The sequence below is a fragment of the Tachysurus vachellii genome, chromosome 20 (assembly GCF_030014155.1).
Source record: "Tachysurus vachellii isolate PV-2020 chromosome 20, HZAU_Pvac_v1, whole genome shotgun sequence".
NCBI lineage: Eukaryota > Metazoa > Chordata > Actinopteri > Siluriformes > Bagridae > Tachysurus > Tachysurus vachellii.
This window is the reverse complement of record NC_083479.1, coordinates 4220461-4275014: the sequence shown is the minus strand read 5'-3', so window position 1 is coordinate 4275014 and position 54554 is coordinate 4220461. Positions and strand designations below refer to the sequence as shown.

Below are 54554 nucleotides of genomic sequence, written 5' to 3'. Positions count from 1 at the left end.
AACACTGAAATTTATGCACAACACAAGCCATGATATGTATCCACATTTCAGTCAGAAATTGGCAAAAAAAAAAAAAAAATAAGCAAAAGAAAAAAGAAAAAATAAAGAAAAACAAATCCTCATGTAAATACGTAATTGATTGACGGGCGGTTGCTCCGCCTACTAAGTCGCCTCTGCATTCCGGAAGTTGAGAAAAAAAAAAAAAATCAGGCTATAGTGGAGGAGCAGAGAACAAGGGCGGAACTGTTTGTATTCATTCCGCTTTTTAAACACCTTTCTGTCGGTTTTCACCAACGCTTATCATTTTTTATTAACGATCAGAAGTGTCGCGTGTCACGAATGTGAAAGAATAAACACGTTTCGAGGAGTTTGTGCAGTAAAAAGGATGTCAATGAGGCCTCGCAACAGGGAAATCTGCGCTGACTGCAGCGCCCCTGGTAAGTCAGCGCTAAACTGGGCTTCACTACTAGTTTATCTTTATCTTTATTACCTGTTCGGGTGAACAGACTGAATAACAAAGCTAAGGTTGATTCACATCTGACTACAAAAACACACACAGCGTTTATTTCAGTAACGAATGTTGGACTGTTGTTGTGCTTCTTTTGCTTGTTGCTTGCTTAGCCAACTGGCTAACTTGATAGCTTATACGATACTAACAGCTCTTTGTCTTAACCCCAGGGACAGATATATTTTCAGATATGGATGTATATTTTTTTAAGTCAACGTTTTTTTTTGTTTGTATGTTTGTTTTTTGCGTCATATAACAATTCGGATTCCGTCTTGTTTTCCCACCTGTATTCCGACTAGCCCCGCCTACTTCGCTAGGACTGGTTGTTTTGAGTGTCTGTTTTGTGAGCGTCTTGTAATTATGAATCGTAGTCCAGCACTCAGGAAACTTCGTAGCCAATCAGAGTGAAAGAGGCAGGACCTTGACGGAATACTGGCGTCATTTTGGCTATGGTCCATACTCATTGTGTGTTGGACGAATCATAATAATAATAATAAATAATAATAAACTTTATGTATTTTATGTATAAATACACAAAGAATAAAACGAAAAACAGTGCATACAATGGAATGGATCATTTGTGAAGCAAATAAAATGAAAAGATTTTGATTCATACAGCAATTAATATATAACAATATTATTATAGAACTACATAAAGGGTTTAACTTTCAGATTCCTGGTCATAAATGTAATCTGATATACAGGCTGAAGTTGTTTTATTTTATTTTTTTACAGGGAAATGTTAAACCTCTGATCAGCAGATTCATTAAAGTTAAAGTCAATAATAATGAATCTCAGACTTAATGGACGTTGTTGGATTCCAGACAAGTGGAATCCGTTCTGCCGTTTGATGAAAGTTTTTCCCTTTTTTCAGAGCCTCGATGGGCTTCAATCAACAGAGGCATCTTCATCTGTGATGAGTGCTGCAGTATACACCGAGGTCTGGGTCGTCACAGCTCGCAGGTCCACCACCTGACTCACACGCCGTGGCCTGCATCACAGTTACAGGTACAGTATGTGGTTTTGTTTTGTTGTTAAAACAAGGTCCGTCAAGGTCCTTTTTTTTTTTGCACAACCATTTATTATTATTATTTTTTATGTTTTGGCATTTAACTTCCTTTTGCATGCTGCGGTCGTTATCAGGAAATGAAGCATTGTGTAGCGGTTCCTCAAATAAAAATAGAATAAAGCTACGTGGCTTCTTTCATGCTGCCGGTCTTCCCCATTTATTTTTCAAACTTTTCTCTTTGTGGTTATGAGATGACCGAATATGAATATGTGACTCGTTAAACATAAACGGGTCGTAATCTCATCTTTTACCCACAGATGGTCCAGACTTTATATAACAATGGGGCGAATTCAATTTGGGAGCACAGTCTTCTGGACCCTTCCTCGATTATGAGTGGAAAACGCAAAGCCAATCCACAGGACAGAGTGCAGTAAGTCATCCAGTTTATAGAATAAAATAAAAATCACTATATCCTGTACGATATGTTCGACAGTAGTTTGGTTGCAGACAGTTTAAGGATGTTGGACTTTAAGTAAGGTCCTAAAACCCTTGGTGGCTTCCTGTTCTAGAAAAATAATCAACAACAGTTAGGTGATGCAGCACAAGATACTATTATTATTTTCTTTCACACTGTGTTTTATTCTCCAACACATCATACACCTTTGTGTGTGTGTGTTTGTACATTTCTAGTTATATTATGTGTTGTGGAATGAGTTGCTTTCTCGTACCGCTTACATTAAAGCAGCAGTAAACAGTCATTGCATCACCAGTTCCCTTTGTGGGTTTCTACAACCACCAGACAAACAGCTTGTCCCTCTTCCTAGGAACTGGAGACTCCTTCTAAAAAATTGTGTTGACCAATCAGAATCGAGAATTCAACAGTGCTGTGGCATAACGGAATTTAATTCAGTGTTCATTTCTTTCTACTTGTTTTAGTCCTAACAAAACAGAGTTTATAAAGGCCAAGTACCAGATGCTGGCATTTGTTCATCGAATGCCATGTCGCGAGGATGACAGCGTGACTGCAAAGGATCTGAGTAAAGTAAGAACCACTTAGCGGAAATTCACTAGCAGCAAACATTTCCTCTTTTCTTTCTCCCTTCAACACATTTCCTCTTTTGATTATGAACCATATCTGAATCTTTTTCAAACCCTTAAGCAAACGATTACATTTTTTATTTTCACAGCAACTCCACTCCAGCGTGCGGACCGGGAACCTGGAGACGTGTCTCAGGCTGTTGTCTTTGGGAGCGCAGGCAAACTTTTTCCATCCAGTAAGTTGTTTGTCTTCTAAAGTTTTTTTTTTTCCATTTGAATGATCCAAACTTGTTTCAAAGGCATTAAAATATCAGCGCAGCAGTAAATTCTTAAAAAAAAAAAAAGACCAGGAATATTTTCATGCTAATAGTTCGGGAAAATTCCTTGCTTTCATAAGAAACTGATTTGACTGAATCGTGACAACACTTGCGTCTTAACGCTTAAGCATTAATGTCTACGGCTATAAATAAGACGCTTCACGTTACCACTCTGGTCTGGTGTCACTGACTCTGAAATAGAAACGTGCCCAGTGTGTCAATGTTTCTTTTCTTTTCTCACCCACGCAAAAGTTTACCTTCTTCCGCTACTTTTCCTCTTCTCTCAGAGCTCACCTCTGCAACGAGTCAACGAGACACCAATGAATAAACACATACTGTAGCTCCCCTCAGATTGCCTTTCATTAATAAGTGCCATAAAGAACTAAAAGACGCAAGACGACGATAAATCTTCCTCAGCGCTAACAACCACAGCACGTCAAATTAGCGCCGAGCTAATCCGAATTTACCTCATTGGCCGCTTACTCGTTTGGAATAAACTTGTCAGGTGTGAGAATTTGTACAAAATTCTTAAACTTATTCTTAAACTGATTTCGGAATCCTCCGTTCATCCCCGATATCCGTGCAAAAACTCTTTTTATGCTCGAAAACTCGCCACAGTTAAAGTCTTTATTATGTAACTTAAAATTCAGGAAATATTCTAAAAAAAAAATAAATAATTATTGGAATAATTAAACAAAAATGAAATAAATATAAACCGCCCTCGACGCCAGTTAGAAGTACTTCATGTGACACGTGTGGGAAGAGGTGATGAAACGTGACAAAACGATTGGTTATTTTGCTGAGGATTGATTTATTTATTTATTCAATTAATTTATTTAATTTCAGATTTTTCCATCTTCAAAATTTGTCATGCAATTTTGCAGAGTTTTTGTGCTTCTCTTTTGTAATCTGCTTCTGGTGAAATTGCAAGCACAGGATTCTTTTTATTTATTTGTTTATTTGTTTGTTTATTTGTTTATTTATTTGTTTATTTATTTATTTTTCTCCTCACCCACCAGTGAAAAATTACCGTGATCTTGCAAAGTTGTTAAATAACGGAGGTGCTGATGTTTAGCTGCAGATTAGATATAAAGAATAATTTAGTCTTTAGAAGATTTTGTGATGAATCGTGCACAATGTGACCAAGATAGAAAAAAGCAGATTTTTTTTTATTTTTATTTTAGGTCTTTAAAAACTGTGTGTAAATGTGTTTCTCCTGGATTTGCATAAGATCGATTAATAATATAGACCATTCACATGGCAGCAGTGCAGGTACAGGTAAAGAGTCTGAGATGATGTTCAGTTCAAACGTCAATTGCTCGATACACAGAATATGGTGCGAAAAAAAAGAGAGAATGTCACATGGAATCAAATATCTAACCGAACAGCGTCTACACACATGCGAAACCTCGGGCCAGTGGGCCACTAGAGTTAGAAACCACATCAGGTTTAACCAAGAACAGTGATCTGAGTCTACAGTCAGCGCAAATCTCTCAAACACTTTATCGGTTGTGCAGCTGTGTGATTGTTTGATTGGATGCCTGCAGAAATGAGTAAGGGGTTCAGCCGTTTCTATTAAAGTGAACATACGACCAAAACCTGAACTTTGAGACGATCTTTGGTTTTTGTGGTTTCTAAAAGGACGCTTGAAGTTTTAAAGCAACGCCACGAATTCTGATGTTTCAGTGCAATCTTTTCACTTGCGTTTAGCTGGTTGCATCTTCAGGTTGCAATAGAACAGTCGTGCCAATACTTTTGCATGCACCACATTTCAGTCGGTTGCATGCAACAGGAGAGCGGCTCGTATTTTTTGCCACACGCGTGCCTGCAATCACACAAACTCACCACAAACACACAAACACACACAGTGCAAATAAGGCTCTAACAGCAGTCCAGAGTACTGACACACTTCAGAAAAAAAATTCCTTCTATTTTTTTAATCTGTAAGTACGATTAAAACACACAATCTCCCGTAAGGCATTAACAGCGTTCACACTCTTGTCCTCTGTAGGAAAAAGGGAACACTCCATTACACGTGGCGGCCAAAGCGGGTCAGCTTCTCCAAGCCGAGCTCCTGACGGTGTACGGCGCGGACCCCGGCGCTCCGGACAGCAGCGGAAACACACCTATCGATTATGCAAGGTCAGTCGTCTTCACCACACACAAGAGGCACGAGTCATTGCTTCCTCTTGGATGACCGCTAGCATGAAGCAAGTAAAGATTGAGTCGTTTGCTGTTTGTTTCCGTTTTGTTTTGTTTTGTTTCTACACATAAATACGCAGGGAGTCCAAAAGTTCAGCTCTGTCCAGTCAGTTAAATAAACAAAATAAATAAACAACAGCAGCATAAAACAAAAAAAACAGCAGCATAATTTTTTTTTACTTCCTGCAGTCGATCGAGGTCTCATTACTTTCGCTTTGCAATCAAATCTGCAGTCTTTAGTTCATTCGAATCAAACATTTTTGAGTTGTTGTCTTTACTAGCACGGTTCGACAGCAGAGACAAAGCAATTCGGATTTTTCTGTATTTTGGGGTAGATGCAAGCTGTGGAAATACGATTCGGGATATCTGATCGACCTCAAGGACTAAAACAGAAAAACAAGAAAAGAAATGTTTAACTGTGAAATGCCTGGGTTTGATTTCTGTGATCTGCTCAAACGATCTGAACCGAGGAATCACTCACAGCAGGGTTTGATTCAAACAGACGAAATGCAGCTTGAAGTAATATATTATTCGTGTGTTATTAACCATTTCGAATTCATTTCGACCCCAGCATTAAGAATTTAAATGTAAACCGTATTCAGATTTGGCTTTCTTGCTCTTCACAGACAAGCAGGTCATCAGGATCTGGCTGACAGACTGGTGGAGATCCAATACGAACTGACCGACAGATTAGCCTTCTACCTTTGTGGAAGAAAACCAGGTAAACGGATATTTTAACACCTCGAACATATCGCTCCTTCCTCCGCCGTCTCCGATCGATGTCACACAGACATGTGATTATTTCCTCTGTAGATGAACCTGCTGTTTATTCATAACACAAGGCAGAGAAGCATTTTGCATGAAATAAATTGGTGTCTAGGGTCACGAGGGAACAGGAAGTGAGAACATAACGCCACGACTGGTGTTGTGCAGTTTTCCGAGACGTGAACGTTAACATTATACCATTTTTGCTTTCAGATCACAAAAATGGGCAACATTTTATAATTCCTCAGATAGCAGACAGGTAAGATTTCAACCGTTTTCTTATAACAGAATGATTGTATGGTCAAAAAAAAAAATTCGAGTGTAACTTTGGATGAAATTTTTCTCCTTGCTCACTTTAAACGGAGAAGGAACGTGTAAGTAGAACACAGCATGATATTTTAGTTCTGAGGAAACCTTTGCCAGTGTTCGAGTCTTTTCAGGAGGAAAGTGTACGCATCTATTAAAGTGTGTTTTTCTGTCTGTTTCGATTAAAGCACTCTGGATTTAACCGAATTGGCTAAAGCTGCAAAAAAGAAACTCCAATCAGTAAGTTACATTTTTGTTAAGTTTGCCTTTAACTACTATATTTAGCTGATGCATGCTGGGAAAAAAGCCTTACTGCTGAGATAATTGTATAAATATCCCCTTATTGTTTGCCGTAATTTGTGCTGAATTTATCAGACATTTATCAGTTTATTAATTTAAAAAGTTAAAATTTTTTTGAAATTAACAAATTTTTTTTCATTTTTGAATTTTTTTTTTGTTAAATTAGATTTCTGAATTTCTTCGCTCTGCTCTTTTTTTTTTCCTAGTCAAATTCATTCGTCCATAAATAGGGTTAATATTCACCCTGCAAATTCGAAGAACATCGGCGATGTACTTATTCCTGTTAATAAACAAAGATAAATAAAGTAGAACGTTATACACTTCGCAGCTTTGTTTACGTCGTGGGAAAGGGGCGGGGCTACCAGGCACCGATGCTGAACTAGTAAAAATATTCGAGACGGCTGAAGATGCCTCCGGCGAAGGAGACGTGTTACATATTAGCCTGCATTGTGTCACTGTTTTAAAATGACGCTAACGCTACATTAGCTACATTACGCGCGTGTGACGTTTTCCCACTCGCCTGAGAAGCGGAGATACGACCCTTCTTTCCTTCATTTGTGCACTAGACAGCAGAGAGCATAGTGTATAGTACATCATTTGAGACACAACTTCAAATCAGATTAATCTTCAGCTTGTACAAGCTACTTTTGTACCTCTTAGTTCATTTTTAATGTCATTTTTTTGTTGCAGCTCAGCAATCATCAGTTTGAAGAGCTGGCCATGGACGTTTACGATGAGGTGGACAGAAGAGAAACTGATGCAGGTACAAAACCCATCTCTTTATCACCACCTTGTCAAATCTGTAGTTTCCACGTTTTTGTTTTACGAGCTCAAGTGGCTTATCCGCTGTGTTCTGTAGCGTCAATCAACAAAGTAGCTTAGCTTGTGGTCTGGATTAGATGTATTACAGTCTAATAAAGAATAGTTGAATTGTGATAACTAGGAGGTTGTTGGCAGAAAGTCAATAAAATTTGTCATTGTCCTAAATCTCGCTAATTAACACCATTTGTCACCTCTGTGTGTCCTCCTTGTCGTCATTGTCCTCCATGCTCTGAAACACTGTACATCATGTGGGTTGCCGTTTCATCTGATTGTTCTTGTTGGTAATTTCTTATGATGATGATTACAGTGTGGCTCGCCACTCAGAACCACAGCACTCTGGTGACTGAAACCACAGTGGTTCCCTTTCTCCCAGTCAACCCTGAATACTCGTCCACGAGGAACCAGGTAAACCAGCGGTGCCGCTTTCATCTCTGCTCGTTTCATGTCAATGACATGAAATTAAATGACATGAAATTAAATGACATTTTTGTAGCTTTCATAGACATCATTAAAGGTTCAGTTTGTGGTGTTAAAAATGAAATCATATTTTTCTTCTCGTTGTAGTTTGACTTGCAGACAGCAGGGGGCTCTAGACATTATAAACTAGTGCATTTGATGCCATTTAGTATTCTAAAGCTGGGTGAAACTGTATAGTTTCTTTTATAGACATTAAGAAAGTCGCTTTTAGTTTCTACTGATTTATCAGAAAATACTATCTCTGTATATATGTTTATGACCGGACAACATTATTAGGAAAATAATGTATGACTGGATGATGTGGTGCTCCAGACATCAGTTAGTAACTATTTTCCAATAAGTTTCGGAATGTGACAAACAAGTTCCTGTTATTTTTTTATGCTGACTATTATATTGGTCCTCTCTCTGTCTGTTTCTCTCTTTCTCTCTCTGTCTGTTTCTCTCTTTCTCTTTCTGTCGGTTTCTCATTTTCTCTTTCTCTCTCTGTCTCTCTCTGTCTGTCTGTCTGACTTTGTCTCTCTCTGTCTGTCTCTCTCTATATCTGTCTCTGTCGCTCTCTCTCTGTCTGTCTGTTTCTCTCTTTCTCCCTCTCTCTCTCTCTCTGTCTGTTTCTCTCTTTCTGTCGGTTTCTCATTTCCTCTTTCTCTCTCTCTCTGTCTGTCTCTCTCTCTATCTGTCTCTGTCTCTCTCTCTCTGTCTCTGTCTGTCTCTCTGTCTGTCTGTCTCTCTTTCTCTCTCTCTCTCTCTCTCTCTCTCTCTCTCTGTCTCTCTCTCTCTCTCTCTCTCTCTCTGTCTCTCTCTCTCTCTCTCTCTCTCTCTCTCTGTCTCTCTCTCTTTCTCTCTCTCTGTCTCTCTCTCTCTCTCTCTCTCTCTCTCTCTCTGTCTCTCTCTCTTTCTCTCTCTCTGTCTCTCTCTCTCTCTCTCTCTCTCTCTCTCTCTCTCTGTCTCTCTCTCTCTCTCTCTCTCTCTCTGTCTCTCTCTCTCTCTCTCTCTCTCTCTGTCTCTCTCTCTCTCTCTCTCTCTCTCTCTGTCTCTCTCTCTTTCTCTCTCTCTGTCTCTCTCTCTCTCTCTCTCTCTCTCTCTTTCTCTCTCTCTGTCTCTCTCTCTTTCTCTCTCTCTCTCTCTCTCTCTCTCTGAGATGCTGATTTTCACCTCTGACCACTGTAATATTTGTGACTCAGGGCCGACAGAAGCTGGCGAGGTTCAACGCTCATGAGTTTGCTACACTTGTCATAGACATTTTAACAGACGCAAAGCGCCGGCAGCAAGGGAATTCCCCGGAGGTCAAGGGTGAGTGGAAGCGTTAAAGCAAAAAATAACATCCTGCTGTTTATTGTATCCCTTATTTCCTGTTTTCACTGTTGTAGTTCCTGTAAAATATTTTATCCTCATCAGACTTCATTTCATTTTTTTCTTTTTTTTTCCCCCTTTCAGTTCCTATTTTATACTCACCTTTTTATTATTTTTTGCACGCACTACAGTTTAAATGTATAGCAGGTGGCCTAAAGAGAACTCACTTATCCATCCCTTTTTCCTTTTCCTTCTCTCAGATAACGTGGAGCTGATTCTAAAAGATATCGGCAGTCGCCTCGGGAGCGAGAGCCAAGAGGTGGAACAGCCTGATTATGACAGCGTGGCATCCGATGAAGACGCAGAACGAGAGCCTGGCTCTGGGAAGGATGAGAGGACCAAGGTTTGTCGCTCCTTTAAATATCCACGTGACGGAGCCTAATTTGCATAGGTAGTCTGGTTCGGCTTTGCATGATCATATGGTCTAATCGATCCTCACGATCCTCCTGCTGTTTCGCAGAGAGACCGCGTGCCGTCCTGCATTTTTATTGCACTGAGCTTGTGCTTATCAGCTGCTTACACTCACCCTGCATTTATATACAACCGCTCCTCGCCGTTCTCTCATCTGCTGTCGGTCCCTTGACGGTCCTCCTGAGGGCTGTTCCAGTACTTTTATTAGTGCTGGTGAAGTTTATTAGATGAGCCCGGTGTGGGTTGAAGGATTGTACAACTTAACTATAAATTTCCCAGAAGCCATTGGCAACTTTTTGAACAGCAGAGACAGAAAAAAAAATCTCCTCATTTCAACCTAATAGAACCCATTTAGCTCGGTGCTTAATGAGCTACTTTTTTCGGAGTGGTTAATAAACTCGACTTTCAATCTTACCAGTTAGGTTTTCACTATTACTTTCAGTGTCATTAACCTCAGAAGACAGTTTAGTCTGTTTTTATGCTGACTTCAGTATAACGTTAGTTACTATATATTTATTAAATTATAACCTGCAGCTGAATATTGAGGTTTCTTTTTTATTTATTTATTTTTTTGAATTGCTTTTGTTTGAATAGGGATGGCATTCCAACATTTAAAAAAAAAAACATTATTATTATTATTTAGTTAGTTTGATTCATGCCTCCACCGTGTGTGTTTGTGTCATTTGTGTGCCTCAGGGTTTCCTCCTTGTACTCCGGTTTCCTCCCTCAGTCCAAAGACCACGCATTGTAGCTTGATTGGCGTCTCTAAATTGTCCGTAGAGTGTGATTACGGGAGTGTGTGTGTGTGTGTGTGTGTGTGTGTATATGTACCCTGCGTCCTGTCCAGGGTCTCCTGCCTTGCACCCCAAGACTCTTGGGATAGGCTCCAGGTTCCTTGTGACCTTGTAGGATAAATGGTGTAGTGGATGAATGGATGGATGGATGGATTATTATTTATTTACGTAGGTAGCTACTACATGTATGCATTTTCTCTCTTGTCTGCTAGAAAGTTTGTACATACTTCATATAAAGGCTGGACTACGGTAATTTGACCCAACGTATTATTATTATTATTATTGTTATCGATTTTTTTACAGAATAACATTGTTCTTATCAAGGGCAAGTCTTTCAGTCTGAAATGTTATATACAAAGTAATGTGTTCAGACTGTACGGAAACTCCTGCTTCACTCTGTCCTTATCGCTCTAACATCAGAGCTCGGAGTCCTCCGACCTGTCCGACGGCCCCATCACCGTGCAGGAGTTCATGGAGGTGAAGAACGCCTTGAATGCATCCGAGGCCAAGATCCAGCAGCTGCTCAAGGTCAACTGCCACCTGAGTGAGGAGCTGAGGCACATGCAGGGCAAGGTGGGTGACCCTGGCTATTCCATGACCCTAGTAATCTTTACCCTGAGTAGCTCACACCCTGATCCAGCTTTAGCTGCGTGTGGGAAGCCTGCTAGCCGGGTTGCTTAGCTGCTGCGCTTATCTGATCCTCGCTTGTTGTGCTGCTCGCTCAGGGCTGCTGCTAAGCATTTTAGATGAGGAGGCAGATAGTGTGTCTTCACCCTCTGTCTCGTATTACAGGTCTGTCTCTTCGGCTTTCGAGCTCTTTCAGTACGTACTAAGCAGCGTTTTAGATTTTGACGCGCGAGGAAAAAGTCAGTCGTTATTAGATTTTAATCGCTTGACAAATCAAAAATATTCTGCTGGGAATTTTTAAATGAATATGGCTGAATATAAAATAAGTCACTCTGCTTTGCATGATATTCCAGTCAACCTGTAGATCAAATTTTTTTTTAATTTGATTTAATGAGGTTTATTACCTCATAGTTTTTTGTTTTTTTGTTTTTTTTAACCATTAATGTATGCATTCAGTTCTAAAAATATCAAATATCTGCCTTTTCTTTGTTATAATTAATTATATCAGCTGTGTGTGTGTGTGTGTGTGTGTGAGAGAGAGAGAGAGAGAGAAATGAGAGTATAAATTAGAGATGAAGGGGAAATGAGAGAACTGCATTTTACTTCTATCAGGTCTGACTATATTTTCTGTAACATGCCACATCAAATCGGTTCCAATTTAAAAAAAAAAAAAATAACAAGAAACGGACCGGAACATAAAGGTTAAAGGCACAAACGTCTCCGCGTGTGTGTTTGCTTCGTCTCCAGCTGAACTCCCTGCAGAACGAGAACAGCAATCTGAAATGGCAGGGCACCAACAGCCTGGCGCACCCGCAGGAGCCGCAGCGACGGGCACCGCCCCGCGGAGGCAGAGCCATGTCCATGTACGAGACAGGCTCGGGAATGAAGCACTACCACACCAGAGCAGACGGTGCTCATCCCGAGCCTGGCAGCCTCACCCTCCAGCCCCTTCCTCCTGGTGTAAGTGCAATCGCTAGAGAACACGCCATGCTTGATTTGTGGCTTTGAGTGTGATTTTACAGCATTCACAGCATTCTGTGTATGAGGTTCAGATGCTCATGTTCTGTTCATGTGATTGTCCCATTGACCCAGGCCATGTTTTGATGTTTTTGTACATCAGCACACGCATTTCAGTTACAATATTTATGGAAATAGCCAACTTGCTCTGAACCCTTTCTAGATTGGGAAGGGTTCCTCCATGGGCGCCTCCTCCCTCCCAACCTTCCCTTCCACCCTGTCCTGGGCGTGGGACGAGCGAGCCCAAAGGGTGAAGTACTCGCTCTTCTACTGCCTGGCTTCCTTTCTTCCCGTTTTCCTCTTCTTCCTCAGCCCACCTCCACCCACTGCTCCACTCCTTCCAGCTCTGCAGATCTGCATGCACTCCTATCTGTACACACTCCACCGTTTCAGTCCACAGTGATCTGTTTGTCAGAGGCGCAGGGTTTGCAATAGACTGCTTCTTTGTGCTTGCTGCATTTGCGACCACTGCAAAGGCACATTGGCTGGAAAGCTCTGCTCACTGATAAGGCCCGATGTGTGAAAGTGTCCAGAAGAGTCTACTACCAACAGTTGCTGCTTGGTTCTTAAAGCCGTGCCAGCTGAATTATATACCTTAGACCAGAAGGATGGTTTATTGAAGCCTCAACCTGAAGCCAAAAGTTATAACTAGGGCTGCAGATTTTAACGGTTTGTGAAGGAATTATATCTGCAAATGTGTTTTGTAAAATGATCTAAAATAAATAATTGACAATCAAATTTCCAAATTACCATGTATCGGTTTATATATTACCGTTAAAGTTCTGATGCATGAAGCAGCTGTAAACAGTCAGTTCCTTTTTTTAAGTTCCTCTTTAAGGGAGTCGTGTTAGTGAAAAACCGCCAACATCAAAGAAGACTTTCCTGTGGTGGGAAAACATGCAGACATCGGAAGCCTTTTCCATTAATGTTCAATGAAAAACTTCCCCATATTAACAATATGATGTTTGGAAATTAACAAACACCTTCTGACCAATCAGAATCGAGAATTCACGAGTGCTCTGTGAAGTCTTTTTTTTTTTTTTTTGAACGATGACGCTCGGTCTAATAACGCAAGCATGAGGAATGACTCTCTGCTGCAGCCTGGCCTGCTGCTAACATGCCTGTGTCTCTTGCAAGCCCTGTAGTAATTCTCAGTAACATTGAAACCTCTGTGATGCAAAACTGATTTGAGGATTAAAGGTAGAGCTCTCATTATGTTTCTTCTCCAACAACAGAGGTCCGGGGTGGAGGGAAAGAGCAGCACCTCGGAGAGCGACTACGACAACACGCCCAACCACGCCGAGCTGGACGACTCCAGGTACTCCAGGTCCTCTCACGTACAACTCAAGTGTTGGAAGCCAGGCTTTATAATAGTTCTGACTTTGACAAAAAAAATATATATATATATATATATATACATACACTTAAGACCTGTATCAGTGAAGAGACAGACAGGATAATTTCCAAAGACACCTATGCCCCTTTTCCACCAAAAAGAACCGGGTGCTGGTTCAGAGCTAACGCTGGTGCTGGTTCAAAGTTGGTTCCACTGGCGAACCTTCTAAGAACCGGTTTGCCTTTCCACCGGCTAGAGAGCATCACAGAGCCGAGTCTGACGTCACTGTATACGTGTCACGTGTCCCAGCAACGTTAGCGCAGCAGCGACAAACACAAACACATCAACAATGGCGGATGTTGCTTTACTGTTAATGCTCATGGCTTTGTGAACCTACATTAACACCCAAACGCAGCGAGTCCAACGTGTACGTGCAGCTCCATGTAATCTGTATAAACGGAGGTTGTTATCGAGAAAGTACAAAACATTATTTTATCATTAACACAGAAAAAAGTTAGCCTTAGCATGTAGCTACCTACTATCATGTGTGCTGATAATGTATCATATCGCAGTAAAGTAAAAGTGTATTAAACATTGGTATACTTAAGGTACATTATCAAATGCGCTAACAGTAGCTCCGCCCACAAGCGGTTCTTAAGTCTAGACCAACAACGTTTTGGTGCTACTTAAGAACCACTTTTCCCGGTTCAGAGCCGGTGCTTTGGCGGTCGGAAAAGAAAGAACTGGTTCTAAATTAGGCTCTGATCCAGCACTCAAACTGCCTCGGTGGAAAAGGGGCATTAGTGGATATTTTTCACAGATAAGCAGGTGGGGAGCCACTTGATGGCGGTGCCAAGCGCACAACTTTTGAGGTGATTCTAACAATTTTAAGTGTTGTTTCACTATAAAAGCTGTTACCCGGTTTGAGCAGGAGGCTCTTTTCATCAGGTTTAAATCCAAAAAAGTAAATAAATCGTCTATTCTTTTGGATAAGGTTCACCGTTTTCTTCTCGTTACTATGGTCACAACCGATAGATTTCTAATAAGAGAGTGGCGGATGTTTGAAAAGCTGGTCTAAAAGCCGTTTAATAGAAAATGCAAAACATCTCTTATTTAAGAGTTAAAAGTCAAAATGAAAAGGCGGTATTGAATATTATATTCAAAAATGATATTTGTGACAGAATGAATGACCGAATAGAACGTTTCTACTCAGACATCACTCATAAGAGAAGCCTCAGGGCAACTGTTGAAAAGCACCACGTTACATTCCTTAATCGAGATCTTTATCATTAGCCAGGTGGGTTAGGTTAGCGCTCCGTGGCGTCAGACCTTCTAGAAGGCAAGACGTCTCTGCCGGTTTGTTTATAACCTGTCATTAACGCTGCCCGTTTCAGGCCGAGCGTTCCCAGGAGCGGTGGCTGGCTTGGAGAGGGATCCATCCCCGAGTCGGGTGAGAGCGAGATGGACTCGGTGCTGCCCTCCACCGAGGACGTCATCAGCAAGACAGAGCAGATCACCAAGAACATCCAGGAGCTGCTGCGTGCCGCACAGGAGAACAAACAAGAAAGGCAAGTACACATATACAGAAAAACACACACGCACACAGACAGACGTGACTTCCTTATCTGAAAATTCAAATCATCACTATTATGAGAATGAAAAGCAGAACTAAGAGGAGACAGTTGCATGCTTTTGGAAATCCTCTCTATTTCTCAGTCCTCCTATAATCCTGTATTTTCACTTTCTGTCCTCGTGTGTGTGTGTGTGGTGGGTGGACACCCCAGCCCGGGTTGTTTCAGTGGTCTTCTGCCCTGCGCCGAGCTGCAGCCGGACTCGTCCTGGTACTGTTTGCTCGGAGGCCACAGCGGCTCCTTTGTCTGAGTGTTGCGAGTGTGTTTAACGCAGCTGCCCTTCCTAACTGCAGAGCATGTATTTCTAACAATCAGCTATTTGCAGTGAGGCTTCGCCACACGTGTCTCTTACAAACGGGAGACGATAATCAGATGGAATCAGCTTTCACAGGCAGATTTGTCTTTTTTTTTTTTTTTTTTAAACAAACAGTGTTTCCTTGATCACACAGTAGTTTTCTCTTTTGACATTTCTGCGCTTTTCTGCTTCCTGTTTGTGAGTCTGAGGTGAAAAATATGAAGAGAGAAATGATTCACCGTGTGCTGTGTTGTAGTTATTAGAGAGAAACGGTGTTGCGGTTCGACGTGAAGCGGAGATACTGTTCCACCCTGTGGTCGGTCACTTTACAATACCAGCACGTCTTAATCAGACTAAAACCACAATAAATTGCTAAAATAAATTAAATGTTATTTTTTTATAGTTGCATTTTGTGATGTGGAAACATCCACAAAATCATCATTGCTTACTTCTTTATAATGGTTTAAATATATATATATATATATATACGTATATATATATATATAATATATATTTTTATCCTCTCACCAATTATAAAGCATAAAACTCGACTTGGATTACCGGAGACTCCTTACAAATCTCGTCAAACAACTGTCACCATATCAACAATCACATGTATTTAAAATCTGTTTATGATTAGACTTGTGTTTTGTCGAAGTTCTGTTGAATTTACTCGCATACGAAGAAACACACACTCGTTAGAAAGAGCGCATTAAGTCTGCTGTTACAGAAAATTAAGCGATTTCTTCTGGCCAATCAGATTAATGCATTTCACAGCGCTGTGGTATAAAGTGTGGAATAAATCTATGTGCATGTGTTTTTTTGGTAAATTTTGTTCTGCTGATTTGTCATATATATATAGATATGTATAAGAATTGTCTGGCAGCCAGGTGACTTCTCTTTGTTTTTTCTCTCCTGTCCAGCTTCATCCCATGCTCCGAAAGAATCCATCTAGCCGTGACGGAAATGGCCACCCTGTTTCCGAAGGTAAGGCTGTGCACCCTGGACTGTGGGGGTATGTGATTCTCAACAATGCTGTCTGGTATTAATAACGGTTTCAGAGCAAGAGCACTGAAATAGAGTCAGCATTTTATGACTCCTTCTAAAGAGAGAAATAACTGAATTTTATTTACATTAGATGTCTTTTATTTTTATATCAATCGTGCCTTGTCCTTTGCTCCTTCCAGAGGCCGAGTTCAGAGATGGTGCGCGGCTCCCTGCGGCTGCTGACCTCCAGCGCCAGCCGACTCCATGGCGAGTGCCAGCGAGCAGCACCAGTCGACTCCAGCCCTGCAGACGCCCAGCTGGTCACGCAGCAGCTCATTCAGTGCGCCTACGATATCGCGAAGGCCGCCAAGCAGCTCGTCACCGTCACCACCAAAGAGAGCAACTGAGCCACTCGCCTTTTACCGTCCTTTTCATTTCAACATTGACGACGTCGCCCATCGTCGTCAATTTCTTTCTTTTTTACAGCATCAGTATTATGAAAAGTATTTTTATGTTCTATTTTTTATTTAAAGGTATTTGTCTCCTAGTGCCTGTTAACCAAATTTTAAGTTATAGCCTTGGCATAGTAACATGGTCAAGTCTGCAGTCCAATAGTTTTTACAGTTGACCATCGTGTAGCTCAGTCCGTGCTGCCGTTCTCTGGTAACAAATGGTGTCAAATGGTCATGTGACAGTGCAGTCTATTGTGGTAAAATAAAAACCCAGCCATATTTTGTGCATATTTAGTCCTTCCTGTGTAAAACCCTCATCCAGTGACTTAACAAATGTACAGTATCAGAAGTCTATGACGTCTTGTAACGCTGAAGTCTATAAGCTGTAATACCTCATATATATATATGTGTGTGTGTGTGTGTGTATATGTCTGTGTATATATGTATATATGTATATATACATATATACACACACACACACATAGTTGACTGTGCCAGGCCTCCTGTTACCGTGCTCCAGAGACTTCAGGACATTGATTTTGACGCAAACCACATTTATTTCTGCTTTTTGAACAGCTTTTTTCGAGTGCTCTGTTTCGCAAAAAAAAAAATAGCTTCGCTCTCATTTCCACTTGCATTTATTTGTAATTGTGCTTTGTGCAATTATGAATAGAAATTCATCCAAAGGATGTGTGTTCGGGTTGCCTCGTGTCTCAAAATCCATCAGCAGTTGCGCTTGTGATTTCTTCATGTGGTGCTAATAGCGTGTCCTCATATTCTTCAGTATGTTGTATAATATATAAATGCTGCTACGCTGTCTCCTACATATGCAACTAATAAGGTGGTGTTGGCTCAGTCTCATCTGCATACAGGGATAACAAAACCATGACTGTTCAGCTTCTGTGAAAACCTTGCCATTGAATATAATAAACCAGAATTTATAACATGCTTATTGTGTTTGTGTGACTGTTTGTTTAGAGCCATGCATCATATTTTCAGCCATGAATAATTCTATGTTGTTAGTTATGGAACATCTGAACATTATAATACATATATAATATTTATATATTAAGTAATATATATTTTATATACTGTATATATATATATATATATATATATATATATATATATATATTATTAGTGTTAGATTAGACACTAATATAGATTAGTGTTATATTAGTAAATATAGTGCACTGCATTAAACCCTGTTTAATATATATTAAATATATTATTTATGATATATATATATATATATATATATATATATATATTATATATATATATATATTGTTATATATATATATATATATATATATATATATATTTATATTATATATATATATATTGTTATATATATATATATATATATATCATAAATAATATATTTAATATATATTAAACAGGGTTTAATGCAGTGCACTATATTTACTAATATAACACTAATCTACCAATAGTTACTCCTCGCCAGTTTTGCATAAACGCCGCCTATAGGTCAGTTTAGATGCGCTGTCAAAGTGTTCTCTTCGATTGGCTAATTCATTCCCACCTGTTGAATATTTTGTTCTGGCTCCGCCCACTACTTCCCTGTTGCTGCATGAAGTAGCACTTCGGCTTGTTCCGGGTTAATTGTGCTCTCTTTTTTTCACCTCTCGGTTTGTTTTTGTTGCTTTTTTTGTATTTCACAATGTCTCTCTTATTAGAGAATCAGTTCCCCGAGCTGCCTAATCTTAATGAAATCGGTACAAAGTCGTTTTTGGAGTCGGTGTCCCATCTTCCGCCTTTCTTCGGTGAGTAACTCGTCCATATGAACCAGTGAGTGGCCTTTTAGAGAGCTGATAAGTTATTGGAACAAGACCCAACTCCTCAATATTCTATACGTAGGCTTACTGATGGTAATACACGAGCATGGAGGTTTTTGATGAATAATATCCTGATAAAACAGCTAATAAAGAGGGTATGTGTACATTTTGTTGTTTTAAGTACAACTTAAACTTAACTTTAGGGCTGTTTGAATAGGTCATTGTGTTAATACGGGCTCCCCTATGAAGTCTGGAATGGTACAGTCCTAAAATTAGGACTAATTATTTATTCATGCTCGTGCTGCCCTGAAAGGCTACTCCAGCTCCCAGTCTGACGAATTCATTAAAAACTAATTAGCATTGATGATTATAAATGGCAGTGTATCAGGGGGTGGGGGCGTGGCCAAGTGTGTAACACAGGGTGAGTCTGCTCCTGATTGGCCAGTCCAACTCTGCCTTTATGGTAGAAAATAAATAAATTCATTAATAATAAAATTAATACAATTAATTAAAACAAAACAGTATTTTGATTTGTTGATGCACCAGATTTATTAGATTTTTTTTTTACAAATATTTACAAAAATGCCTAACAAAGAGAAAAATACTTAACAAGGCATAAAAATAGGTTTAAACAAACCTGAAACCTGTTAATCATTCATTCATTCATCTTCTACCGCTTATCCGAACTACCTCGGGTCACGGGGAGCCTGTGCCTATCTCAGGCGTCATTGGGCATCAAGGCAGGATACACCCTGGACGGAGTGCCAACCCATCGCAGGGCACACACACACACACTCATTCACTCACGCACTACGGACAATTTTCCAGAGATGCCAATCAACCTACCATGCATGTCTTTGGACCGGGGGAGGAAACCGGAGTACCCGGAGGAAACCCCCGAGGCACGGGGAGAACATGCAAACTCCACACACACAAGGTGGAGGCGGGAATCGAACCCCGACCCTGGAGGTGTGAGGCGAACGTGCTAACCACTAAGCCACCGTGCCCCCTACCTGTTAATCAGTGTTATAAAATCATGAATGTCCATTTATGTGTCACAACATTTTGTCATATTCAAGATTCAAGATTTTTATTTTTTTTTTATACACAATTATATAGAGCGTATGTAACTAGCAGTGAAATGTGAATCAGGTCCGCTCCATGGACAGTGCAATTATTAAAAAATACACCACAGAGTGAAATAAAAGTAAACAATACAAATACAAGAATAAAATCTAAAAGAAGATGTATACTGTGGAATTAAATGTAGAATAAAAAATAGTGTGAATGAAAGTAAACTGTAGTCATAAATATTGAGATACACAGGGATGTACAAAAGGCAATGTGCATATGTGCATTATACTGTAGTCTTAAATATTAAGATACACAGGAATATGTAAGAGGCAAATGTGCAAACAGGTTGACACTTACAGTATGTCAATATGAAGTAGTGAATGTTGAATATCTCTTACTGATAAAGTGAATATTAAGTGAAGACATGAAGATTTTCATATCGCCCAAAACTCAGATATTTTACAAATTATAACATGGTACTATGTGATCATGTTCAGTCTCCGATTTTGGACACACCAGCGCTATTTATTTATGATTGTCATATTCTAGAGTTTTGTGTTCCACCCGTATTGTATTTAAGCGTACTATTTGCGGACACCCGACCGTCACCAAAAATGTCGGTCTTCAGCAAGCTGTTGTCACAAATTTGTATTTGTATGTTGTGGCTCTTCACTGGAGTTGTTCCAACATGGCAACATGACTGTGCACAAACCACAGGGCTCCATAAAGACATGGTTGGGAAGGTTGGAGTGGAAGAACAACCCCACTGAACACCTTTGTTTTGCCTGTCCTCACTAATGATCCCCCCCAACCACACACACACACACACACACACACACACACACACTTTACAAAAGCTAATGGAAAACCTTCCCAGATAAGTGGAGGTTATTATAATAGCAAAGGATGATGCAGTCTGTAATGGGATATTTAAGCTACCCATATGTGTAATTGTCAGGCGTGCACAAACTTGTCACTTAAACTGAACATGCAAAATGTTAGTTTCAGATTTCTATCCATCTGATTTTTTTCCCTAAACAGATTGTCTTGGCTCAAAGGTTTTTGCTCCCATCAAAGCCGACATAAACGGAAACATCACAGTAAGTGTGACCCTCCTCAGCTCACTGCTTTTTATTTTTGGTCTCACGTCTTCAGATTGATACGAACGCTCTTTGCTCTCGCTTTCTAGAAAATCCGAGCTGTATACGACACCGATCCAGTGAAGTACGAGACACTTCAGAAGATCCTGGAAGCTGAGAAAGGCACGTACGGGTCCGAGTGGCCGAAAGTAGGGGCCACGTTAGCACTGATGTGGTTAAAAAGGTGAGAAGGAATTTTTCCTTTGTGCTCCAGTACTGTTTTTAAGTCATCTTCATCAAGTCAGACAAGCTCATCGAGTGGTCAGGTGAGTGAGTGGATGCTTGCAGCCCGTAGAAGCGTAAATGAATAAAGGCAGGGAGAGGCACAAAACATTCCAGGACATGTTATCATACATTACCATATTAACAAAACGTCGCTCTTTCGTTCAATTTCCTTCTGCTGTCATGTCAGTAGTGTTCAGTACGTCGTAAGAGGATTGTTTCGGAAACTCAGCCCTTGCTATTTGCTAACTGTTTTCCTCAGAGGCCTGCGCTTTATTCAGATCCTGCTGCAAAGTTTGGCAGATGGCGAGCAAGATGAGAACAATCCCAACCTCATCCGCGTCAATATCACTAAAGCCTACGAACAGGCGCTGAAGAAATACCACGGCTGGATAGTGCAGAAGATTTTTAAGGTAAGTGATGGGAATAGAGAGATGGAGATGGAATATAAATGACTTTATTAAGGAAGACAATATGTGTATCCACAGCAGGTTGTGTAGTATAAAATTTTTATACATCTGAGCCTTGATATAATATCCGCAATACCCCTAAAGCAGAGAGGTATTGCTTGTGAAACTGAAGAAAAAATAAATAAACAGGCAATTTCTTATAATGCTAGAAAAACATCCACCAGCACGACTTTACATTTGATTGTAATTTTATTGTAATTAGCATTATGGCTTTGTGTATTTTTTTCTATACAAACCAGTTATGAGATTATGATGAGATTGCAACATACATTTACTGTGTATATTATTAGGATTCTGGACACTTGCTCATTTGCAGTTATTTAATCAGCCAATCGTGTAGCAGCAGCACAACGCTTCAAGAACTTCAGTTAATGTTCACGTCAAACAGCAGAATGGGGAGGTGACTGTGATAATGGTGTGATTGGTGGTACAGATTTTTCCAGATCAGCATGGTGCGAAAAACAAAAAATAAAAAGCAGTTCTACAGGAAACTCAAGTAGTCACTCTTTACAGTTGTGGTGAACTGACTGTATCAACTACAATAGCAGATCATTGTAACAGCTTCTACTCCTAGCCACTAGGAACAGGAAACTGAGACAACGCTAGGTACAGGCTTCTTGAACCTTAACAGAAAATGGTGACTTCATTCAAATAGAAAGCAACTAATCCTCAGGGTTTTCTTTCTCTCCGTGCTTTAGGCTGCACTTCTGGCTGCACCATACAGGTCAGACTTCCTGAAGGCTCTGTCTAAAGGTCAGGTGGTGGCTGAGGAAGACTGCCTGGCGAACATCAGGCAGTTCTTGGTGAACTTTACCACCACCGTAGATGCCATTTACGAGCTGTACACAGTGACGAATGCTGAGCTGGACTACACAGTTTAAAGGGTTGCGCTTCACTGCTTTTCTCAGGTCAGACAGCATTCCACTGGAAACGATCAGTACTCCAAATCAGTGCTACTCATTTTATTTGGATTTTTTGTTTTGCTGTGAGATAAATTTCTATCTTAGCACGGATTATGCAGGAAAAACAAACAACCGGAAGTGCATTCACATACAGGATTTCTGACCGAAGACTTCCTGTGATGTTTAAAGACTGCTGTATAAAAAAAAAAAAAAAAATCCTGCAAATCTAGGCGAAATCCCAAATGACAGAAGCGTCATTGCGTTTACTCCGACCTGAAAAAAAGCCAATAACTCTCCTACTGACTGATTACATACATAGCACATGACAGATACACAGAATACATGATACAAAAGAGTATTCTTAAATACTACTGACATCTACTGAAGAGGAACTAATTATATAACACATTTCATACAAATGTAACCTTTTTTATAAAGGGAGGAATAAATAAGAATGAGTGAATAGGACTGAACCAAACAAAATAAAAAATAAATGTGTATTTAAATTAAACATTAAGGAGTTACAAATTTCTCAGAGAGTTCCAGAGCTTTTGTAACTTTAACACGTCATGCATTTCATATTCTCATATTCAGTTTGACATTGTGTTGTAATCGAGGTATGAAGATATTATTAGCTTTAAAACAGGTTAAAGAGTTTTAAAATCTGTTCTTTGTAACGTTTGGCATTGTCGTAATTGCGTTGCTGTAATTTACTTGAAAGAAATACAGCTACTAAACAGTAGGTCTTATTTTTTCGTGATGGGATGTTTATTAGTTTCTCCTTTGCACTATACATATAAATATTTCACTTTTGTCTTCGTTTGTCTTTTTTTTTTTTTTTAACAATTCATATGCATTGAGAAGTGGCTCAGAACAAATCAGTAATTTACCTTGTCTATGATAATATTTACTGAAATGCAAAGAAGACTAACAGTGAGTAATTTTTATATATAAAGCAATTTGTAGTTTAGCTACATCATTGATGTTACTGTTCATGCAAAGACTGACTCGTTAACTGATACCATACATTCAGAGTCCTACACGCAGACAGGTTTTACAGCACAAAACCGATGACCAGGTTGCGGACTGTCTGATTATCGTGCTGGTCTGCATTTTGATGACGTACTTGCATACATTTACACTCTCAGGGTGTACAGTTTATTATTGTACATACTGTTCTGTATATTATTGAACAAAGGAAGCAATCTTAGAAATCACTGTGTGGATGTCAGTTAATGTAGATTTAAGTTTGATTCTTAGAATAATCATTTATTACTGTTACGTCTGTGAGGTCAGCAAGATGTTGAATCTGTGTAAGGAAATGCAGAAAGAAAGGGTTTATGGCTTTCCTGCGTTACAAAACCTCACTCTGAAGTTTGTGTGTAATGCTATGTGTGTGTGTGTGTGTGAGTATGTGTGTTTTTGAATGAGATATAATGAATTATTCTCATACCAATTATATTGGTACACTGACATATATTTTTAATTTATTGGTACACTGATGCGTGTATTATAACTTGTTGTTATTAAAACCTGAAATAAAGAGTGCCTTTCTTGTACTATTAAAGATTTTTTTTATTTGTAGCTCATATCCCCTGAACAGCAGTCTTGTATTGTCAGGATTTTATTATTAAACACTGATTGATTTTCAGCTTACCTAAGATGTATATTGCTGTTGTGCCACCAGGGGGCAGCATGAAGCTGTATATTATCTAAAATGAAACGTATTAACGTGAAGTGGTGTGTTTACTTTAAATTATAAATGTACAAAAAGAAATAATTACTGTTTATTTCAACTTTTATGACCTGACTGTTTACTAGGCACAAAAAAATACACGGTTAAAAATAACCAAACATTTTTTCGGTAGTTATCCATGCAATGTTCAGTAGCGCAAAATTCGTCTCTGATTGGTTACTACGCGGTCCGCGACAACCAATCAGCGGCAAGTAGCTTAATTTGAATAAATAAGGTAGCATACCGCTTTACTTGATGCGAAGTGTAAGGAAGTTACGTCAGCAGACACCTGTTATACCTTACAGTGACTCACCATTGGAGTCGACTCTTTCGGCTCATTTATTATTTTATCTATAAAGCTGGCTAAAATCGTTAAACTCCTCATTCTACATTAAACGTTCCAATATTTAGTGAAAACCTGAAAGCTTTATAAGTCTTTAATATATTCGAATAGACATCCAACGCTCACCTAAAAGAACCGATTCATTGAATCGACTCGTTCGGCACATCATTAAGAATGAACTACGAAACCGTGAGTGTTTGAATTAAGACTATTCTTATCGAAAAGGTGATATAACTGTGCTTGGGCTCGTACAAAAATGTGTCTAAATTAAAATAAATCTCTGTGGTAGTGTGCCCTGGAAATAGCATGTTGGCTAACAGGATAATTAGCAGTGTGTATAAGATAAAACACACTTTTATTGAACTAAACAGTAATTTTCATTTTAAGTTTGTAAAAACAACAACTTTAAGATGCTTTTCTAAGTGTTAAAGTGACTGATATTTGCATTCAATCTCTTTAGCCTTAAGCAGTGTTGATTAAAAGTGAGCTTCTTTCCCACATTGCTAGCAAAGGTGCTAATGATGTTTCAGCCACTGAGGCAGCACCTTGTCACAGTGATGATCACTGAAAAATAGCTCAAAGTTTTGTCCCAGTGCAAATTTGCTATGTTTTCCAAATGGCTGACCTTTTTTTCCAAAGAGCAGAACCTCCATGTGAATTGTAGACATATAGGCCACAGTGTTAATCTATAGAGAGCTGCATTAGCAAACGGCAGCTTGGTCTTGTTATTGAGCTGCTTCTGAGCAGGTCATGGCCTCCGGTATTCACACTAAAATGAAGCCTGTTTAGTAGTTAATGATTTCCGCTTTCTCCTCAGCAACACGGCTGTGGTGTGTGTGTGTGTGTGTGTGTGTGTGTGTGTTCTGCTGCCTGAGGACAATGTGGAGCTTGTGGCTCCTCTCAGTGGAGACCAAATTCCCTTTCTGCATTAGCAGGACTGGTAATCCCACAGTTTTAAGAAGCACAGCTGCCGCCGAGGGGAAACGAGGCCATAAAGTAGCTCGCCATATAAAGATGGAGAACTCTTAGTCTCTCACTTAACAACGAAGAGCATTCAGCAGTTTTTCATCTGCTATTTACCACATTTGTTTGATGTGTGCTAAAGCCAGCATTCTGTATTATTCTGTATAAAAATTTGCTTCATCCTGTACTGGGCTATATTCCTAACAGGAAGGCATAGAGGAAGGTTTTTTTTTTGTTGTTGTTTTATGCGTTGCAATTATTTAACCAAATTCAGTCAATATCGTTTTAAATATTTCACTGGATTTAACTTCCAGAATGTTTGCATTCTACTCTAGACTAATGATTGAATCTATTAAGTGCAGTGTTGAAACCAGGTCAATCTCTAAGTACCTTAACAATAATGATAATAAAAAATAAAATAAAACAACAAATTACCATCACCTATATGTTCAGGAACTTAAATCCCAAAAAAGATATGCTTTAGTGCTTAGATAATCCTTGAATAAACAGCCAATCAGTATTTATTGTGGGAAATCCTGTCCGACGTTACTCACTCTTGTTTATTTTTGACTTCAGCATTCTGGTTTCCATCAACTTGTAAAATTACAAAAGTAGGAGATTTTATGTGGAGCCCTTGCTTGAATGCAGCACGAAACAATCAGCACCACGTTTATGCATGTTCGATTTCGATTGCCTTGTTTACTACAACAGGAGCTTCTGGAATTGCAATAAATGGTTCTGTGCCAGAAACATGAGGGGGGAAAAACCCCGAAAGCAATTTGCATATCTAGGAGAGAAAAAAAAACATCAAGATAAGTGGGCCGCTGCATTGTGCCATGCCTTCTAGTCCATCGTAAGCGCACAATACGCTTTATTAAAAGTAATATATTCTGAGACATTTAACCTGAGAGGACTGCACATTTTTCATACCCAAATGCAACACTGCAGGGGAAGAAAAAGAAGGACCTTTATAGAGTCCTATTTCCATATATATGACTTTCTCAAGAGGGGTGCTGGATAAAACCCCGTGCGTCTCCAGCGCTCAATAGACTAAAGATAAAATATAAATAAATAAATAAATAAATAAACATAGATAAGATGCTTGTATTTTTAATAATGAACTCTACAAAGTATGTATGCATGTACACATGTTAAAGTTTGGATGAACCTGCTGGTAGTAGATGTTTCTGCATGCATTTTTATTATTACTTTTTTTTTTCCAGTAATCACCAAAAATATTAACACTTTGAAATAACTCACAGAATAATGCAGCATGTAGGAAGAAGTGAAGGAATTTTATTATTTTTAAGACAATTCTTAACCGTTTTCCCGATGAAGCTTTTCAACCCGTGCTTTCATGAGCCGACTTCACCCAGGAGAATTGTCAAGTTCGTAATTGAATTTTCAGTTGCAGTTACTTATTAAAAACATAGTCAGTAATAAAAGTGTACATACGCGTTGATTTCACTATTTACACCGCCTTAGAAACAAATCTTAACCACAAGCTATTGTGATTGTTAGGGTATGTTGTATTTTTTTTTCTGCATATATTTTGTAGTAAGGGACATTTTGTATTAAATATTTGTTTTTGTTTTAAATATTATTCCATACTTATATTAAGGCAAATTAAACTCTGTGACTAGTCGTGGTTTCTAGAGATCCAAGAAAATCAATAATACAAAAATGCCAGTTTGGTGGCACTGTATTCTGGAATCCGTTCCTGAGTCGATTGTCAAGTTATCAATAATTTACATTTCATCTTTTAAACTCTTATCATCATGAAACCTCTAAGCTTATAGACCAATACCTGCTACACTGCTGTAAAAAGTCAAATGAAAGCCCCCCCCCTTTCTTTCTTTAATCAGTTTATTGCTTATATATAGAAGGTTTTATTTCTTACAGATTTAAAGCCTGTGTTATTCACCTTACCTTGCTGTTGGTTTGACGAACATCCTGTTTGCATCTTGCTCCAACTCCTTTCTTATGTCACACGTATTATGTGCTTTTGATCACATGGTACTTGTTGTACTAAAGCTTAGCAATAGCAATGTTAACACGCTATCTGTCTCTCCGTGAGTCTTTAACCGTGTTAGTATTTAACATGTTAATTAGTTGCAAGTCCTCAAAGAAAGTGCTTGTTTATTTTAAAAAAAAAAACACACACACACATTTTGAAAAGCCAGAGACATGAAAGATAACCCAAGGCTCGGGTCCAGTATACAGATACATTCATATCAGACTCCTGCAGAAAAGTAGCTCTAAGGGAAAAGCACAGAAAGTTCAGGAGCGTGCCAGTAATTATACCTGGTAATGAGATCTGCATGGTTTGTGTGTGACTCAAATGCCATGCAGCCCTGCCATTGTTCAGCCTATCACTCTGTTTCTGGAACTAATGGCAGCCTCCTGGCCTGGTTTCCGTCAGCACCTCGCTCAACTCTAACTCATTCACTCTCTCTCTTTCTCTCTCTCTGTTCTCGATGCCCTTGAAGAGCTGATAAAAGAGGTGGAGGAGATGTGTGCGAGCTCAGGTCACACTGAAAGCTGATTAGCCCCTGTCCCCAGGGTGGATAAAGCCAGAGCAACGTCAATGCCCTGCCCTCAGAGGGTATCGCTGCTCTGCTGCTTCTCTGCCAAAAGGCCCCAACTGCCACTCGAATGACAGACCTGGAAGCCAAACTGCACAACCACAACCACTGCTTTTCAGAACCGTGTTCTAGAACAAATATTTGAAAGCAGCTTTGTAATTTTGTTTACACATTATAAATGACTCGTCTCATGTACTCATTATGCTGTGTTTATTCCAAGATAAGTGTTACGCCTGTCTTGACTTTATAAGCTAGTTCGGAATTTATGATTAATGTCTCCAGAGGGAGCGACGTTAGTGCCAACATTCATTTAAAAATAATAATAAACAAGTAGATTTTAAAAACATCCCTAAATTAGATTTTATTTGACAAATCTTAATTGTGGAGGGGAACTCAGACAGTCATACATACAGTAGTAAATAGTCAGTGAAGCATAACATAGGGAAAGGGCTAATCTGCCAACATTATAATTGCACTTTTTAAAACATGTAGCCCACGGTGTGCCATTTTACCCCAACAATGCTTCAAGCCTGTCCATTCTGATGGATTGAAAAGAAAAAGAAAAAAAAAGAAAAAAATCAAGGGCAAATGTTTTTCCCCATTTCTTTTTATCCGATATTCAGATATCCTGGTAGTATCTTCTAACATGGTACAGAAAATCGAATGTCAATAAATAATGAATAAAACATGAACACTGACACTGAAATGCAGCTGAAACTCTTAAGACTTAGTCACAGTAACTCGTGGCTTCACATCTGGTCGCTGATGGAGCCAGCTCAGTAGTGTATGCTTCCCAGTCTGTAATTCAAATTCATAAATGGCATTTAAAAAAAAGAAAAAAGGAAAGAAAAAACACTGGACTGGCTACAGTAGACGACAATCAGCTAGATCAACTTGCCAGAAACAGGTGAAAATTTGGATAAAACCATTATATATAACAAAAAGAAATCATTGGTCACAAACAGAGATGGAACAAATAGAATAAAGAATCTTATAAATATGCCTGTCTACTGATAGACACAATCATAATAAAGAAAAAGATTTCAAGTTTTTCTTTTTAAATGAAATGTTTTCCAAACCAACCCATTCCAGAGTCATTTTAATAGATTTTTATAACAGTGCAATTTGAAAAATCATAACTATTATGATTTAGTACTAGCAGGGCTATACAACTTTCTGCCAACAAGAGTTCACTAAACATACATCATCAGTTTAGTTATAGTTTTGGAGTAAACAGACCTGAAGTGTCAATGTCCTGCAATAGTGGGCAGTTTGATTCCTGTTGAGAGTTTGGCAGCTAATCTGAAATGGTTCCATTCAGATCATTTGGATGAAAAGTAATAGTATGATGCCACAAAATCCCTGTTGCTGCAAAATTGTGGAATATGAGTACTTCTTGAAGTACATGAACTCAGTCCAGCTAACGTGAGTTAAGCTGCAACTCCAATCTTTTGCGGGTGTGAGAAGCACTGGTACCCTTTTAAGCTTTGCAGAAACCCGCTGAGCCCTTTACCAAAGACACACATCCACAAGAGGCGTGTCTGATATCAAATCTATGCTTCATCTCCTAATCCCAACAGTCAACATTTGACCTTCTAGAATCAATTGTCTGATGCCCCCTATCTAAAAACAGGCAGCTGGATGTGCGTGGGCTGAATGGCCTCGTACCCACGGCCCAGCATGCGCTCCTTGATGCAGGGTGGGTGTATCTCACTGATCAGGCACTCCAGAGACTGTAGGCTACTGCTGAGCAGGGATGCCTGACACAGGCTCCGGCCGGGCAGCCCGCAACACAGGCCAAGACCTGGGTACTGCTGCGGTACACAGTGGGCTTGGCGCTGAGGAAGGCCATGGCTGTGGCCAAGCCCCACTGTGCCTGGGGGCAGATCCTGTGGGTTGTAACAATCACTGTCAGGTGTCGCAAGCGTGCTGTTCCAATGAGGTGCAAAGAACTGGCCAGCAGAGAAGTCACCATGTTTGGCAGCGCAGTTCAAAGGTGATGAGCCTACCTGGTCCAGTGTGACACCTGTTACACAGGTGCCTGTGCTGAGGGCATGAGCCCTGTATGGAATCTGAGTGGTACCTGGGGGCAAGCATATATCTGGAGATCTGCTTATAATAGCTCTGCTGCTGCTGTTGGCACTGTACCTGTGTAAGTGACCCTGCTGATAGTGCTGCTTTTGCTGCTGATGTCTCTGCTGCTTTGACTGCCATATCGCATATTCCATAGTGTCCATGTAGCCCGTCGTCTTGGCCATGTCCATGCTGAAGTTGGAATCCAAGCAGCCTGTGGCTGCTTGATGAGATGGGCTGGATTGATCAACAGTTGTCTGAAGCCCTTGGGCATGGGACGTCCTTGCCATTTGTCTCACTATGCCAAGGGACACATGGTCTGAGTGGGAAGCCAGAGCTAAACTTTGCCCACTAGCAAGAGATGTAGCAGAAGCTGGTACCATGACATTGGGTGGCACTGGAACGTTGTGCACCTCAGGAGGTTTGCAAAGCTCCAAACTGTATGGCCTCTGCCTGTGCCTGTGTGCCAAGTTGTTGCTGCTGGGTGGTGCATAAGGTGCTACTGCCATCTGGATTGGTGATAGTTTAGTCCTCTTGCCATCAGAGCTCTTTACTATGCCTTTGGTCACATTGGGGGCTTTGACAATGGCCAGCAAACCCTGGTAGCCACTGGAGTAGGGCTGGGAGTAAGGGCTGTAGCGTTGGCCTGTTGTATCCAAGCCATTGACAGTCCGGCCAATTTGTTTGTGCTGTGGGACCCTGATATTGGATGGGAAGATCTTGATAGACAGCGGACTATCTGCCGTCTTCTGTGCGTAGGCGTCCAGCTCAGCAGCAGAAGGGTACCGTGGAGACTGCATTGAGCTCAGATCACCTGCAAGCAGACATGGTAATAGTTACATAACAGGAGAGAATATGTAAAATACAAATAAGAAACCATGCTTAACAAAATCACTTTTAAAAATATGCTAGCAAATATCAAGTACCTACAAGCACAAGTATCCTACAGAGGTCATTTGATAACGATACAGTGGAAATTAGGCAGAATATACACTCCTGTTACACCCTAGTTTGATACTGAATCTTGCACACGGAATATGAACAAAAACAAATATCCCCAATTGAGGGTTTTGCTGTCTGACAAAGCAGATTGTTCTGCGCTCTTCAGCATAAACACAAGAAAGTGATAAATACTGGATGAGTAAAAATGATCAAGGAGTAGACATAAGACAAGAAAAATCGCCCAATAAAAATGGAGATACAGGATTGTCTGCTATATCCCATTTTTTACCCCCCCACACTCACTTCCTCTGCCTCATTTCCTCTTGTGGATGTTCATCCTTAGACATCTGCATCTTTCTAAAAACTCATTTTGTGGAGGGAGACACCCCGGGCAATGTTTGATCAGTGCATTATGAAATTAATTTGGTCTTTCTTCAGGACAAAATTGGATTACCCTGGGAAATCAAGAAAGAGATGACGAGAAGGAGGGGGGAGCTAATTTTGTTTCAGTGGCTTGAGTGGAATTCATTTCATGGCATTTGGCTATGCAACCCACTTAAATGTAAGCACAAGTCAGCGCTGGAGATCAGATGGAGAAGGAAAGTACAAGTGTCGATCACCTTTGGATCATACGAAGTCTGTTTGATACCTTCAGAATGAAAGAGGCAGCAGACTTCAGATGGTTATGGTCAGTGAAGAATGAAGGCAAGTTGTTGTTTGTTTTTTTTTTTTTGTTTTTTTTTATGAGATTGGCAATCGCCATAAATAACTGGCCCATGGTATAGATTCCATGTGCTATTGATGCTCTGCAACTTCCACAGATGAACAAGCATACATTACATGGTTATAGGACCATTTTTACAGCAGTGAGCCTAACCTGAAGTCTAATAATGGAAAATCTCCAGGGGGGGACATACATTCAATGGTGTACAGGAAAGCTGGAGGGACAAACCAAAATTGGATTTAAAGACCATTATTCAAACAATTTCATGGCTGTTTAAACTGCTGCAACTAAGGGAGGAAAAAGTGCTCCACATAGCTATGGATCTGCTGCCAAAAAATATGGCCATTCTTGAGAATGACACCTTTATGGAGTTTCTGACATGAAAAGAAAAGTGCTAAAATTAAACTAGATTACTCAGTAGTCAGCAAAATCCACTGCAGCCTTTGTAGAAGCGACAGGTAAAGAGGCTTTAGCGGGAGAAACCATCCTAAATAAGACAATTCAGACTGATTTCGATAAAAGAAGCCATTACAAGTGATTGCTCGAGACTGTGATGGTGATCTTGCTTGTTGTTTCTTTTCAGGAGTGATTTGGGACTTCATTTCATTTTCAAGCCCACAATGAGCCTCCAACTGTGAAAATGATTCAATCTACAAGATCCATCTCATAAAGGAAATAAATTGGGTGTTTAAAATGGAGGATGGAGGAGAAACGGATAGTGCTACCAATGCATCTTGCTGCAAAACACACTGCCTGCAGTCACACAGTGCTCACAGGGGGTCATTCATCATGATGAAGCCCCAGAAATAGATGTACAGGTGGGCAGAAATTTATGTCATTGTTAAGAATCTGTGAAAGACTACAGATCATGACAGCAGAGCCTTAAGAGTGCTCTGCTTTGATCTGGCCTGGTTTCAGGGGCTGTTAAGGGGAAACACCAGAAACCTAAATGTTCATGTTGGACCGCCTCGTAAATTGAAGGCTTCAGATATGCAGCACCGCTCTCCTCCTATAAAGATCATTTTGCACACCCCAGAACCCTGGCAACATATAATGTCATGGAAATATTGGTGGATTCAGTATGCATAATGAATTGCGGAGTAGTTTGGGAAGTGGCTAAGTTGTTGCCAAAGCTGTGGGTTGTTAGCTACAGAGCGTGACAGAGGGAAACGATTAGCATTCTGACCCTAAGCACTTAATCACATAGAGCAGACCAACTGCTAACCTCTTTGACTGCAACGCTGTCAAGGTCCACTCCAAGACTATGGATGAATTTAGTAGCCCATCTGCTCGAAGCCACTCAAGCAGACACACCGCTAAATCCAAACTGTTATTTGCCGAGTCTGCCTTACCCAGGGGCTTCTCGGAGTGCTTACCAATTTACACTCTGTAAGTCTTTTAAGTGGCTTTCCTCCCTCTCTAGTGTCAGGATTGCCTGAGGTGGGACACATGGGATTCAAACGCGAGTGCTCTTACGCATGCAAGGCCATTACCTGGAGCTCCCAGCGCTACAGCTGAAAGAACGGGAATCAAACACATGCTGCTTCACTGCGCAGCTCAGAGAGGCAAGGTCAACCCTTCGATCAAACAAAGCTCTCAAAAGTGACTTCTATTACATTAGGTCGGCCCTGAAGGGAAGAGGGGAGGCGAGAGCGACTCTGAAATCTCAATTAACACTCGGCTAATTAACTTCACACGCCATTTGATACAGAACAAACTCTTTAAAGTAGGACAATGACAAGACCAGTACCCAGGAATGGGAACATGGTATGTGTAAAGGTTTGAAGAAAGGAAACAAAATGTATGAAAATATGGAACCTACCATTCATTAGCTCCAAAACTGTGCAAGGCAAAAACACAAGCATAAATGCTGACGTGCATGCTGGAAAAAATTTTAAGAATATGAACGCACACAAAGCTTTCAGCCCAGTAAGCTGCCCAATCCTTTTCCCCATGATTGCACTTAAAGCAGTTCCCTCAGATCACAGAGGAGACCTCATTGTTTTGTAGCTGATTGAGTTAATCACTGGTTACCTGGGAAAACAGATGAAGCTAAAAAAAAAAGAGTGGAACTCAGTTCCTGCGTTTCCACCAAGCTCCGTTACTAAAACACAGGCCTAACGATCAAAAGACAAGGTTGTCCGCTTGGTAGCTTTGCTTTAGGACAAGGCTATCAGTCTGAGCTACATGGGTTAAAAAAACAATTTGCAAAGAAATATGGGAATAATGTTGTGTAGTTCGTTGCGTGCTTCTGATCATCTAATATCTAATAATCAATTTACACATTATCAAAATTAAATCACTTTTTGCTGTACTACAGCTCCAGCATAATTGTTTATTGTAGTAAATATTAATTGCAGTGAAGACTTGTCAATAGGGGAAGGTCTGACACTATATACAGTACATTTCCAGGTATTTGAAAAATGTTAATTTACATCATCATTTTCAAATTCTGTTAAATGACCTTTTTTAATGACCAACAATTGACAAAAATGTATAGCTATAATATTTTAACGTATCGCTAAAGACTGGAAGAAGGAAATGGGATCTGTGGAGTGGAAAATACCTGTACATCCAGTGCTAAATTTTGCTGAAATCTTTCAAACCTGGTTAATGAATTCATTCAATCATTCTGTCAGTCGTGTTGTTGCATCAAACACACTTGAACAAAGCTATGCCTAAAGCCGCTTAAAACGAGCTGCTGGACAGTCAGCCGGATGACTGCAAGTTGCTGAGTCTCAAATGCTCATTTGCTAAAAATTCACTAGACAGAAACACATCGTATAAGTCAAGTGTGTTAGCTGCTCAACTTCATTTTATTTTAGGACAACATTAATACCATAACCTGACTCACCAAAATCTATGGTCACTAAATAGGTAACTAATGTTTTAGCAGAACATTCAATCCCAAAACCCAGATATCATCGTTTTTTTTAAACTACATACAAGCAGTAAAACTGCAGTTAAAATAGAAGAATTCAAATCCACACAAAAGTTTCTGCTACATTTTGCTACTCACTCTTAGTGCATTTGTTGAGCGATTGATTCAGCAGCACTCCATTAGTACCACAAAGGCTCGGCTGAGTGGTTAAAATGCTCCAGTTAAATCAGGTGAGTAGGAGGTAATCATCCTCTTTAACAGAATTACAACAGTTAAAACATGGCAGTCTGAAATGCACAATGTCAATTTCAAGTGTGCATCAGATCGAACGGTAGGTTTTTACCAGGAATACCTTACCGCCGCCGCGCTTTCGCTGACGCCAAACGTGGTTATGGAGCCCTGGCGAGTTTGCAAGGCCGTGAACTGACTCCCTCAGGAGAGTCACGCCCTTGTGAAATGTTCCCAAGCTTGCACAGAATAAAAGCTCCTATTATTAATATTAAGAGACATTAATACTAACTGACATGAATCCAAAAGCAGGCATCCATGTGTGGAGCTGTCACATTATAATAGCAGGGTGCTGGGAATGTGAGTGCCCATCGTACTGTACACTGTTCTCAGCCAATACCCGGCATATATCTGATGAAACCGGTCCTGAAGTTCTGCAATGCAAAAAAAACCCTCCAATGAAGTTTATTTGATTAAACATGTCCATGTCAAACAAATGCACCTAGTTCACCTCATCAGTGTCTTTCATGGGAGGAGAATAACTGGAGGGGTCAGCACTTATTTATCTGTGCTTGAGAAGTCAGGCACAGATGAGCCAGGCACTTTACACGAGTGTTACTTTCCATTTGGCTCAGCACTGTGGGAAAACAAATTGCAGCCATGCCTAAACAGCCTAACCGGAGGCACAGCTCTTCCCACAGCATTGCTCCCATTACTATCATCCACGTGATAAGAAGAGCCACATAGTTTCAATCACTTCCGTAGTCACTCACGACTGAAACGCCTCGTTTAGAGCTGTCACGATACCAAATTTCTTAGATACAAAGTAAGATTGATCGCAGGTGGGAAAAATCTATGATGGGGAAACGAGTGAAAAGCTTAATAACAGCAAACCTGAATGTCTGTGATCATTTCTGTTTCTCAATCTCAGTGAAGCAAATTAAACCCTCCATCATATGAGTTTATAATGTTTAAAGAATAAGAACTAAAACCAGAGCATGTGCCTTGCTCTGAAACGTTTCGCCCCATTGGAAAGTAGTCCATGCATACGGAGGGCAGCAGGTGATGAGGCCAGATGATGTTGCTTAAACAGCAAATACTTTTCATGAGATTACCGCAATATTGCCATCACCTTCCATAGTCAGAATTGCAAATCACTTGCATTTCCATTAACTTGCCTGAAGCCATTAAAATGTGCGGAGTGTGCATAAGGGGGGGAAAAAAAACCTCTTTCAGAGCAGATCCTCTGGTTTCTGATAATAAAGTCAATATCTTATGCTTTCCAAAGCAAGATAATGACAGAAAGGTGCCAACAGGCCTTTAATTAAACCTCTTTAATTCCATTTTTTTTTTTTTGTGAATAAGTTCATTGTCATTTCATTTTAGCAGATTAAATCCAGTTGAATTGTGTAATGCACTTGGGATAAACATTTATTCTGTTGTGTAATACCTGCTGCAACAATTACCTATTTGATGTTTTTTTTATTGCCTACTTATCAAATAAACTGCTCAACAAACACCTCAAGCACACAGAAAACCTTTTTTAGCAATATTACATGTTTTTGTTGAATATTGTTCTTTCCAGCTTTGAGTTTTCTCGAATTAGATCATGCACGTAACGATGTTTGAATAGGAAGCACGACTGTCTTTCCTCTTAACGTTAAGTGTAGAAAATGAAATCTCTATATTAATTTGCTACTTCAAGCCACTTTTTGGTTACATTATCCACATCTGCACAATAGTTTGCAGGAAAGAAAAGGGGTGGAAAGGCAAATTATTCACTCCGTTCCATGTATTTCTATGACAAATAATTGTCAACAAAAAAAAAAATTTATGATCATGACAGGTCTAAAGGCAAAGCCCCGAGTTCTGCCTGGCAGATGTGGTGCTAACAGTCACAACATGTTGCCAGGAATGTGGCTGACTGATAAATCCTCAGGGCTAAACACGGTCCACGAGTTGCTGAGGCAGACATATGCACTGTATATTCCCTACAGCCCCACCATGGGCTCCTTTCCAGAATAACAGATATGACACATGCCTCAAGGCAATTGCAACTCCAACGATTCATCAGCTGCATTTCACGCCAACCATTAAACCTCCAGAGATACAATGAGGGGATGAAAATAATAGTACAGCAGTTTTAGTGAAGGAAGAACCCAAAATTAGCGTTGGGTAGAATAACACCTAATATGGCTCAAGCCTTAGACATGTAAAGCACATTGGATTTGAGGTGTGTGCTGAGTGACATGAGCTGGGACTGTCAGTGCACATCAGGCTCTGGACACGGAGAAGAAGAAGTGTGTGTGTGAGTGTGTGTGTGTGAGAGAGAGCTGCCTGAGGCTCTGCCTGTGGCAAACCAGAGCCCTTCTGTTCCAGCGTTTAGCAGACAAGCGCTCCACTGATTCCAAATTAATATTTAATAACATGGCAGACAATGAGGTTTTTACCCCAGCTGGATGGGGAAGTAGGAGGGTAGGGGCACATGGAGATTTGCTCCAGTTGTTAAAAGGAAATTCAGAAAGGCTTTAGCACTGTGTATGTATAAAAGACAATACACACTGCTTATTGACAAAATGCTCATTGTTAGCCAACAGGCTCAATTATCTTTAATGCTTATAGCCTCTTCATATTAGGATCTCAAAATTGTCTCTCTCTTACCTTTGATTAAGGTACATTTCAAACTCTATTCCGGTTGAAATTGCTTGCTTTATCTCCTCCCTGATCAAACTGAACACAATTCAATCCTAATAGGAGATGATGCATACCGCGTACATAGATCAATTATGCGAACGCCAGGCAGGCTCTCTGCACGCAAATAATCAGCGAATAATAATCAATGTCCCTTGGTCCCGATGGCCCAGGACGTAAGAGGACGACAAAATGCACTCTCGTTAATTGTGAGTGTAATGCATGCTGACAGTAATGATAATTAACCGACTATGAAAGCCATGTTTATGAAAATCACTTTGAACCACTTTTATAAACCAAGACGGTACGGATTTAATATCATGGAGGAGTCTATAGGGGTTGCTCAGGCAGTGTAGGGTTACTTAGCCTCTGCCTAGTAGAGAAATTAGATCAATAGTGTATGATGTGTGGACTTGTGAAAGTCCGAGTTGCCCTTAGCGACCGTGTGAAACTCTCAATTAGAGAAAGGTCAGTGGATTCTATAACATTTCGAAACTCAACGCTCCAGCACTCCTTTTCTTTAGAAAACATCCTCCTCTTCGTCGACATCCCACTCGAGCACGAATCTGCAAAGCTGCTATGGAGCTTGGAAGTGGAAATAAGTATCTCAATATGATTTTTTAAAATATATATTTATAAATAATCTAATAATCAAGCTACACAAATAGCTAGCTTTCTATATTAAAGATATACACCCAATACGCTTTATATAATCTCAATGTTTAGGTCACGTTCAAGGAATCCTGAATGCTTCACATTTTAAAATCTGTAATCTATAAAATTTATATTACAGTATATATTTCTCAGATGTAATGAAGGTTCTTGGGTATTTTTTTATAACAACAAACCATTTTATTTTAACATGCAACCTATAAAATTCATATTTAAATGCTTCCTCCACAAGCCTCTTATTTAAACAGTTTGATCGGCGTGATGCAGACGCAGCAGATCTAATCAGCCTTCAGTCCTCAAACACAGTTTTAGACTTTGTGTCACTTCAAAGTGACCGACGCTGTTCTTCCGACATCTCCTCCTCTGGGGAACAAAACCACCGTCTGTGATGACAGCCGCCCTTGCAGAGGGAAAGCGTGTCAGCCTGCGCCGCATTCGTCAATGCCCTCATGAATTAAATTAAAAGACGGTGCGATTGCCGTCACTGATAAAGAGCACCGATTGATCTGCACTGGTGATAAACCTGGAACTGGGGGAGTAAGTAGAGACCAAGGTGAACTTCCCTACTTTCCAGCTCTTCCACTCTCTCTCCCTCCCTCTCTCAGGCTCTCGCTCTCTTATCTAACCTTCCACTTTAGTCTGCTATTCTTCTCGCAGAACTGGAGAGGCCTAATTAAGGCAAATTAATTCCAGCAAATAGCCTAATTCATTAAGTCACGTTTTGCATCAGAGAGCCCTCGTTTTTAAAAAAACTTGTATTAAAGTAACCCCATAAGCATGAGCGGCACTGCTTAAATAAATATGAGACAGAAACATGGATCCTATATAATCTTGGGTTAGTTAGCTCTCGCTCACTTTCTCTCTTTTAATGTATGTATACACACACACACGTGTGTATAATGTGTAGGTAGATAGATAGAGTTTGGTCTACGTTTTCATTTCTACTACAGAGGCTTAGAATGAAAAAGCGCTCTCTGCCTTAATGGATAAAAAATCCATTGTCTGGACAGAGGATCCATCATCCACTCAATATGGTTAAACCATGAAAATCAAAGGTTAGGTTACCTTAGAAAATTGAATTTACCATGGGATTTTTTTTTCTCAGCCATTTACTCCAATAAGTCTTTTTTTTTTTCTTCTTCTTTGCTCCATCTCTCTGCACCTTGTTCATAAAAGCATCCGCCGTAACAGAGGCTTTCTCAGCACGGCCGGATCTGGTGAAACTGTTCCAACGCCTCTGGTTAAACAGCTAAGCTCTACTTCAAATCATGTGTTATTGCAGCCAGAGGGGCCTTTTGGTCTTCCAGATGTAGTGGAGATGGAAGAGGCTTTTAACTTTCCACATCAGACACCTTTAGTGAGTTGCACAACCGAATCCAAAACAAAGGCCTGTGAGAATGAAATAAGGGTTTATCTTGAAAAGGAGATGTGAAATGGCTACGCTGGTAAACTGTGCTGTACAGGTGTGCGCTAATTCCACTGTGAAACATGCTCCAGTTTTAAAGCAAGCCGATATTTAAAGAACAAACAAGCCTCAAATCCCTGTATTATTAAACAGGGTGGCCATTGTGAAGATCATTGAAGATGTCTTTACACAATATTCCACTAAGAGTAAAAAGAAAACTAGCAGAAAAAGACATTTTTAATATCCGGGTAGTGGCCAATATGGAATAAAACCAATGAAACCATACAATACACAAAAGACAATCCTTGATTTTTATTTTTTTTTTAAATGCATCAATGTCTATCAACATGTATTTTTTTAAATACATCCAGTAGTTCTCGCTTTTTCCCCCTCCACCTGAAAACACACTTCAGCGGTCTGTACATGAGATGAACAGACTTTCCTAATCTCCTTAGCATGCAAACATGTTACAATGCCACCTTTGTCACCACCTCTTGCACGATAGTAACTTGAATCATACGCAACAGAGATCGTAAGCACAGAACAACAACGCGTTGCTGACCAGAATTAAAACAAAGCAATCTGTTTTTGGCTCAGTGTCGTCTTTCCTCACAGCCACTGTCTCTTTCAGCTGTTACCAACAACGTGATAAATGCTGACAGGAAGATTTTACGGTAAAGTGGCTTTAAAATGTCTAAAAAAAAAAAAAAAAAAAAAAAAAAGACAACTGGGTGATGTGAGCCATTTTGTACAGAAAAATACGTGCAAAGAGACTTTTTGTACATAAAATTTGGAAATATTCCGTAAAATGTTTTTAAATGGCCAATTTATACCACAATACCACTGAAATCGTTATACTATCGTTATCACATCATGTTGCCTATCCGTATTTCTGTAATGTTTTATTAAACTAATAAGCTAATAAATAAATACTTCCACAATTTAATGTTCTAAAGCAGATTCCTGCCACAGTTATCATTTTGTGCACTTTTCAAAGCAAAGGGATAAAAAAAAAAGTTACAGTTGGGGAAGAAAAAACAATCTAAAACTCCACAATCAACACTATACAGCACACCTACCAATCTGTTTATAACATGCATCTTTGATCCCCCTTTGAGAAGCACGTTCTTAATGATCCAGTAAAACAGAATAAACCTGCGTGTCCCTTATGCTTACTTTTCAGGCTGACGGGAGCGTCCAGGATCTTGGCAGCACACGCCGGGTGCTGGGCGGGTTGGTTCTGTCTTCTCGGCAGGCACGCCAGCATGATGCAGCTTTTAGGCTCTACGGCTGCGAAAAGCCTTGAGGAATCTGCGGGGAAGGAAAAAGGAGAGTCACTTCTAAATTTCTCATCTGGAGCTCACGTCACGTGTGTGTTAATCTGGATCTGCTTCCTGTTTATAGCTCTGATTCTTCATGAACGTATACTAAGGAAACCGTCCTGCGGTGGTCGGCCTGGTCAGGCTCGCTGTATGAAATGTCTGCCCTTTAGGTGCACAGAAACAAAGGAGATGGTAATGTAATGACTCAGCAAGCGGGTTGTCTTTTTGGTGGGATTTGGTGGGCCTGAGGTGCATGCTGAGTGCTCGACGGCTCTAATCAATCTCCCAGCAGGCCATAAATCTCACCTCCCTCTGTTCTCGGCTGCTAAGCTATATAAAGACGTACATCCACAGGCAACCCTGACAGGGATAACAACACAATGCCACTATAGGATTAACATCCCAGGCAAAGCAGGCCAGGCTAGCTTTATCTTTTCAAGGCTCTACAAATGAAAAGCATCTATCTAGATGTCCCTTCTAATCCAATTTTCATCTTTTTTCTTTGGATAATCCTTTAATTTAGTCATTTGACAGGTGGCCCCAGTGACATGAATGTAAATTATCCAAAGCATGCCACAGCAAAAAAAAATTTTTTTAAGTGAAGGGATTTAAAACCTAAAAAGACATGGTTTATCTTGCTTTGAGAGAAATGTGAGAGTAAATCAGGGTGAAGGAGGGTTTTGTTTTGTAAGAAAACTGACCCTGTAAAACAGGACGTTTGCGTTTAGTAAACAGAGCCGGATCAAAAAGCGTTTCAAACTTTTTTTTTCGAAGGCATACAAACCTGTTGTACTACTTTAAAGGGTTCTGGGTGAGGGGGTGTTAATGTTTTAATAGTTTGTGTTCTTACACTCTGACATTTACCTTTACCCCAATCATTATATATTCAATTACTTTTTATTTTAACAAATTAATCTGACATCCTCATGAGATTCCATGGCAGTAGCTGGCCTAGTTCTCAGTCTTTAGGCTAATGACTGTTGACTCTTCATATCCTTCATTTTATTTGATTCTCTCTCTCTCTCCGTCTCTCTCTCTCTCTCTCTCTCTCTCTCTCTCACACACACACACACACACACACACATACACACACACACACACACACACACACACAGGCTCGCTCACTCTCCCTGCTTTTTTTCTCCCAAAATCCCTCTTTGATTTATTTCCCGTCCAACTTATTACTCTCCTTTTTTCCTGCTGGTTCCACACGACGGCTGCCCGAGCAAACTGGAGGGGAGAAGCTTGAAAGCCATCTGTATATACTTGATTGCCTACACCTCAGAAGGATAAAAGAAACAGCCTGGCTTTCATTCTTGTCAGGAGCCTGGAGAAATCATACACCCTCCACCCCCATCACACACACGTACACACACATTTTTCTCAACACAGTATGCACAGAGAGCTTCTCTTCAAACCAAACAGCCGGTCTGTGATCACAGACAGCTAAACGGCTAAAAAGGCTTTCTCTCCACTATTTTGTGAGAGGGCCAATTTCACAACAAGGCTTCCATTACTGCACATTTGTCAAAGGAAGATACAGGTTTTGGATGAGGGGGAGAAGAAGCGGGTGGGTAAAGGGGAGAAAAAAGACAAATACGGGATCTCCCGGGAAATGCCTGTGTAGCTTTATCAACAGGAAATGAGAGACAATTGTGAAACTGCCATCCATTACACTCGCAAGTGGCTGAGGGATAAAAATGCATTAAGACACCCGTTTCCCCCACTTTTTTTTTTTTTTAAAAACACAGGACAGCAAAGTGCTTTGTTTATGAAGAGCGAATAAGAGTGCAGAAAACAAAGCATGTGCTGACCCTATGGCATGTCCCGTGATGTTCGTCCTGCCATACAGACTTTGGTCGTATGTGTATTCCTCCAGCCTTTAGCAAAGTGACTGTTTTAAGAGCATGCAACAAAGGCTTGAGAAATCAGAAACAGCCCGGAGGAAAAGTGCTCCCTATCGGCAACCTAATGTCTCTTTGAATGACAGCCGGTCTGTCTCCTTAATTCTATTACGCCAAATGGCCTTGAAAGCTTCTTTCTCCAGAGGATGCCGTTCCGCTCTTTCTGCGCCCACGTCGTGCAAAGGCAACTCAATCCACGAGCCTGACATTCTTTGATACCGAGATATAAGGCTTTGCAGTTATCATACTGCGAATTCTTCATTCTTTTCCGTCTGGGAACGGAGCCTGAGCCAGCGTTCTGCAAACTTGCTTATAGGAGTTTTATCATCTAGTCCATCTTTGCTGCTATTTTTCTCCACACAGAAACTAATGACCCACGAAAGCCTAGTATCCCTCTGCTGAAGCGCTGATGTCACTTCTCACAAACTCGAGCACAGAGCAAGGCTGACAAAACTTTCGACCAGAAAGGACAGCAAATCCTTGCCACTATACTGCATCAGCCTCACTGATAAGGCCGCTTATCATCCTCCGTGCTGCCTAGCGAGGGCCTGCTGGGGAGATAAGTGTCCTGCACGCCACTGCCGATCTTTTGTCTTCCAAGGATTTCTGATAAGATCGCCTCAGCAGACAAATTGTCCCCTCCGTTCTGGTATTTTAGCCTTTTCATCTCTCCCTCAAGCCTGGAGGTAACTAGATGGAAGGTTGTCGAATTGTACGTGTGCCAGTGCGTAGCTGGGAAAAGAGGAGTGTATACATAGATAAGGTCACGTTGCAGTAGGAAAACTGGAGGAGGGGGGCTTTATTCCCTCATGTGCACGAAGGACAGAATGTCGAGATCCTTTTAAATCAAATCTTATCTGTGTAGAATCCCTTTGAGGGCCAGAGAGTAAAACCAATGGATTAGGCATGGAAAGCTAATTGCGTGACTGGCAAAAACAAAGCAGAATATTTTAGTTCAGCGAGGTAGGAGAAGCAAAGGCTTGTTACGTTTGGTTTAGATGGAAGCGACTGACAGAAAAGCCAGATTTACATAAAAATAGCAATCTTCCTCTCATTTCAAACAAAAAGCCATGAAGCGCAACCTGCTCTCATATAGGAACCACTTTAAAATCCCTCACTTTGTTTACATCTTTCTACAAACTCTAGCACTCAAAGCTTATGAGGTGAATCTAATGAGTAAAACCAGAATCAAGTAGCCTCAACAACCTTCCACTCCTACTTAAGCATCCATATGCATGCGCACACATTCACACACACATAAAAGAAGCACTTCCCACTCTCAGCTCAAAATCCTGAGTTAATAATTAGATAATAATGAAAAAAAGGTTTAAGCCTGGCCCTCTTTCACTTGCCGGTTAGATAGGATTAGCATGAGAGTGCTATGGTAATTTCTTCTCCTTCCCCTCGGTGTCATCCTGCCTACACGGCGGGGGAACGAGCCACGTCGCACCGAAATAACACACTGACTGAGGCAATATAGCGCAGGCTTGACCGATGATGAAAACCAATCACAGCTCTATATTACATTTCTGTTCGAGTCCTACTAAAGTGACATGCAGCCATTAGGTCCACTTTCCAACATTGAATCCTGTCCAGCTAATGTATCTCTCTTGTCATTAATTGAGGGAATCAAGTAACCTGAACAAAATTGTCTTTACGGGGAAGAACGACTAATATATTTGTAGGCTGATCAAATAATATAGCTGCAGCCATGCAAAATCAGGTTTCCATTGACTTTATGTGCATCCTGCAGGTTTGATCTATGAGAGCTGGAGTCGAGAAACAACCCTCCCTCCCCCCAACCACCGCCACCACCATGTCTAAAACCGATGGCCTGGCCTGTGGACTTTTCCAAATCACTTACTCTATTATGAGTGACAGCAGTGGAGGAGAGGGGTGGCCGCTCTGCCACTTCCTCCAGCAGGAGCCCTTAGTGTGATGCTGGCAATCCGGCAGGAGCAAAAGCTGAGTGCTACATCAAAAGGCCACATTTAGCCTTGCTGAGCGAGAAGCAGAGGCCACGGCTGGCTGGCGGCGTCGCGCCAAACGGCCTCCCCTCTCCGTGGAAATGGGATCTTCTCTGAGCAGTGAAAAGATAGCAGGGCTGTTTCCCGGAGGATGGAGACCGTTTGACAGACAACGGCGGCAGCTTCATCCGTAAAGCTCCTCATGCATTTTTAATGGAATCTATTACTTCAGGATTAGGAGATAAGAGACCAGGGCCCTGGTTAAAATTCTGATAGTTAGCATAATTGGGATCAGAGGCACAGAGGAGACAAAGATTTTTTTTCTCCTCCTTTTGAAAAGGGTAACCTCTTAACCAGATGCGCAAAGTACAAGTAGCCGGAGATAAACAGCAGCTCGCTGACTCACATTAGCATCAGAGACTGTAATAAAAAAAAGAAGGGGGAGGAGGACATGGTTTGAACAGAACCTTTAGCAGCATTTCTTCTCACCTGGCTGCGAGGCGTAAATGTAAATATGCTCAGTCAAATGTAAATTTACCAGGCCAACTGAATTAGCTCTTTCTCCAAAGAACATTATTCCTCTGGCAACTATTTATGACTAGATATTTCACTGGCTGTCATCTACTGTGACGGCGGGTTACAGAAGTTTGCTCTTTTGAGAGGCCTGTGTGTGTACAGCGGACATTACTGGTACACAGAGCAGAACCCGGACTGTGTGCTTTGCTCCAAGCACTCCTCCGCCCACCAAGCATGCAGGGCAATTCATTATGCTGTTAAGGGTCGCTGCTTCCTTCAAGTCATTAAAAATGGTAATAAAACAAAGAACTCGGAACAAAGATTGGCCAAATGTTTCCCGCAGGCTATTCACACGGGAAGAACACTTACCCCCCCTGAGTGCTTAATGAATGACTTGGCATAGAAAGACTAAAGAGTTCCAGGAGAAAATGGACTTTACTTGGTACACGCTAATCTAAAGTGACCTCCACCTGCTGCCCGCTCAATGAGAAAAAGGTTAGACTGCTCAGAAAGCAGGGCAATCGTTTCCAAAGCCTTATATAATGTGAAATTGCCTTAAATGGATTGGATTTTTTGTTTGGGTGGCAGGAAAACGCAGAAAGCAGGCCAGAATGCTTCTGTAATCTTGAGTAAACGCTTTCAGCAACATCCCCCACCTGCTTGAGCCACAGTACCCTGCAGCCCCCTTTCACCCCGGCTCCTCATCCCATAAAAGTAAAGAGACCAATTAGGCAGATTTCAAAGGATGGCAGACGGCCTATAATTACACACGACGTCCTTAGGAGATAAAAGGTGATTATGGTGGATGCAGAAGGAAAATTGCTTAGCAACCGAGAGATTGACATCATCCAACTGGCAAGTGGAGCTTAGCGACCAGGCGTCCGCTCTCTGAGGTCACTCAACCTTCCTGGATCACCCTTATCTCTGGCTTTGTTTAATAAACAGGCTAAATGTATCGACAAAGCAGCTTTGTGCCAGCCTTGTGATGACTGAGGAATGCCTTGTGTAATCCCTTGTGTATTGCAGGACATTGCTTCTACTTTCCTCAATACTTAAAGGAATCTTAAAAGTGTTTTTAAACATTAGGCCAAAACAAACCACCAGAACAGCGTCATCATTTCCATCCTCATCGAATCATCAGCCCTCATGCCCTGTGGCTGGAGTATGGGGTCATCCAAGATGGTTCACCACATGATGGTGTTTACTATAACAAGAACTTTGCACTAATTTGCAATGAGCCTTCTGTCTGAATGGAACCAAAACCTAGCAGTAAATTGTGTCACCCGTCTGTACTCGGATGCCAAAAGTGACTAGTGTCTAGAAATAAGATGAATGTGGCTAACCGCAACAGGACACATATGCACCAATGAAAGTGTGTAAGACACAGTAGCTTGTCCCAAAGGCATCTTGGCTGAGATAATGAGGAAGTGCAGTAGTGTTTTGAGTGCAAGCCCTAAGGCCATTAGCCAGCAAATGCGGACAGAAAAACTGCTGCAGCAGGGAAAGAGAGCAGTCAGGAAAAAGAGATGACAAATCTCATGTCTTCATGGAGAGATAGTGGAAATGCTGATAGGACATAACATTAGGGGACAGACCATGTCTTCATCTTCACCATAGTTTGCCTCCTTGGCAGATACGAAATGGTAATAATTGCTACTCAACCGAAACACCACGACACAAAAGCCAGTGCTAACCATTGAATTATACTGATATGCAGCCTCGACCTTTGTCTGTCGGATACTGAAGCTCATGTACAGTACCTGCAATCGAAAAGTAATTACTCTGGCTTTAAAGGTCAGCACATTCCTTTCTACACCCATCTGAGTGGCATCCGAAATTAAGATTTCCCTACTCCTGCTTTTCACCATAGATCTTGTCAAACATGCAAAGCTGGTCCTGTGTAACCACCATGACATTCGAATAAAGCCGTTTCCTTGAGGCTTGGCAGACGGCTCTTTTGGTCTTTCTCTACACTTTAATTATGCTGCCCCATCTGAAAGGCCACAATGTTTATACCACTCCTTGGATGCCCCAAAACGTTAAACGACTTTATAAAGTGCCGCGGCCGGAGGGATGAAATCATAGATCAGACCTAAAGCAGGTTGTAAATGAATAACTATACTGGTTATTGAAGGAGGACCGGCTCATTTGTCAGAGCCACACGTCACCTGGAGCAGACCGATTTTTACCACCAGGTAAACTTATTCTTCAGGGTTTATAGTCCTGCTTTTTCTCTCCCAGAAGCCTCGCCCGTGTTGGCAAAGGCTTTGAAAAGGCCAATAATAGTGCACTTCAAAGCCTTTTCCTGTAACCGCGGGGACTCTGGCATACAAGGCCCCCTTTTATTACAGCCACATCCATCGGGGCGGTCAGCTGACATGAAAGGAGACGCATTTCCGACAATATGGACTCAGACACACACCATTCAATTCATCATCACAAAAAAAAAAAAAACAAAAAAAAAAAACACATCCAAAAGGTTTCATTTCCTTCTAATAACAGGAATGTAGACAAATCCGACTACTTTTATTAACGACCGTCCTATAAGGTGCACACACACACACATACACACAAAGTCACTTCCCTGTTTACATGATAAATAAAAAGATTCATGGGATATAGTTACCATAAATGGAAGCGTTGATGCGTTTCCTAGAGCCAGACCAGCTTTATTCCCTGAGAAATCATGCCTGACGTGTCGCTCGGATCCGTAACATCACGGTTTTTTAATCGGTCCGCTGCTTTTTTTTCCCTTCACTCGTCGATGCGTTAGGGACCGAATCCGAACCCCCCCCACAAAAAAAAAAACAGGTTATCCAAGCCGCCTTGTTAAATTGTCCTAGGGAGGAATTATAAAACACCGACGCGTGGTTTAAACCCGAAAATTTCCGTTAATTGTCCTGAAGCATTTAATCGGTTGTGAGCGATTTCGTGTCGAGCTTCGTGTTCCGGTTACGGTGAAGCGGCTCCGGTACAACATGCCGCATATCGGACTCCGTTCACCGACCACAATAACGGGGAAGAAAAGAGCTAAAAGCACCTGCTGCTAAGCTTTTTTTAGCTCAACATGGTGGGTTTTACACCTCAGGTTGGCCTAACAAGCCATAACAACAAATAGGAACTTAGAAAAAACAAAACGAAGTTAGCTAGAAGATTAAAATATCGCTAACGGAACCTAGCTGAAGAGCTAACAAGAGCAAAATAAATAAATAAATAGGCTATGAGACTGTTCTTACTACACGGCGAAATCCATTCAAAACCTCCGGATTAAAAAAAAAAGGCAAAGTTTACTTCGAATAGAACAAACAGTGAGTTTTGTAGTTTATAAAACAAACAATCCGGTGAAGTCGCGGCCTTTTAAAACGCAGGTCAGTGTTTATGTGTGCGCGTGCGTCTCCCGAGCCGAGACCGCTCCGCTCTCTACGCCTGACCGTCAATACCGTCTGTGTACACACAACAACGGCTCGTTCTGACCGTACCACTAACCGGAATGTTCAACCAATCAATTCAGAGAGATCGTTTGAATAAATCATCTAAACAGCCAATCGACGTAGAGAGTGGGTGGGGTCCGGGTGTGACGCAATCAGCGTCAGGGCGACAGCGTTTTTCCTGAGCACGCTGAAAATCCGTCATTCGGTGTGTTATTTAAAGGGACAGCGGATTTCTTTCTCGTTGTCGTGGTGGTAATGTGCTGATTATAGCTCACACATTGGCCTTTATAAAGGTTGATAACGTACATAGTGTGTGACATTTACAGTGAAATGTCATTACATACATACATAGTGTTTAAATTCCTTTAAATAATGATTAGTGTATCTTTAACCCTCATATGTCCATAAGGTCCCACTCCATTTCTATAGAATTTCAGAAGTTATTGAAGTTAGAAAATCTCATTTTAAAATATCTAATATACTTTTCTCCCCAGGTTACCGTGTGTGTGTGTGTGTGTGTGAGTGTGTGTGTGTGTGTGTGTGAGAGAGAGAGAGAGAGAGAGAGAGAGAGAGAGAGAGACAGACAGACAGACAGACAGAGAGAGGGAGAGAGACAGACAGAGAGAGAGAGAGAGAGAGAGACAGACAGACAGAGAGAGGGAGAGAGACAGACAGAGAGAGAGAGAGACAGACAGACAGACAGACAGAGAGAGAGACAGACAGACAGACAGACAGACAGAGAGAGAGAGAGAGAGAGACTGAAGAAATATTCATTTAGAATTTTTTTATTCTGGAATAAAATCAAAGCAAATCAAAATCAAGAACTTTATCATGGACATATCAATAACATGATTCCATTATTCTCTGTCATGGTCATATCAATAAAATAATTCTATTCAACATTCCAACTATATCAATTATCTTGCTCAGGGAACCTGGAGCTATAACCTATTTTTTAACCTATATTACCTGTTGAACTATTATCTGTATCTATTACCTATTATTTTTGTTTATGTAAATGCAACCATAAGAAATTTCCCTTCATCCCCTGAATCTTTCACAACCTCATATGACTTCCTGTAAAGATGATGCGATAATCTTTGGCTACTTATATGTGTGTGTGTGTGTGTGTGTGTGTGTGTGTGTGTGTGTGTATGTATGTATGTATGTATATGTATGTATTTTTATTTATTTATTTTTTTGTAATAATCCCTAAATAATCCTCTCTGTAATCATGTCAAGTTAGTTTATGGTGTAGCTCATAGACATTAGTCCTTTCCTTCCAAACTAGGCTACCATATTACATCTAGCACCCACTGCATACACTGAATGTAAAGATTCCCCATGTTATTTCAGCCATCTGGAGTTATTCAGTCTATTTTTCTGTGACTGTTAGAGGCCTGGATATTAATCTAATATCTGCAGTATGAAAAATATCGACCAGCGGGGTCCATCCTGATAGAGATAAGAATAGAGAGATGAATCTTGAAAATGGCTTTGGCTTTCACAGGTGTAATGAAAAGGATATTGTGTTTGTCTTATTCTTTATAGTTTTAGTACTATTCCAATACATTATTGTTTGCCACAAAGAAGATAGCAGACTTGTTTTGTTTTTTTGTTCACAGTTGGTAAAAGAACCTTTGGACCATACACGCAACTTAATATAATATCGACCTCTACTCAAGTAGTTTTCTCGTAGATTAATTTAAAGTTTACTTGAGCCATTTCCCAGAAAGCTTCCTTTACTTTTACTTATATAAGTATAACTGTGCATTAGGGCAAGGTGTCTACCGTGCGAAGCTCTCAGAGGTTATGCAGCATCCTGCAGTGCTTCATTTAATTACAACAGCGTAATCAATGACTTGGAAAAATGTAAATCAATACGTTTTAGACCTACTGGCTTTGTCCTTTTGCTTCAATGAAAACAGTATAGTGACATTTTGTAGCATTTACACCCAAACATTCTGCATTTAAAGGAACACAATTTACAGTTTGTGTTTAAAGTTCACATGCTTCAAGCTTTGCTAGTGTATTGCTGTTAAATCTAATGGTTAAACCTCATGAGAGCTAACAGCACCAAAGGCAACACAGCAGGGACGTCCTGGCTTCTGTTGCAGATGACTGATTTCATTCTGTCATGCTGTTCCCAAAACTCGAACCCAACTGTCAAAAACAAACCAAACATAAGCCCTGTTTTTTTTTGTTTTTTTTTTTATTATTATAAATTAATTGTAAACAGAATTTGGTGATCATCCTTCATCATAGCTGCACTACAAATAAAAAAAACAGATCTAAGTTTAATCTAAATGCTTAGGACGCTAGTGGCATCCTTTCTGTTTGATTTCTAAAAAAAAACCTTTTATCTATGGTTCATATTTTTATACAATTTTACCTTTTTTTCTGAAACAAAAAAAAAAAATCAAAACAGGACACATAAGAATATGAATAGAATGAATAGAGGGTTTTATTATAGGTCTGTTTGATTCTTAAATGATTTGTCTTGTCCAGATTTTTCAAAGAAACAGCTGTGTGTAGTAAGAGATGGTAGATTCATCTACGCACATATAAGCAGATAAGCAGATCGACTCCACTGAGAAATATTCAAACACGCAGCTTTAATTAAATGTGAAGCAGGGAATACATTCTCTGTGCATGAAATCATTGTGTAGACACAGAGGAGAGAGAATCCCTCTTATTAGCATTACTGGATCATCTGAATTTCTTATCCAAGACTAATTATGAGCGAGTGATGCGGTCTTTATATTCATATGAAAAAATCTTTCAATTTATTCAATCCATCTGAAAGTAACACAATGTGGATTGCATGTGAGGAAAGTCATTTAATTCCCCCCACACTTCCCTCCTTCACTTCGTTTGATGTTACATTAGAAAATAATGACTTTCTCCATGAAGAATGCCTTTGATATTGCAATTAATGAGAACCAGCAGGGGAAGGAGTCAGCATTTGAACTTCAGACCCAAGAGCAGCTATTCATCTGCATTACTTTGCCTATGTTTTAATTTAGATGGAATTAACATGTTCAAACACACACACCTGGCCCTTTGATGCAAATAGATTCCGGTGAACTGAAATAACATCATCATCACCGCTGAAAGAAATTTACTCTTTGATTTAAACGCCGTGAGAATGCTGTGTATTAAGGCTAAGGTCTAAAATTACATTTTGAGAAAACTGGGATACATTTGCTAGCTGTTATGACAGCTCACGTTTTTAAGAAAGGTGAAAACATAACATGTCTCACATATATTTCCCTACAACATACATACTACTATGTAGCCCAAGGATAGGACGAATATGTCCTCGATACAACCCAGAATACAACCTGGAGGATATGTGCAGCAAATCAGAATTTTCAGTTCAACTTTCAATTAGAAAAAATCCTAAATTAGTTTGGAACGGTGGAAGTGAAACATTGTTTTAGATCCGTTATGACTCACAGGATTAAACTACTCTAAAACGTCGGACTGCCATCCTTCTTCAACTTCAGTGTGCTTGGCAAATATTAGCCAGTGACTATAGACATACTGTGAAATAAATTGTTGACCTTTTTACTTTTAGTTGGAGCCTCAATTTTGCTACACCCTCATTTCAAAAGGATTTTATAGTGGCCAGGTGTGATTACGGGTGTGTGTCAGTTCGGGGTGGAAATTGAGGAGGGGGCTTCCTGATACACACACACACAGACACACACACACACTTGTGCCTAGGGGCAATAACAGGACATTCTGCAGTCAGTGATTTTGATGTTGAATTTTCCAGCTTTCAGTATGTGTATTAAAATAAGTTTAGCTCAGTACGATTGACTTCTTCAGCTGCTTTGTGTTGGATTGGAAATTTCAAGAGGACTATGAGGTTTGGTCAGAAAACAATAATAAAAAAAAAATTTTCAATCCTCTGTGCAATCAGTCTGACAAATACCAACATAAATAAGTATTAGGATTTCTGAATTGTGTGAAACTTACTGGTCAAATGGTTATCTAATGAGTTGCATGCAGAGTGCTTTTCTAGCTTAAACATCCAGCTAAATAAATATACAAAGTTTGCACATTTAGGAAATTTGCTCTGCTCACCCTACACCAACACCCAACCTATCATGCTTTTCTGACTAATGAGCACAAATCCCCACAGCCATATTCCCTAAATCTATTATAAAGCCTTCCCTATAGAGGGAGAATTTCAGTGGAGGTTATTACAGTAGCAACTCAAGGGCTAACTCCGTGATTCCTGCATCCAAGGTATGGTCAGTACTAATACTCAGGTGTCCATATATATTATGGCCATATGCAGGCTAACAGTTTTTATTGATTATTGAAGTCATTGTTGTTATGATATGAAACATACTGTCACTTTTTTCTATTAATAGACTGAATTTGCTTTTATTAGACTTATTTTGCACTAAAACAAACCACAGAGCCAAAACTGTAGAGCCTTTAAACATGCATACTTACACAGAGATTCCATATTTCAATTGCTGTTTGGAAAAATGAATTGCAGCCCTTGGGTTCATCTAATTGTGCATATGCATTTATTTCAGCCATGATAGATTTTTTTTTTGTTGTTGCATAAATTGCATTGCATAATTGATCTCCACCACTAAACGTCATTTTAAAAAATAAAATAGAATAAAATTAAAAAAAAAAAAAAAAAAAAAAACAGAAAACATTAACTATGCTTTTTCAGAAAGATCAATCCTTTTCCATTTTGCTTGCTTTTCTTGGTGAACACACCTGTGCATTGTGTGTGAAATTCCCCAGCCAAATGATTGCAAAAGATTGATGACTGTCATGAAATCAGTGCTTTCTGTTTGCTGCTATGATTGAGCACGAACTGAATGCCATCCTAAAGCACGCGCTCGGCCTATACGTATATTTGATGGCAGTGGATTTTTGGGGCTCACGAGGCTTTCCAGCACAATTATATCGTATAAACAGGCACTTCTGAAGGCTTATAAATCTTCATCATGCAGACAGCCGGTGAAATATGTGACTGTCCCCGGTGCGTAAATTAACGCGCTCCAGCAGCCCGGCCAATAAAGAAAAGCGCGCGGCGGGCGGATGGCCGTCGACGCGCTCGCGGCACCTCATAAATCACGTGACGGAGCGGATGAGGCGGGCGAGCGGCGGTCAGTGGCGGCCAGCTGGCGCCTTCAGTCACCAGGCCTGTAGGTCAACCTGCAAACAACCCAAACTGAGCTATGGAGAGCTTTCCACACCCTGGTAGTCCACCACATTAAAGGTGTGGTTAGATTTCATTTAAAAAAATAATAAAATATATCATGGGGGGCACGGTGGCTTAGTGGTTAGCACGTTCGCACCTCACACCTCCAGGGTCGGGGTTCGATTCCCGCCTCCACCTTGTGTGTGTGGAGTTTGCATGTTCTCCCCGTGCCTCGGGGGTTTCCTCCGGGTACTCCGGTTTCCTCCCCGGTCCAAAGACATGCATGGTAGGTTGATTGGCATCTCTGGAAAATTGTCCGTAGTGTGTGATTGTGTGAGTGAATGAGAGTGTGTGTGTGTGTGCCCTGTGATGGGTTGGCACTCCGTCCAGGGTGTATCCTGCCTTGATGCCTGATGACGCTTGAGATAGGCTCCCCGTGACCCGAGGTAGCTCGGATAAGCGGTGGAAGATGAATGAAGATGAAAATATATCATTCATTCATTCATTCATTCTCTACCGCTTATCCGAACTTTATTTATGGACATACACATAAGGCGGATATATTTATTTACTCCACACAAATATTTGCAAGCCATGTAAACATTTTTTCCCTGAGGAAGCAAATCATGGCCTAGATGACTAGCTACATCTACAACAGTTCCAGTAGTCTGTGTTTTTTTTTGTTTTGTTTTTAAAGGATCTTATAGAACTTAAGGAACTTAATCATGGAAATGAATCTGTGT

General features: G+C 40.4%; 3 protein-coding genes across 9 annotated transcripts; 2 read left to right on the top strand and 1 right to left on the bottom strand.

The window, feature by feature from the left end:
* Positions 1–200: 200 nt before the first annotated feature.
* Positions 201–17592, top strand: git2b (G protein-coupled receptor kinase interacting ArfGAP 2b). Of its 7 annotated transcripts, XM_060895515.1 has the most exons (21): positions 201–437; positions 1383–1516; positions 1835–1947; positions 2454–2559; positions 2705–2791; positions 4884–5014; positions 5701–5795; positions 6053–6098; positions 6334–6385; positions 7136–7208; positions 7575–7672; positions 8926–9034; positions 9295–9437; positions 10720–10872; positions 11674–11886; positions 12107–12193; positions 13179–13261; positions 14674–14847; positions 15064–15120; positions 16129–16192; positions 16393–17592. In XM_060895515.1, exons 1-21 carry the CDS (start codon positions 386–388, stop codon positions 16597–16599), a joined length of 2277 nt encoding a protein of 758 aa, XP_060751498.1. In that variant the 5' UTR covers positions 201–385; the 3' UTR covers positions 16600–17592. The 7 variants fall into 7 exon arrangements, with proteins under 7 accessions (XP_060751498.1, XP_060751502.1, XP_060751500.1 ...); XM_060895519.1 differs by lacking the exon at positions 10720–10872; XM_060895517.1 differs by lacking the exon at positions 12107–12193.
* A 632-nt stretch (positions 17593–18224) lies between these two features.
* On the top strand, positions 18225–23809 carry LOC132863478 (glycolipid transfer protein-like). The gene is made up of 5 exons (XM_060896307.1): positions 18225–18431; positions 20559–20617; positions 20707–20840; positions 21141–21291; positions 22047–23809. Exons 1-5 carry the CDS (start codon positions 18329–18331, stop codon positions 22227–22229), a joined length of 630 nt encoding a protein of 209 aa, XP_060752290.1. The 5' UTR covers positions 18225–18328; the 3' UTR covers positions 22230–23809.
* Positions 23810–28069: 4260 nt separating this feature from the next.
* Positions 28070–48678, bottom strand: LOC132863103 (protein FAM222A). Its single transcript, XM_060895696.1, has 3 exons — positions 47828–48678; positions 40669–40803; positions 28070–30763 (listed from the first exon to the last, which is right to left on the bottom strand). Exons 2-3 carry the CDS (start codon positions 40757–40759, stop codon positions 29496–29498), a joined length of 1359 nt encoding a protein of 452 aa, XP_060751679.1. The 5' UTR covers positions 40760–40803; positions 47828–48678; the 3' UTR covers positions 28070–29495.
* Positions 48679–54554: the final 5876 nt, after the last annotated feature.

Excerpts from the sequence above, each read along its gene's own strand:
- LOC132863478 (XM_060896307.1), top strand. The coding sequence starts at position 18,329 with ATGTCTCTCTTATTAGAGAATCAGTTCCCCGAGCTGCCTAATCTTAAT. Across the intron at positions 20,618-20,706 it reads ACATAAACGGAAACATCACA|AAAATCCGAGCTGTATACGA; the intron begins GTAAGTGTGACC and ends CTCGCTTTCTAG. Across the intron at positions 20,841-21,140 it reads GCACTGATGTGGTTAAAAAG|AGGCCTGCGCTTTATTCAGA; the intron begins GTGAGAAGGAAT and ends TGTTTTCCTCAG.
- LOC132863103 (XM_060895696.1), bottom strand. The coding sequence starts at position 40,759 with ATGCTGGCGTGCCTGCCGAGAAGACAGAACCAACCCGCCCAGCACCCG. Across the intron at positions 30,764-40,668 it reads CGCTCCCGTCAGCCTGAAAA|GTGATCTGAGCTCAATGCAG; the intron begins GTAAGCATAAGG and ends GTCTGCTTGCAG.
- git2b (XM_060895515.1), top strand. The coding sequence starts at position 386 with ATGTCAATGAGGCCTCGCAACAGGGAAATCTGCGCTGACTGCAGCGCC. Across the intron at positions 6,099-6,333 it reads ATTCCTCAGATAGCAGACAG|CACTCTGGATTTAACCGAAT; the intron begins GTAAGATTTCAA and ends TTTCGATTAAAG. Across the intron at positions 10,873-11,673 it reads TGAGGCACATGCAGGGCAAG|CTGAACTCCCTGCAGAACGA; the intron begins GTGGGTGACCCT and ends CTTCGTCTCCAG.